At 41.1% G+C, this 57,845-nt stretch overlaps 1 protein-coding gene across 3 annotated transcripts; it reads left to right on the plus strand.

The window, feature by feature from the left end:
* Positions 1-3,401: 3,401 nt before the first annotated feature.
* On the plus strand, positions 3,402-54,458 carry ITGA3 (integrin subunit alpha 3). 3 transcript variants are annotated; one of them, XM_072111278.1, is made up of 26 exons: positions 3,403-3,931; positions 21,274-21,401; positions 28,091-28,170; positions 31,808-32,051; positions 32,141-32,224; positions 35,617-35,821; positions 35,984-36,177; positions 36,255-36,343; positions 36,637-36,767; positions 37,145-37,228; positions 39,065-39,132; positions 39,281-39,414; positions 41,542-41,688; positions 42,396-42,493; positions 45,461-45,626; positions 45,704-45,772; positions 45,858-45,937; positions 47,303-47,380; positions 48,593-48,695; positions 48,772-48,948; positions 50,436-50,531; positions 50,713-50,826; positions 51,708-51,806; positions 51,917-52,042; positions 52,920-53,070; positions 53,501-53,641. In XM_072111278.1, exons 1-25 carry the CDS (start codon positions 3,768-3,770, stop codon positions 53,028-53,030), a joined length of 3,069 nt encoding a protein of 1,022 aa, XP_071967379.1. In that variant the 5' UTR covers positions 3,403-3,767; the 3' UTR covers positions 53,031-53,070; positions 53,501-53,641. The 3 variants fall into 3 exon arrangements, with proteins under 3 accessions (XP_071967378.1, XP_071967379.1, XP_071967380.1); XM_072111277.1 differs by lacking the exon at positions 52,920-53,070 and having other exon boundaries at positions 3,402-3,931; positions 53,501-54,458; XM_072111279.1 differs by lacking the exons at positions 3,403-3,931; positions 52,920-53,070 and adding an exon at positions 19,651-19,676 and having other exon boundaries at positions 53,501-54,458.
* The last annotated feature ends 3,387 nt before the right edge of the window (positions 54,459-57,845 follow it).

Raw genomic sequence — 57,845 nt, forward strand, 5'->3', positions numbered from 1 at the left:
ACTTTTCTGCTGTGGTTGCAGCTGAAAGTAGTGCTACAAAGTATTCACTTTGGACGCTTAATACATATGCACACCACACTTTTTTTTTGAATAACAAAAAATGTACAAACATGCATATTATTCTCTGCACATTTCAGAAACACATATGGGGCACATTTACTTACCTGGTCCCTGCGCGATCCCCGATCCGGATTGTCCACCAAGGATGCACTCCTCCGCGATTCATGAAGATCGTGCGCCCGATTTCCAGCATGTGTCTCTTCCCCCGATCAGGTCCGCCGGAGTTCACCTTCTTCTTCCTGGTGTGTGTAAGTGCTTGGCTTGCGACACAAATTTAAATGTTAAATCGCCCACCTATTTGTGTCACATGAAAGCAGGGCGCCATTGCGACACAAAACCCGACAAAAAATGCGGCCGCAGGACCCTTAATAAATAAGCCCCATTACACTTGCTCTGTCACATGAACTTTCTATAAAATACAATTAGGCTTAACAGTAATATTTAGGTTTGGCTGTAACATTTAAAAATGAGGAAACAATTTGAATTTTAAATCCCTCGTTTAGTACAAATCAGTCAGGTTGTCCGACGGCCATACCCCCCGATTTGTGTCGCATGAAAGTCGGCGAGATTGTGCCAAAATCTGATCGCATGCGCCAGAAACCCCTGTTAAATGCGGCGCAAAATGGAAATAGTCGGGAAACCTGATGGAAATGTGGTCCGCGGACCCTTAGTAAATGTGCCCCAAAATGTTATACCCACCCCCAGCAGCTGAAGATTCAAGGAAAGATGCTACTTTTTTCTGGTTTATTTTTCAGTAGTCATTTAGTGTCCTGAACAAGTCATGTATCCCTTGTCCTCTCTTCTCACAGGCAGTGGCTTGTGCCCCTCAGTTTTGGCAAAATGTATGGGTCTGCAGGACAAAGCTCAGCCTATTTTATGTTTCCTGTCTGGTTCTATAGTGTTTCCTAAGATAAGAAGTGTCAAAAGTACCTGGCAGACATACAACGCTCCAGTCTCCATAGGTATTAATAGGTACAACAATCCTTATTCATACTAATAAGCATTCATAGAAAGTCAATATTATATATATTTCTAATATTCACAAAGGCAATAGTGACACAAACAGTAATAATCAGAGTTATAATAGTATAACTGCAGATGGAATTCCATGTCCCTCCCCCACTGGAGAATCTACAAGAAGGTTGGTCATAGCAAATGTAAAACCCTACAACACTACTAAAAAACAGAATTATCATCTATTTATGAAACAATTTACACTATGATTTGCATATAGACTTGTTTGCAGACTCACCGCGGTTTTAACACTAACGAAACTAAGCACCGGCACCAGCTCACCCTGAGCTGGTGCTCGGTGTTTACAGCTTACACCTACCATTTGAAATGGTAGGTTTCCTTTAATAAGGAACTTCCAAGCCATGGAGACCACAGGCTATTGATAAACCATGAGGAAGATGAAGATTGTAATAATAGCAGACTGTCACTGCACTCACAGTTTCCATCACATCCTCCATTAGTCCACATTCTAATAAGAATAATGAGTTCAGTTTTTATTTCAATATTTTGGGTATTATTAAAAAAAACAGCAACATGAAGTTTTCATCCTATCTATACAGAACATGTCAATCTCAAGTTCAGGTTATGTTGACATCTCTTTCTCTCCTTACAGATTTCTGTTACGTTAAAGGAAATCTACCATCCAAATCCAACATGATAACAGGAACACTTACTCATAGATCCAGGCACTGTGACTGTGGTAATCTCCTTATATTTGTTATCAATGTCCTCCTTCCTTCTAAATCCAACTTTTAAAATTATGCTAAAAAGCACAGTGTAACAGCCCGTGAAGCTGCAGTTTAGAGGGGCTCTGGTAACATGCCTAATTAGCATAAATGTAAAAGCTGATTTTAGAAGTGCACATAGCCCTAAAGGGGTTGTCCAAAATCTCCCTACCAGAGCGATAAACTGTTTCAAATGATAACCTATAGTAAGGATAGGTGATCAATTTAACCCCTTTAATTACATTGTAATCTTCACTGTTTACACTGTATACACAAGACCATTAATAAAGGTAAATTAACCCACAACAGATTTGACAATACAAGGAAGAGACAACTAATCAATGGGAAGAAAAACTGTGGAGGGAATCCAAGAGCTTGAGAATAGGTGAACGCCCTGGTAGAAGGGATGGAAGGTGAAGACGCGGAAGAGCAAAGAGCACAGGTTGTAGGAGCTGATATCTTGTGACTCTTTCCTTTAGTTTGTACAATATATATCTGTATGGAAAATAGGGGTAAGATTGCTCTATATCATCTATCTGAACTCCGTATCTGTACACCAATAGCTAAAAGTACTGGTACCGCTTCATCCCTGTGTCCAGCCTCAGGCCTATACAGAACATCCTTACACACAACAGGACTAATGTTTTTGGGGGAAGCCATTTGAGCAAAGTGTTTTGAGATAAAGGAAGTCACTAGAGGAAACATGGAAAGTTTAAAGGGAACCTGTCATCAGAAGTTACCTAATTAACTATTTCCACTATGTTGTGAAGCTGCTGAACACCTTCCAGGTCATGTTTCTTTCATGGCTCAGTGTGGTGGCATCATCCAGAAAATCAACTTTAAAATGAGTTGTATAAAGTCATGGAGGTGGAGCGCTCAGCATTGAAGTCAAGTACTACTCACCTTAGTATGAACGAGATCTGGTTGGTGATGTGTTTGGATGTAGGACCATCAATTACACTGAATAGGGCATTTTGAGGTGAGGAGAACTTGACTTCAGTGTTAAACTCTCCGGCCTCCTTGACTTTATACAACCAAATTACATGTCACTTCAAAGTTGATTTTTCTGGTCGATGCCACCGCGCTGGGCCATGAGATAGACATGATCTAGAAGGTGTTCAGCTGCTTGATGACATTCTGTAGTAGTTTATTAGGTCAATTTCTCCTGACAGGTTCCCTTTAAGGAAAACTACAAACTCCATGCACATGGAGATTCCAGCTCCTGACGTTTCATAAGAACCTTCCAGGACCTTGATGCAGATCAGTAAGAACCGTCTGAACATGATATTTTATGAGCAGCTATTTATACAGTTGCCCTTCCTATAACCTATGTGTGAGTTTACATTTCTATGCATGGCTTGTGATGAGAGTGATAGTGTCCATGCTGAGGGTAATCCTCATTCAGCTTGTTTGTGCCTGTACTGTGTGAAGTCTGGGGCTGCTATTTGGCCGATGTTACTTTTCTAAGTTCAGTGTGAGAACTCCAGGCAGCTCCCCCTCCAGGCAGGTGCAAGGGGCGGCCCCTTTAAGGGACCTGTATGGGATCTGTACCGGGTGTAAGGGAGAAGTTCACCGGAAGAAAAGAGGGAGAAGAGGGAAGGGAAAGCCCAGGGAGAGACTAGGAAGGTGGAAATGAAGGAGAGAGGGAGCCAGTGCAATGGGAGGGCCTGGCACAGGGTGCAGGGGCTGGAGGAGGGTCTGCTAGAGGGAGGGAGCTCTGAGCTGCACTCAGGTCTCACTCTGCAGGAGGTGACACAGGATCTGCACTAGGAAGCGATCTCTACTCATGGGATCTTCAGGATTCCTTAGGGATCAAGTTTAATCTGCGGAGGATCCTAACGTCAGCCAGCACTGGGATCCGGGCATCAGCTGGGGGCACAGGCAGGACCCTGAGAGAGACCATCACCCTGCCCCACCGATCAGCACCAGGGACAGAACCAGCACCACCTGGGTCTGAGATTGGAGGAGATGGCTCCAGCCCGGCTCTGCCTGCTCCTAGCACTGTGCCTGCCATGCTCCGGCTTCAATGTGGACACCCAGTTCCCGGTGATAAAGCAGGCGGGGGTCCCGGGGGGATTGTTCGGCTACTCAGTGTCGTTTCACCAGCAGAGTGAGGGGCAGCAGCGCTACCTGTAAGTACAGGGGAAGGGGCACAGGGGGTACATGTGGCATATCTGCTGGGAGGATGGGGTATTCCTCTAACTACTCTGCTCAACAGGTGGGGGCAGGGGAAGGAGTGTATGTGGGCACCTATGGGGGAGAGGGAGTGCCAGGGTCTATGGGTATAGGGCAGGAGTAACTGTATCCATAATGAGATCTATCTATCTATCTCATGTCTATTTATTTATCTATCTACCTACTTTTCTGTTATTTATCTCATTTATGTATCCATCCATAATACTTATCAAGCCTACACTGTATCTATTTCATTATTATTTATTTATAGTGCACCATTGATTCCATAATTCTATACTATTACTATCTTAACATCATAAAAATTATTTTTCCTAAATGGTAAAGGAAGACCAGTTGCCAGGACTTTTGCTGGGTTGCTTGGACTATCTATCTATCTATCTATCTCATGTTTATTTATTTATCTATCTACCTACTTTTCTGTTATTTATCTCATTTATGTATATCTATCTATCTATCTATCTATCTATCTATCTATCTATCTATCTATCTATCTATCTATCTATCTATCTATCTATCCATTTCATATCTATATATTTAGCTAGCTGGCATATCTCTCTATCCAATTCTCTATCTACCTGTTCATTTGTTGACACACAAATATATACATAACAATATGAAATGATAGATAAACATTTATAGATGACAGCAAGTATTTCCCAGGCAGGAGCAGTGTCTGTATCTATCTGTATATCTATCTTACCTATCCATAGACATCTCTATATAGTACTAGATGGAGACACAGAACTCATCTTTTGTACAATGTAACTATTATTGAGGTGTATACAGGAAGATGTCACATCTATGATAGGAGATTGGTAAATGTATTGATGGCTTTGGAGCAATGGCGAGGTATTGTACTAAAGAATGTGATTATCCAAGTGTAAGACTATCATACTTGGATGCTTATGCTAAATTGATTCCTTTATGGGACGCCATGCTGGAACATTCCTTCACACCAATATCTGATATAGAATATTGTATTATGACCACTGGTGAGGCAGGAACAAGATCCATGGATAAAGATAATGTATAAGGCGAGTGAGGGCTCCCATCACCTATACATGAAGATGTATGGGATCTATTATATGTGTTACTATGAGCAGATGCGGAGTGAGTCAGTATGGCCTATGGCTCTCCAGCTATTCTCATCATGTCTGGGCAGCCGAATGGAAGTTGTGGTTTTGTAACAGCTGGATGGCAAGTTACAGGTTACAGGAGTAAGATACTACAATTAGAGGGGATATGCTCTGTACATACCAAAAACATGTTACCACCCAGTGTACACATGGAGGCCATGCTGCTCTGTGTTAAAAAAAAGTTTGCCTTTTTACATGGCAAGGACTTTAACGATCTATTATTTTTACTAACCAACCCATTAACTTCTACCCCTCATGAGGCTCTGGAGGTGTTTTACCTGCAAAAAAGAGGTCAGCGTGCAATAAACCGGAGTCTAGCATGATAGGGGTTAATGTGCGAGTCCTTGGAGAGGGAGGGGTTCTATGAGATGTTCTGCTGAATCTGAAAGACTTTACTTTCTTCCTTCTTTGTTCATCTCACCTGCAGATAAGAAAGTTTTATAGTGCCTGCAGGGCGGGGTGTGCAAATAGTTCTGTACAGACCAATGGTACACACTGACACAGCCGTGCACACACAAGGCATTTCCCGGGTAAAATCAGTACAAAACAATAAGACAATATATACTCCCATGGTTCTACCAAACTAAACTTACATAACCAAGGTATCCTATGTATCACAATGGCTGTGATCCATCCACGAGTGGCTGCGCCAGTTTTCTGTATGACTTTGCACTTGGATGAACGTTTTTGAAGCTTGCACGTGTATGAAGTATCTGTGCGCCATTGTTGTGTGGCGGTTGCACAGTGCTGACAAGACAGAAAAAATGTGCAATAAAAGGGGCTTGTTAGTGCTTAGTCGGAGTTTGCGACACATTTAATACAGCGACTCGCCAGAATTTTATTGAATGCTGTATGTTAAAGGTGCACCTAGGAAGTATGCAAATATGTTTTCCAAGGGGTTTAATGGAAAACAATGCCTCCTTTTGCTACTTTGGAAGGCAGCCCCCTTAACACCAAGAATGACCTACAAGAAGTCTAATAACATGATGTGAGATTAAGCCAAAACAGTATATCTATCCCAGATAGAGAACACTTCCCGAGCAGAGCAGGGTGCGCAAGGTAATTGAAGACTGTGCCCCAGTATTCAGTAATATGGCCCACCCTGCACATTTGTGGGGAAAAGTGCACCTAGTGCCTTACTACTGATAAATCTGGCCGTATGTGATCCACGTTCTTCAGTTCATCCTTTGGTGGGGGCCCACAGAATCTATATGCATCTATCTATAGGTGTATGTGCCACTTAAAGTTAATTTGCCATCAAATTCAAGAATATGGCTGCCACTTTTTCAAGTTTCCTGAAGTTGGCCTTCTTAATCATTGCAATGTATGTTAAGTTTTTTTTCCCTTTGTGATACATGTGATGTTTTGCTTGTTCAGTTTCACGATTGCGACTTTTTGTTTCAGTTTACGGCATTTTTTGCAAATAGTAGCTGCGATCATTCCATTTTACAACATGACCTGCCATCAATAATAATAATAATAATCTTTATTTATATAGCGCCATCAAATTCTGTAGCGCTTTACAAATCATAGGGGACATATACCAATATAATATTACATTACACAGAACAGTCATATGCAACAATTGGAGTGAGGGCCCTGCTCACAAGAGCTTACAGACTATGAGGATGAAGGGGTGACACAAGAGCTTACAGACTATGACGGTGAGGGGGTGTCACAAGAGCTTACATTCTATGATAAGACTCCAAACAGCATTTAAAGACAGGCACTAATGCATGGTGAAGTTTAAACATGGATCCCCCACAGAGTTTGCTGAACACAGGGTTGGTCAGACAGCTAAGAGCGCCTACTCCTGATTCTTATGGCCGGACATCATATTTGGTTTCAGAAAGTCTTCCTACTGCACTGCCCCCTGTTGAAGGATTTGAGGAATTTTGCGTGAGGATTTGCACAGTGTAGCAGCCTGTGAATCAACGCATTACTAAATATGACATTTGTCACACATGGTGGAAAGTTGATGTGTCCCCCGGTGTCACCTTTAGTTCAAACTCCACTACCTATATAAAATTGTTAGCCTGAAATTTTGATGGTGTAAACAGTACATTGTTTTACTAAAATAGGATTGCCCACTGCTGACAACCACTGTCCTGCTAAGCGGTTACCTCAGGCCAGGTTATGGGTCTATGGTAGTCTTAGTTCTCCTTCAGTAGAATTATAGGAACCATCTATATACTGCAAAGCTGTATTTAAACCTTTTTTGGCATGTTCCCATATTAAAGGGCTTGTCTGAGATCTATGATATTCTTATGTGCCCTGCAGTCTCTTCACTTCCCATATATATATAATATGGTGGTTGTGCTTAGTATAGCACCTCAGCCCTATTCACTTTAATTAACCGGAGCTTGGAACATGCCGTGTGGATAGGTGATCAATGTTTTATAATCAGAAAACCTATTAAAGTCATAACTTTGTCATTTGCATCAGCATACGCTTGACATCTTTGCCAGTCATGATTTCGTTTTTGGAAGCTAACCTTTCATTTATTTGCCTGCTTTTGATGGTAAAAAAAGGAATTGAACCATTTTTATTTACACCATTTACTATATTACTATGCATATTATTTTATTTTATATGGTATGGGTTGTCCTAGTTATGGCAATTTATAATTTATTTGTGTCAAAAATGTTGTTAAAAACTATTTTAATTTGTATTATAAATTATATGATTAATGGAAATCTACAGTCATATTTTCTTTTCACTTCTGAGTGGATCCAAGCAACATACAAATGGTGGAAACTGCTAATGTAGGATATAAATTCACATATCCAAAGCCAACACAACCCAAGACAACCCAAACCCATGATAAAAACATTTAAAAATACCAAAATTGTACACAAAATTGTTGATAGGGGTAAGGTGGCCCCACCAACTAGCTCCCACAACACCTAAGTGCTAGGTAATAATTTACATCACATGGTAACAAATATTACAGGGGGTATAAGAATGATAAAGCAGTAACAAAAAATAAAGAAAATTCACCCCAGTAACCCAGTACAGTCTTGTGATCTACTATGTCGTTATTGAAACAGATCATCTGGTTTAATTTTACATCAGGTGATCCATCTATTATCACTTGGCTCTTTTACTTCCTGCCATCTGTAATCACATGACCCTTTCATTTCCTGCCATTTGTTATCATATGACTCTTCTACTTCCTACTTATTATGATCACATGACTTCTTTATTTCCTATCTACAGCCAGTCACATGGATAACCACTTGTGTTATCTCAGAGCATTAATGCAGACCACCCACGGCCAATTAGGCATGTAGGGTATATTATACCCAGCACAGTCTTTGGAGCATTCTACCCCTGAGGAAGTTGTTCCCTGCATCACAACACCGACTGTACTGGGTTCCTGGGGTGACTTTTCTTTATTTTTTGTTACTGCTTTATCATTCTTATTACCCCTGTAGTATTTGTTACCATGTTTGTGATGTAAATTGTTACCTACGGCAGTCTTACACTTAGGTGCTGTGGGAACTAGTTGGTGGGGCCACCTTACCCCAACCAACAACTGTTTGCGTACAATTTATTGTACCTTAAAGTGTTTTTATCAAAGGGTTGGATTGTTTGTGATTTATATATTTTCGCTAATTAAGATGGTTGTTCACATGTCTTTCTTCTCCCTTTGTATGGGGTTATTCTCCTTCACACAAGATGAAGATTTCTCCTGTATAGCCAGGTGATAGCCAGGGTTTTAGCTTGTTTGAATGCTTGCAGAGGGTTCCTTGGAGGGCAGAGGGTAGAATAGAGGAGGGAGAAGCAGTACCCCCACCTACACCAGTGACCCCAACCATGAGGGAAGCTGACAGCAGTCTCTCTGAAACTCACCTATAGGTGTCAAAGGGAATTCTCATGTATAGTATGCATGACATCCATATATATATATATCTCAAAAAAGTGGGAGCACTGACCCCTTTCCCGCCGCCAGGCTGAATGGAGAGTGGACCTCACATGTGGATATGTCAGAAATAAACACACTTTCTAGCCAAAAGAGATAAAAGAACAATACAAACTTCCAATGTATGGCTGTGTTAATGTAATTTAAATGGAAAAATAATTATAAAATGATGAATGTTGATAAAAGCTTTGCCAGTACATGAAACTATTGTTTTTATGGCCCAATGTGGTGGTATATTTATTAAAAAATTCGCTTTGAATACACATATTAGCTGTGTAAAGTCATTGAGCGTTCCACGCTGAAGTCAAGCTCTACGTATTTCTTCTGTGGTTGAATTCTTGCTATGTTGAAAACCACTTCAAAGTTGATTTTCTGAATCGTGCCGCCACTCTGAGCCATCAAAAGAACATGACCTAGAAGGGTTTCACTTGCTTGAAAAGGTACTAATAGTGGTTTATTTGGTTCATTTCGGCTGACAGGTTCTTTTTAAATAAAATTTACCATGAGTATAAACACTTTTTAACACTTACATGTAGCCATGTACCTGCTGATCCTGGAGCTCATCTTCGTTAGCCCTGAAATTGGTGATATTTTGTGTGGTTTGAATCTTAAAAATATGCTAATTAGGCTCATATGCTACTGTGCATGGTACAGTAGCCCCTTCTTACTCTGTGTTTTGCTAATTATTCATGTTTCTTGCAGGAGTTTAACCCCTGCTCCTTACGTCATGGGAATTACCGAGAGTTGTATCACATCACTGGCTGACAGGGGATGGTACAATGATGTAGCAAGCAGAGGCTGTTGTGATGTACACCATAGCCGCTGAGCCTTATTAGCATATTTTCAAAACTGAAATTATACAAAATACCAGCAATTTCAGGGCTAATGAAGATCAGGGGGTATTTATGGTTTACACTGGCGCAAAGATGTGGATGGGTTAGACAAAAATGCTTAAATGAAGATCAGCTCCAGGATCAGCAGGTACACGGCTACATGTAAGTGTGCGAAGGTTGAAAATTGTTTCTTATTGGTGACAGATTTCCTTTTTGGTTGTAGATTACCTCTAAGGCATCCCCTTTCCATTCACCATATTAGGACGTATAGCAGGGCTCGTTTCAATATGGAATCCTAGCTAAATCTTATTGCTTCTAACAAATAAATTAGCTCCCACTTGTGAACCAACACAATCTATGGGCGTCATTTAGGCTGCATTCACACACATGTATGGGGGACGTATATACGGCCGACGTATATGCGGCCGATATACGTCCCCCATACACTTATATGGGCTCACGGTGCCCTACGGGAGCGGTACGGTTCAGCACACGTGCGGCACCATACAGCTCCGTAGCCCGGGAAAAGATAGGACATGTCCTATCTTTTTCTGTATTACGGCGCCACAGCCATATATCGCTATAGAGAGGAGCGCGGGTGAGCCTGCCGTGCCGTGTGCCTGCCGTGCTACGGTGCGGCGGGCACACGGCAGTGTGCATGTAGCTTTATCTTTAGATTTTTGCATGTCTTTTTGTTGTTTTTTTCTCCAGGTTATGGATTTGTTTGTTTTTTTTATATATCAGGCAGCTGAGTCTAAAAGTCTTAAACTCTTCTGCAACTTCTCCTAAAGTTTTTCCTACGCCTGGTCAGGACTTGAGTTTATTCACAACTTTTTAACCGACATTTGTACCAAAATTGGGACTTTTTTATACATCCACATCAGGATTTTAAAGATATATAAAACAGAAATTTTTTTGTGCACTTACTTTGCTAGTTGAGTGGAAAAGTTGCAAATTTACAAATGTGCCACAAAAAAGGTTGCAGAAAAAAGAGAATCGTAAGATAAATGGCCTCCTATGTATTTTATGCTTGTCCAACCATATGAAGCCCTTTATCAACCCTTTGCTGACACAACAATTTTCGTTTTTCCGTATTCCAAGAGACACCTCTTTCTTTCTTTAGGTAGAGTATTTCTTTAGTGGCACTAAGACTGGGTCACATCACGTGTATACAGTGACATATAGTGAAAGACGGAGGCAAAGTTGTTGCATCCCTCCTCCAGCCTCGTTTCCATATAAGGACAGTGACATCACTCGGAAAACATCCCGTACATCGGCAGTAGCCAATCACTGACTGCTGCAAATGTGCACTCCTACCCCCTCATTCAGAGGGAGGGGGGCATCTAAAGAGTTATACGTTTATGTTTATTACTATCACCAGTCTGGGCAGTTTGTGGTGCGCAACTGGCACCAACTGCAAATGGAGCTAAACCCATGCCACATTTCCCCAGCATGTATGCGTGTCGCCAATAAGTTAATTAAAGGAAATCTACCACCAGGATAAAGGACTGTAAACCAGGCACACTGACATACTGGAGTGAGCCCCCTCTGGCAGGATCTGCTTTTATTTTAGCTCCTTATGCCCTTGTTTTTAGAATTAAGATTTAAAAAGTTATGCAAATGAGCCCAAGGGGCTCAAGCTGTTAATTGAGCCTGGAGACCCTCAAAACTAGGACATAAGCTAAAATAGCTACCGTAATCCTGCCAGAGGGGGCACACGCCAGCATGTAAGTGTGCTTGGTTTACAGTCCTTGATCCTGGTGGCAGATTTTTTTTAAAGGAAGACTCCAGGTCAACACATATATATATAGTTTTTTTATACCATGTGCAGGGCCTGAGGGGAAGGCACATGACACAAGGATTTAAAGAAACATTAAGAGAAATGACCTGTCATGCACCTTCCCCTTTAGGCCCTGTGCTAGACATAACACAGAGTATCAGCTGTTTCTGAAATGTTCCTTTAAATTCGTCACGACTGTGCACAATTAACGTGCCGGACAGATTTCATTATAGAGGATGCGCCGTTTTGTCTTTCGTGACCCTAGCGAGACGGATTTTGTAATTATTGTGTTAAGTTATTAGATTTTCTGTGTATGTTGTTTTGACTGCTGCGTCTTATTAGCAAATTCCTGGTCTCTGACCACAGTCCTTCTGTCTTACACATGATAATGGGTGATGCCCTCCCCTGCTTCCTGCATGAGTGTTTGTCTTCCAGTGTTTCCACTTTGCCAGGATGCCACCGGAAGAGTAGATAAACTGAATATTTGGGTATGAGCAAAACACTTTGTCAATGATAGGGCATGGCATGGGATACAAAGATCAATAGTCTATATACCATTAGTCAAACTCCAACCAGTGGCTCTAAGACTATAGCAAAACCACAACTCACAGCATACACTGATTGGATATTTTTAGGGATTTTAAGTAATATATATAAATGGTATCCAGTTATAGCCATTGAAACTAGAAATTATTCGGTAAGTATGCAAATTTGTAGGACAATTTTACTCTAGCCGCAGGTGTCCTTTGCTTCCTTTTTGTTGCTTTGACCATTAGCTTCTATGACATCACCAGGAGGCATATCCTTGAAAGGGAGCCTATTGGCAGTTTTGACCATACAAAGCTGCAGACAGTGTTAGGTATTGGCCCTGATGAGCAGTGTAACCTTATCATTGTCTATGTTGTTAATAGTAGTAGGACTGTGAAAATTGGCTTATATTTCAGGATTGTAGCAGGACTTGGGGAAAGCACTAGGGTCGTCCCCTCACACTGCTGTGTTCTTTTATCTCTGCATCAAACAGCCCCTCTGATCGTCATCTCGTTAGATCTCAGGATTGCACCACAGTGTTCCAGGTCCAGCTACAATCCTAGAATATAAATCAATTTACACAGTCCTGCTGCTACTAAGGAACACATAAAGGTATGATCACACAGTTCTCAAAACTACTGGGAGACTTCCTTTATACAATGGAGGAATAAGTGACCCCATGATTATGACCAAAATGAGAATTCTTGTACTATACCCAGCCCTATAAGTTCTCCGAAGCCCAACTGAATTTACTTACATCGGACATCCCATTGTTCCTTTAATTTCTCTTGGCAGAGTCTTTAAACTGGACAAATGCTAGATATAGTGGTACGTCACTCTTGTTCAGGTGAATGGACGTGGTGATGGTGGTTCTCAGGTACAGTTCTCAGAAACAGAGGACCCCACGCCATCATTTTTCTATTCCCTAATAAGACAAAAAGGGTTTGCTCTGATGTTATGAAAAAGGCTGGATAATATTGTGTTTCCTTTTGTACGTTGCTTTTCAAACAATATAATTCTAGATAAGGATGTGCATATAGTTACATATCTATCTACCTGTGTGAGTAGGAGTGTGCAGTATATAGTAGGAGTGAGTGTATAGGTGTGTGTGTTTAGTCCTCATTTCCTGCCACGCATTCCATAGATTCTTGAAGTCTTCTCTCAGCACCTCCCTTCTGTACATACCTCGCCTCTTAGAAAATCTGTGCCCTGTGGGGCAGAATTTGATCATTCATTCACCCTTTATCAATAGCAAGTAATGCAGCCGAGGCTATACTACGGTGCGGATCACATTGCTGGCAGCCTTTTCTATACTGGTGAACAATAGAACTGAAATCCCATAAACCTCTAGAAAAAAAGACAATAACCACGTGTCTAAAAATTGTTTACCAAGTCCAATGGAATCCGTCGGCTTAAAGGGAACCTATGTGGTTTATTAAATGCTGCTAAAATAAAAATTCACCTGCCGCTGTGGACTACAGGGAACCATCATTGTGAATTGTATCCAACAGAAATATAATCAATGCATTTACTAGGTCAAACTATTAGCTTATCTCCTGAAGAAACAGTAATCTGCTGTAATTCTTACAATAAGGTCCGGTTGACTTAAGAATTCCAGTAGACGAGTAAAGACCTGTGTACACTGAAAGCAAATCAGAACGTCAAGTGAATTCCAACTTGTGAATCTCATTCACCCACTGTTTGTAGACAACCCGCAATCTCTGTAGGGTCAAAGTGTTAAATTACACATAATGTATTACAAAGACACCACCATCCGCCCCTTTCAAAGAAATGTTCCTAGCCGGCTGCAACAAAAAATGGGTCTTCAAATAGATGTAATAGACATAATAAGGCAGTGAATAAAGGTCGGTGCACAACTGCTTTTGATCAGTACAGGTTCTAGAGTTTAAAGCCATATAGAATGAAGCCAATAGAGTCCTCTTCATTCTCTGGGCTAGCTACGTCTGTGCTTCATATTTACCATGCTTATGATATTGTAGGGCTATCATAGGGCTCATTCACACAGGCGTGTCCATTGTGATTCCACAAAAAAATGCATCCATTGTGTCAGTACTGTATCCACATCCATTTTATGCCATGTATACATGACGTCCGTTGATCAGTTTTGTTCACGTCTGCAATAAAAAATGATGGTTTACTATTATATAGCTGGAAAACCGTCGGAAACTTCAGTTGAAAATCTTGGTTGAGCAACAAGGACATCATAGTATTTACTAAGGGGCAGAAGCTTCCTGGTATATCTGATGTGCAGCACACCGGAGGGGTAGACGGCTCAGTATACTGTGAATACATGAAATCATGGATAGTATATGGGAACTAAAAAGTCTGAATAAGCATTTAGTATGTAAGTTGTATACAGAGATCCTGTGGTTGTGCAGTGTATGCCCTAGGGCATAGGTACTACAGGTTGAGGCGCCTTTCACACTTAACATATGCTCACCCAGCCGTAGCCAGGCTAACATACGGTGGTGCTACTCACCCTTAACCTCTCCATAGAGAAGCCCGCCATCGAGCCATAAACAACGGGCATGCTCTGTCTTTTCCCTGTGCACGGTACGGTGCCGCACGTCTATAGACACACGGCAAGTGTGAAAGGGGCTTGAGAACCAATCTGGTAGTGTCGTCCTCTCCTTGTGTACCCAGTCATGTAGTTACCAGTACACTTACACACTGGTGTTTATCTCATGAAACAGGATCCCTACTTCATTTATCATCTAATAACTTTGTTTTAGAGAAAATAATCTTTAAAATATATGCAAATGAACCTCAGGGGCTCATATCTACATCACAGAAGCCCCCTTTTGGCTCTGTTGTCTGCTAACTATGACGTCACCAGATCCCTGGTTACAGTAACGCAGAACAGAGGCGTTCATAATTAGCCAGAAGAAGCTTCTCTGATGTAGACGGGAGCCCCTCAGGTTCATTTGCATAATTTTCTCCAAAAACTAGGCCATTCGAAGATAAAGGAAGAACAAATCATGTTTCAGGGGACACACTGCAGCATGTAAGTGTGCTTAGTGTACAATCTTGCACCCCTGTGCTAGATTTCCTTTAAATACTGTTATATGCCACAGCTTAAGATATTCTAGTCTAACTTTGCACCTTCTAACTTTTAGACAGTTTTGTATCTACAGTGAAGATGCTAGAACCAAGAAAAGATTCCTTAGCTGTTGGTTAGGGACATTTGAGAATTTTTTAGGGCCCCTTTAATAGTCTGTTTTTGGATTTTCCATCAGTCTGGTGAAAGTAGACCTATTCTTTCTGTCATCTCCTGCTGTGTTCCTGTTGACTATGGGGGTCATTTATCATCACCTTTTGAACGGAAAACTGGCGGAATATTTTTTTTCACTTTCTGCGTTTCGTGCTTCATATTTATGAAGTGGTTTTGGGTGCAAAATTTTGTCATCCGACACTATTCCGGTGCGTCTATTTTTCTGACTTGTTTTGTGGCACAATTTTTGGCGCACAATTATAGCAGCTAAATGCTGCTTTAGGGAATTCGATTTCACTTTCATGAATGGGGAGACAGTTCTAAACTTATTTTTCTAGCGCAAAATCATGATTCCCTTGCACCACAAACTTACATCGCACTGAAAAATATAGCACACTTTAGTACCACCCTGCACCCAAATGAATAAATGCTGCCGTATGTCTCTTGGTAAGCGCAGATAAAACAAAAACGAAGATTAACCGTCATTCTACATGATTTCCTTCTTCAACATCCTCTTATTATCGATATTGTTGTGACCTTTGGCCGCTATCTACAGTTTTGAAAGACTGCTTTATAAGAGCCGCCATCCTGCAGTTGAGATTGTAAGGCTGTAAAACATCATATATATTGTACGCAACGTGCGGTGCGGCGAGTATAAAGCTGCATTCTTAACTTGGCTATAGACACAGATTTTGTATAATGCAAAAGTGAAATAAGTGTATGTATATTTTTTTTAAATGAATTGCTAAATGCAACTTTTTTCAGAAAAGACTAAGGGTGCCCATGACTACAAACTAAATAAATTAACTCTCTTCTTTATGTAGATTAGCAAGATCCCCACTGCTTATGCCAGTAAAATTATAAAAATTAATATTCCTCCCACAGCAAGTCTCCTCCTTTCTCTCTACTGGAATTGACAAGGAATAGCAGATGCAAAAATGACGCTGACATCAAAGACGTAGGATGAAACGTGGAGCAGGAAGCTGAAGGCTCCTTGCTTCACCATTGTGTTGACCTGTGGTTGCATTTAGATTTGAAGACTTGGACAGCAAGACAGAACCCAAAATCTGAGACCACCCCAACGTATTCAGGAGTGATAGACATGAATGCAGCTCTCTGTGCCTATGTGACGATGCAGTGAAGCTGGTACACCTTGGCTTAGCTGTGCATGTGTTTGGTGGTCTGGTGTACTAAATTGGATTCATAGAGGGGCATTTATTAATTTGGGCACAGGATGGAGCTGGAGCCGTACTATATTTTTCAGTGGGATGTAAGTTGGTGCTGCAAGGGACTAATGAATTGGGAAACGGACTAAAAGGTTTAGAACTCCCTAGACCAGCTTTTAGCTGCCCGAATTGTGCGCCTCAAGTTGCACCACAAAACGAATAAAAAAATATAAACACCAGAAAACTTTTGGATTCACAAGCAGCACCACAATTTTTCTCCAAAAAAAGAAAAAATTACGAGAGTGTCTGAAAACACCAATAGTGTGGCACTTCATAAATTAAGAAGCGAGAGGTGCAGAAAGGAAAAACAAACACCGCCAATTTTCTGTTTGAAAGGCAATAATAAATGACCCCCATTGAAGCACCACACAACCTCATCTCTAGGAAAGTATAAAGGTTTTTTATTTTTATAGCAGCCACAGCATATTTATTGTAGGGTAGTTTTGGACCCAAACCACAGCTACAAATGGATTTGTAGTTGTTTCAATGTCCCAAATTTCCCTGACAGTTCCTCTTTTAAATATATTGGAGTAATAAAAAATGATGTGCAAAAGAATACATACCCTTTCAGGGCAGATAAACTTCTTCTTCTACTGTGTAAATGTGTCACACCTACTTCATCAATGTCTATAGATAAACTGTATTGCAGCCATTCCTCCCTAGTCGAATGTCTGTCTCAGTAGCCCAAAGCTCAGGTCTCCTGTTCTCATGTTGGGACACGTAACAAGGGGGGATAATAGGAGCTGTAGCGACTTCACTCCTTGCCTTATCTCAAGTCAGGGGTCAATGTGAGTTCCTACTTACTGCTATAGACAGAGCTTTTGTGCATTGTAGGGCTTGTCAGACGTATCCTGTAGAAGCTTTTGCTCTGTAATATTATATGTTGTGTTCTATACTGTATAACACTTCCTACACCCAGGACCTGATCTTGCCTACAGACAGTTACTGCCATTATCAGGCTTCTCTGTGGCCAGACTCCCAGGAGTCCAGAGTGCAGAGATATGGAGTAAGTGTGCAGAGTGTTTGCCTAGGAAACCTGAATTATCTGTCCCTGTGATTTGGAGCCTACACAGTGAACAAGGTGGGGTTTCTGTCTCCTACTAAGGTTATTCACATATTGAATTTTGTTAGGTGATCATTTGCACCATTTACAGGGGCCAGTTTAGCAGTATTGCACCATTCAAAAGAAGATTTGTATGTTACCTTGAGTACAAAGATTTGTTCAGAATCCTCCAGAGACAGGCACCACAGTTTGACAAACATGTTTTCAATGGAAAAAAGGGCATGGGCTGCTGCCAGACTGTAGTAGGACATTATCTTCTATGGGCATAAAGGATTAGACTTGTTGAAAACCAACATGCCTTGCCCTTCCCCTCCAACATTTGCCATTAAGGTGGATTTAGGTTACCTCTATCCAATTTAGTTATTCTAAATTCACATCACGTCGTTTGTATTAGCGTATATTGCAGGAAAACTCCCAGGGTCTATAAGCTGAGCCAGTGGCGTAAATACAGTGGTAGCAGCCATAGCTGCTGTTATGGGGCCTGCAGTGTTACGGGGCCCCATCATCTGACCTGACATTAAATAATGGAGGATGTGCACCATTATATAGATATTGGGGCACATTTACTTACCCGTCCGACAATAATGCACTGTGCCGCGATTTACTAAGATTGTGAGCCTGATATCCTGCATGTGTCGCTTTCCCGCTCAGGTCAGACAGAGTTCACCTTCTTCTTCGTGATACATGTAAGTGCATTGCCTTGCGACACAATTTGAAAGTGCAGCTGCGACAAAAAACTATCGCGTGCGATACAATCCCAGCGCAAACACCTGTTAGATACATGTCCAAGCCATGCAATTCCCGAAAACAGCGAACAGTCTGACCCTTAGTAAATAATGTGATGTACATATGCTGTATATGTGGGTGTATCTGTGATGTGTATATGCTGTACATATGTGTATATGGTGTATAATGTGTATATACTTTATGTGTGTGTATATTTGTCTGTATATGGGACTGTATGTGCGTGTAAATGTGATGATCATTATGTATATTTTAAGGCAGGAACGGGGTCCCATTCAGAAGTTGGCTATGGGGCCCTGACTGAGCTGAGCTGCGCTGAGCATATACACAGATGTATACTAGCGGACGTCTTTCCATCCTCATACCTCCTTCTGAGTGAAATATATACTCTACGACAGCCATTGGAGCCTATGGGGGAAAGATGCATTGGGAGGTATGTAACGGGATTTATCCTAGCCCTCCTTTGTAGGGACACTTTGGGAATTTAACTTTTCATGACTTGCATTGTTTGTCTGTCTAATGTATCTTTATATACAAGAATAAAGATAAGGGTTGAAGCTTTCTTACATGAGTGCTGGACTTCTGAATGTTTTAAGTACTCACCTCTGTCCTTAGGACCACCCGTGCATCAGCGGATTTGAAGAGCTAGTTGCCACAAATTTTAACTCTTTTTCTGCAGCTTCGCACTCGCTATAGCCTTTCACGCTGAACAGTTGATGGCTAATAACGCAAATCTATACCAGGAAGGGCAAAGCGCCAACGTGTGATAAATCTCCCGCACTGTGGGTGGGGTGAGCAGGACTCCCTGCTAGGAGTCCTGCCAGCAGTGGCGTAACTAGAAGCTGATGGGCCCCAGTGCAAAGTTTGTGCCAGGTCCCTGACTATAATGTATGGTTTATAGTAATAGTCTTTTCATATGGGAAAGTGACACCATAAGGGCCCCCTAAACCTCTTGGGCCCGGGTGCGACCGCAACCTCTGAACCCCCTCAAGTTACGCCCCTGCCTGCAAGGATTTTCAGCTTTTTACTTCTGCTTTAAATCATCTGAACTTGTAGCTTTTCTCTTTCTATCATACAGGCTCACATAGAGACGCACAAATCACCGGACAGGGTCGCTTTTAGTCTGTGACGGCTATGAAAAATAGCTCAGCATCCATTAGTTTATAGAATTGCTGTCGGGAACCCCATTCCCTACATAGCTGGATGTCTCCAAGGTGAGATATGCCATAAAATTGTATGTATAAATTAAGCTCTAGTATTCGGCGTACATACTGCATGTGTCATGTACATACAGTACAATTAGTGTTCTGTACCAGCATAAGGAACACAACGTTATCATTGATTTCAAGTGTCTCTTGGAAATTTCCAATATATTGTGGCCTTTTTTGTTTTGCAGAATAGATTTGCAGTTCAAGGTTAATGTCTCTGCCAGTCGATCATTGTAACCCCTAATGTTCCACCAAGGACATGTTGTAGCATATGTTACTTATAGCCCTTACGCATGGGCACTATAGTATATGCAGCTTTGATGTGGGCTATGCTTTCGCATTGCGGTATTGTTACATATGTGATTTGGCATCATTGGTCTGTAAACATTGCTACATTTTATGTGTAACTACCTGTCATTGAAGAGCAAGCAGTGAGAGTGTGCTGGCACAGCCCTGGCATGGTCTCTGTGTTCATTTCTCAGTGTTGTATTCTAAGTCATTGAAGCTTGGCACAGCACCCATGTGAACTGCCCATGCTCGTCATTATGCGGCAGTGTGTGCCTGAATGGGAAGCTGGTACTGCCCGCTCTGTGTCATTCTGGGTGTGGTAAAGATAAGTGCTGTCTCCGGCTTCCTATGACTCAGTCAAGGCATGCCAGAAATCCAGGTAGCCTCCGGTTAGTCACTAAAAAACCTATAACCGTTAGCTGCCAGAGGGATTGTTCACCTCATTAACCCTTTGTGGAGCAGGGATTCATATTGTGATTCCCGGCAGGGGTATCCATCATAACTCCCCCGCACCACAATGAATCAATTACACAACACTTACAGGTGGTTTAAGGCAAACATTGAATGAATTTGGCTATTAGACAAGATACAACAGTGCAGAATCTGTACAGCGCCCCAGACGTTAACCCCCTCAGGTCTGACAGCCAGAACTCCCATCATCTGACAGATCACAGAACGTGGGAGCAGTTGCGTGACACTACAACTCCTAGTATGCTTTGATGCTAGTTTTAATAGACCATTATATATTAACCCTTTTATCACTGCCTTGGCCATTTCTGAAATTGGGGGGGAGTTAATAAGGTTCTAGTATTAAGCTCTGTTACCCTGACACATTCCCGGTTGGATGATTTTAAGCAGTCATCCTTAGTCTAAACACAGTATCAGCATACCGACTGGCGATAACTGAGGATGGCGGGGGGGGGGGGGGGGGGTGTATGTATGGAGGGAGGGAGGGAATGAATTGTAGCTTGGAGTAGGATTATAGAAAAACCATTTATCACTGTTATTTGGATACTACTGCTTGTCTGGTTTTAGGAGGATTGATACATAACTAGAATATTTTGTTGTAAATAGGAACATAGACGTCCTCGGCTGCGGTGGGAGATTTCATGGAGCTCACATGAGGATTTGTAATCCATTGGGGCCTCTTACAAGTCAGATTTATTTTCTGTAATTAGGGAGTGTCAACATGACAAGTATTGGTGCTTTCCAATGCAAGTCATCTAGCAATGCTACATAGTCTGTAATAGAATCCTGTGTGATAATATACGTGTGCAATGTGCTTATCTACTAACCCCAACGTCTATTCCTACAGAATGTTGTCTGGAGCTCCTCAAGATGCAGCGCCCCCCAACGTGAATGTTAACAGAACAGGAGCCGTCTACGCCTGCCCCATCACGGCTAACAAATCTGACTGTTTCCGAGTCGCCATTGATCAGGAAAGTAAGTTTGGAAATACGTGTCTGCCATCTACTACCAGTCTACCATTACTGGAGTACCACTCGGCAACATTATAGCAATGTTCACATCACACACACTGATCCAGGTGGAAACTGTTTATGTAAAAGATTCTGAGGGTGGAAATGTATGGTCAGAACCAGTGGCGTAATTTGAAGCTCCCAGGACAAAGTCTGTGCCCAGCCCCGACTATAATGTATGGTTGGGACCTGTTGCGACTGTAGCCTCTGCACCCCCTCAAGTTACGCCCCTGGTCAGAAGCATCAACTTAAAGATTTCTGCCAGTAATACAAAATAATTACAGACAGTCCCCGGGTTCTGTACAAGATAGGTTCTATAGGTTAGTTCTTAAATTGAATTTGTATGTAAGTTAGAACTGTATATTTTATCATTGTAACCCGACTCAAATTTTTTTTATTGGATGTTAAAAATGTTGGATTGTCATTAGAACCAGGATTAACCATAAATCTTAATTGCAGACTTCTGTGATAACTGTTATATCTGTTTATTGTAGCCTAAGGCTAAAGTACATTAAATTACCAATAACCAGAGGTCCATTTGTAATTAGGGGTCGTCTGTAAGTCGGATATATTATACAGTCACAAAAATAAGAATTTTGTAATTATTTATTCAACAAAATATCCTAATTTGATGTGGCCCAATGCATCTCGGCTGCTTTGTGTACTGGCAACCTTATCGTTGGATATTAAAGAAAGACATAAAAGGCGTTAGCAAGACACACGTAGTGTTAATGCATCACAGCAACTACATTGCTGTCAACAATAATAAATGTACATGTCCTGATACATTGTAAGGATAAGGTAGTGATTACAACCCAGGTTATATTGACATGGTCAGTCTTTGAAGAACTGACTGTGTACTGGATAGATTTCACTGACTTACAACAGTGCAGAGGATAGCGGCTCCATACTCTTAATATGATTATAGTTTGCTGCTGTTTTGCAGGGAAGAAGGGATTCCTTGCATCATAAATCTCACAGTCTCATCCTCTGCACTGTGGTCGGTACATGAAGCACACATTGGGGCACATTTACTTACCCGTTCCTGCGAGAATGAACTCTGCCGCGATTCACAAAGATCATGCACCCGATGCATTCACCATCTTCCGATGCGTTCAGATGCGTTCACCATCTTCTTCCCGGTGTATGTGAGAGCATAGTCTTGCGACACAGTTTTACTGTTAAATCCCGCTTTCTGTCCGAATCAGTCGAATCACCCGATGGCACGCCTCCCTATTTCTGTTGCATGAAAGCCGGCGCTGATGCCTCAAAATCCGATCGCGTGTGACACAATCCCCTTCTAAATGCCTGGTTCAGCGACGGGATACCCTAAAACGTCGGAAAACCTGAAGGAAATGCGGCTGCGGGACCCTGAGTAAATAAGTCCAATTTTGTTTTTCACAGACCAACCTTGGTTGTGTGCAGCCGGTCTTAATAAGAAGTTTTATACCTGCTTATGAGGGTACCAATTTGCGCACCAAAGCCTGTGCGTTATCTGGTACTTATAAGCTGGTGCGATTTTCATGACATTAAGATTCTTCTCTATTTGAAGGGGCATAAATATGGAGAGTTCTAAAATGTTGATGCAAAAAATGGGTTTCATAAAAGATCTGAAAAAAAAAAAAAATTGCACTGTGCTTAAAGGAAAACTACCACTTAGTTGGTCATGATATAAACTATATATACTTACAGGTCGGGCTTTAGTACTATGTAAAGGAATATGTATTCATTGACACCCCCTTGAGGAAGCAACGGCGAAACGTACGTCGGGGTGCTGTGGTGGTCTGGTGACTTGAACCCTATTGGTAGGCACTTGTGGGCTATATTGTACCCTGTTTTGGGCATTGGTAATACTTTCACCATTTACTATTTGACTATCCCTCATGTGCCTGTTTTGTGATATCCCACTGTGGAATGCATTGTTTCTACTACTCTTTGACCACCACCCTTCTGTTTTGTTGTTTCTGTGGTTTTAATCATGTTTTTATCATACTTTTTTGGAGTGTCAATTTGTTGTATAATAAAGTTTGAATTGATTTCACAATAATATGGTATTTGTATATTGATAGCGATTAATTACTTAGACCCTATATACTGCCTTTTGGTATTTATGTATTCATTAAGCCTTAAAGGACACCTGTCATCAGGTCTGTGTCACTTGTCCTGTCACCACTACCTGTTGGAGCAGCTCACAAGGATCCATCCCAGCATTTATCTAGTCATTTTATGCATTTATCATTATAAAATCATATTTTCTTTATTATGTAAATGAGGCTGGTCACATGGTCAGAGGCAGTGACCCAGTTACCCCTCCCCTCTCCTCCCCCTGCTCATGTCTGTGTGTAATGTATAGTAAAGCATTGGTGGTGTCTGTGCTTTATCTGCTGACATGCTGCAACCTCCTAATACACATGTGTGACACAGACATCAGCTACACAAGTACCTGACATGTTCTGCTATAACATGGCTGCAGCCTGGAGCTGTTGTATCTCTCCTATACACACACGCAGGCTGCAGGAGGCGCCAGCACCAGGAAGCACATGTAGGAGCCATTACACCATTATACAGGCTGTCAGTCAAGCACTGGGGGTGTGGCTGTGCCTCCCACTCATGAATAAGCCGGACAGCTTGAATATGCTAATGACTCATTGGACATCTCACAGGTCATTTGCATACAGCTTTACTACCTCATTGCTTAGGTTTGACAGGCATGTAGGGCCACAATGAAGGGATAGAGGCAATGCTTTCTAATGGCAGTTTATGAAAATATATTTAGATTAGGGGGTTATTTTGCATGACGGGTTCTCTTTAAATAGCAGCATCCCAGAGAGAAAACACTTGAGTGCGCATAAAACAGGCGGCCCGGCACTTCTTCATCTAGTAATTATGCACGCCTAAATTCTTTCATTTACTCCCACTCCCTCCCACCTTTCTGCCCGAGAGCCTGTGATGTAATCCGGCTCTTTGGAAGTCTCGCGCATGCGCGGTGTACATCTGCCGACTTGCTTTTACGAGACTTCCTCAGAGCCTGATGAAGTCACCGGCTCTCAGGCAGATGGGTGGGAGGGAGTGGCAGTAAATTAAAGAATTTATGCGTGCATAATTACTAGACGTGCAACAAAGTTGTTTTTCTCCTGGTAGCTGCTATTTAAAGCTTAATGAAAACATATTCTTTTTCATAGTACTAAAGCCCAAACTGTAAGTATAAATAGCAAAAAACATGACTTCCCAAGTGGTAGTTTTCCTTTAATAAATTCCTTGTGGAGTTGGTCTGGGACTGCAGATTTCAGCATAGATGTTAGTGATGAATTAGAAAGATATAATGAATTTATGGGATGTGGCAAAGCTACAGGTTTTCTGGTCTCCTAAATTACTAAACTGCCTGTTGATACTGCTATGCAACACAGAAGTTTCCCCATTCAGGACTTCAGATAAGGGTGACAACCTTTGTGGCTGTATATCATCCTATTCCTATATAACTCTCATTTATTATGCAGTCTAGTGCTGGCTTCTCTCAGCTGCAGTATGGTAAAAATGACATTATTTCTGTGCCTGGAATTTCATGTGTCAGGGGTTTACAAACCTGATGTTTCTCAGCTGCTGGCACAACTCCCGCATATCTCCAGTCAGTGGGAGGCACAGGATAATGGGAGGTATTGTCTGGCCAGCTGGAGAACAGCAGGTTGTATCCTACATGGCAGTGGTCTTCAGCTGCTCAACTACAACTCCCAGCATGTCCTTAAAGCCTGGACCAGGAGGAAAACATGGACTGATCCTTTAAAGCTGTAATGCATCACAGGCACCATGAAGTCCCAACAAATAATCTATAATGTGAGTTGGTTCTGAAGGATTGATAGAAATTTGTAAATGTGGCCTACTGGTCAAGAGATAGGTACGTCCACTGGGAATATACAAAATACTTTCTAAATTTTATTAAAATAGTTTCTATAGAGGATTATCAAGACATTACTTGAAGGCCCTTATTGATTCTACTGTAGGACTATGACAGGTCACTGTCATTGGAATAAACCAATTAGAACCATTGGGCCCCCAACTCCAGGAAACATCAGAGAAGACCTGCGCCAGTAATGTCTCCATTTTTATATTCATCCAATCTTTAATTTTGTTCAATTCAGGTGCTTCCCCTGAGGTCCATAGTACTAACTGTAGGAAGATTTCTACAGTCAATGAGCTTGATATAGATTATTCAACTACACAATTAGTTTGCCTGACTTTTTGGGCCAATGCACATTGGTGGGCATTTATCAATTTTGGAGCAAGTTATGTCATTTATTTGGTGCCCAATTTTAGCAGTGTTTTGCACTGTGATTATATATTTATGGCACACAGCCTTATTGTATTTGGTGCACCATAAGAAGCTTTGGCCAAATTCAGTGACAAACAAAAAAAAAACACGAGGGTCGGAAAAATGATTTTTTTTTGTGGTGCGGACACATAATAAATCTTGCACACACGACGCAGAAAATACGAGAAAGGATTCTGGTGCCATAAAAAACACATACGGTACATAGTAAATGCTATTGTCTGTTTATTTACTATTATATTACTATTATTATTACTACATAATTACTACTTAAGAACACTCGACTTACATACGACCCCTAGTTACAAACGGACCACTGGATATTAGTAATTTACTGTACTTTAGTCCTAGGCTACAATAAACAGCTGTAACAGTTATCAAATGTGTCTTTAATGATGCTTGATTGTAATTCCTGATTCTTATGACAACCCAACATTTTTAAAATTCAATTGTCACAGAGACCAAAAAAGTTCTGGCTGGGATTACAATGATAAAATATATAGTTCCGACTTACATACAAATTCAACTTAAGAACAAACCTACAGACCCTATCTTGTATGTAACCTGGGGACTGCCTGTATATATGTTTTGTTACTATTGTCTGTTTCTTGCCTCTTTTAGCCGTTATGCACCCTATGTGCCTATTTCAATTTTTGTGGGTGTGGATTTGAGTGTTTCTCAGTTTGCTCCTATTTTATCACTTACCGCAACGTCGATAATTGCACCACCTCAAAGGTGGCTTTAAAAAAAATGGACACTTTTCTTGTGCAACTTTTCATGGGACTTTTGTTTTTAGCTCTATATGTTTTGAACTCAGGCACCTACAAACTTTTTTTTAAAATGAGAATCTTCCCTTTAATACTGCTAAGGACTGTGTTTTTATGTATCAAAAATAGTACCAGAAAATATATCCACTGTTACATGCGGAATGTGATTTTAATATACAGCTCCCATTTCCTACTGAAACTTTGACTGTGGATATCTCCGAATCTGTGGCACCTAAAAACACAATCCGTATGTGCTTTTAAAGGGATTCTCATTTTTTAAATGACACCAGATAATTGTTTATAGCCACTGAAGATGTAGATGTTTTAATTGGGCTCCCTTTTTGCTTAAAGGGCACCTACCACCACGAATCTACCTATAAAGGTAGATCGGGTGGTAGGTGGATGTATGGGACGTGAGGATAGCCCTTTTTAGAGCTAATCCTCACGTCCCCGCTTGCCTAGCATAAACTTTATTGCCCTAATATGTTAATTTAATTAAGCGGCTACCGGGGCGTGGAGTAGCCAGACACGAGGCTACACGGCGCGGCTACTCCACGCCCCAGTAGCTGCTTTCCCCCGCCTACCCTGTGATCTTCGCATGCGCAGTAACTCCGGCCTCGCTCCCGAGATCGCGCATCTTGGCCGGAGTTACTGCGCATGCGCAGAACTCCGGCTTCTCGGACGAGGGCGCACAGCTGCCAGGAGCTGCGCGCCGAAGATCACAGGGTAGGCGGGGGAAAGCAGCTACTGGGGCGTGGAGTAGCCGCGCCGTGTAGCCTCGTGTCCGGCTACTCCACGCCCCGGTAGCCGCTTAATTAAATTAACATATTAGGGCAACAAAGTTTATGCTAGGCTAGCGGGGACGTGAGGATTAGCTCTAAAAAGGGCTATCCTCACGTCCCATACATCCACCTACCACCCGATCTACCTTTATAGGTAGATTCGTGGTGGTAGGTTCCCTTTAAAGGAAATCTACCTTCAAAATCCATCATGATAAATCAGGGACACTTACTCATAGATCCAGGTACCGTGACTGTGGTGATATTCTTATGTTTGTTATCTATGGCCTCCTTGTTATATTTGATATAATTTTATTTAAAAGGAAGATTTAGAAGGAAGTCATGGTTCCTGGATCTTTGAGGAACAGTAACATTTTACATGTTTACATGATAAATTTGAAATGCATCAAGGCAAAACGTATCCTATGAAAGCAGAATGGGGGATTTATTAACACTGGTGTTGTAAATGCCAATCTTTAAACTCTCCCTCGTATCCAGGATCTACTAAGAGGCTGGAGCCTTTTCATCTCTCTGTTTAGACCATGTCTGACTTAGTGGAGATTTCACAGAGAGCGCTCTGTGTGCCGCCTCTGGTACCTGTGCCATAGTTTCACCACCAGTTTAGAACTCATAAATGGTGCTGAGCTCTAGTACCAGAAACAGCCATCTATTTAGGAAATAAATCAGATTTTATCTTTCCCATTCGTCTTTTATTACATTACATCTCTTATGGAGCAGACTAAATGTTTTGTGTTTTACTGACATTCTGATATTCTCTATGCAGGTCAGCCTGGCATGAATGCAATTGAGGACATGTGGCTGGGAGTTACACTGGCATCACAGGGACCTGGAGGTCGAGTCCTGGTAAGTGGGTCATAGTTTGACTTTTGTTATATAAAAAAAATGTCCTATAACTGTAAAAAAAATAATTTTCCTATATGACTGATTTAGAATTATTTAAAAGGTATTTACAGGAATAATAAATACCAGTTTTATTACTCTATATATTCTGAGACACTTTACAAATCATGGGGAACATATACAGATTAAATAAGACATTACATAGCAATAACATCAGCATATAAAAGAATAAGAAGGAGAGCTCCGGTCGGAAGAGCTAGCAATCGATGAGAATTTAATACTGATAGGGTAAGCTCTGGATAGAATATAAATATTTTATACGTGGGGACCCACATCTGTTTCCCACATAGGTCATCTATTCATAAACAGTTGTCTCCATGTCCCTGTAGCAACTATACAGCATTCACTTTCCTACTTTCAATGGGAGCCGCACATGAAATGACGGCTGCTACAGCCACTTGCTTCCAGCCCAATGTACTGTATCAATATCTATTTCTGTAGGACCCCTTTAAAATGTTCTGGGAAATGTTACATTATGTGAGGATAATCATTAGCAGGCTATGCCCTGGATCGGGGACAGTGGTACAGATATTAGCCTGGGTGCAAAATTACTTCCCCTGGTATCTACTGCCACCAATATTACAAATGCCATATGGTAGATGAGGGATTTTGACCCATTTTACTTCAAAGCAATAAGTTAATATCTGGCCTGGATGGTAATTATAATAGACATAATCCCTTGTCGTTCATTTTATGCTGCGCAGAGAGCATTTGTATTCACTATGGCATCAGCCCAAAGATGGCCGGTCACATCAGGATATTGAAGATGGCCTCACATCTGCAATGCATCATAATTGTCACTGCCTGTTTTTACGGGAGGACGTCTGATACAATTATCTTGGTGCAATGTCATTGTGAGAACGGTGCCACTACATCTGTGCTGAGGCTCGCTCTTCTTATTTCCATCTTGGTCAAATTGTCTTAAAGGAACAGTACACCAGAAAAAAATCAACATCGCTATGATTCTGGGAAAGCAAAGTGAAAAGTAATATGGCCACCACTGCAGTTATGTATATTGTCTGTATGAACAGGATACATGTATCCCCATCTGAGAGTGACTGCTATATAAAGACACAATAGATCTATGTTATTTAACTCCAGATCAATAAGGCAGAGTAAAGCCTGCGCGGCTGCCTTAATGTTTTGTGCATTGATTCTTCTGAATGTATTAAGAATGATTATTAAAAGGAATCCACTTTGTAGATTGTTTAGAGCAAGAAATCCATGGCTGGCATTATATATAATGACCCCTTCCTTTAAAGGGACAATAACCTATTATGCTAAGCATATATTTGTTAGCCCCAATAAAAAATGCTAACAATTTTAGTAATGAAATCCTGTGTCCTGTAGTGAGAAGACAGGTATAAACCAAAAGCAACTAATAGTCCAAGGTATACAAATTTAGAGCATCTATTTTGTCCATTGATACGATACTTGTATGAATCTGATTATGCCAGTCCAAATGCCCTCTTATAAAATGACTGCCACATGCAGGGCAAGGGTGTGCGCATGTACCGGAAATTGCATTGTCCTCTCATCTTGATTCGGCGTCCGGAAGTGGTACACTGTTCAAGTGAGACGACACAAGCTCCGTCATGATAATATACTCCGGCCCCGTACAGGTAATGGCATAATTACAGGTAATGGTCTCTTCTGCCAAACCAATACCAGCAGTACACCACTAGTTCACCACAACACTGCACCGGCACCCCTGATGTAGTATCCCCTACACATGTCTGTCTAGTCCGTGTCAATGTGTTATTGTGACTGGTATGTTTTCATACTGTAATTGCTTCCCCATATGTAATGTGTTCATGTAACCTGTATTGAGCTGTATTGCAATATTCTATAACTGTTTGTATGCAACCAAGGAACTAGCAACATGTTACAATATATTCAGACGGCCGTCTGGGGGGATGTATATGCGGCCGCAATTTAAATGTCTTCATAGACGGCAATGGTGGTCCGACAGTGGTGTGGTGTCACAAGCCCCATACACGGGAGAAGATAGAGCATGCTCTATCTTTACCCGTTTGTGCGGCTGTGTCCGCATTTTTCTCTATGGAGGGGTCACCTCCTCCTCTCCAGCGCACAGCAGTATGCCCGGTAGGCTGTGTGAATGTACCATAAGAATGCGACTCTCTAAGTATTTATGTATTGTATCATTAAAACTGTCTCTAACCATGCAACAATCGCCGGAACACTATGTACAAAATAACTTCCAGCACTCCTGATGAAAGTGTGACCTTGTTTTACAGTGCATGATGGCCAGTGGTTGGTATTGCTAGTTTTCTTTTTTTCAATAGTGGGGAAGGCTGCTGGACATTTTATTAGTGAGGGGAGGTGCATTTCCCACCCCAGGCTTATACTTGAGTCAGTGGGACACATTTACTAAGCGTGTTCCAGTTTTCTGTCGGACTTTACACGTTCTTTCTAGTGCAAACTGCTTGCACAGGTATTTAAGAAGCGTCTGCGCCACTTAGAATCACTCATAACAGCAAAATAGCTTTCCAGATAAAACACACTTTATCATCTATATTCAACTCTAGAATCAAAATTATGGATTTAGGCAAAACCCATTATATAATTAAAATATTGCCGATTCAGTGTTTTGTCTTATACTTTATTAATAGAATTAGATTTAATTAATAGGTTGGAATTTTTCATTGGCAAACAAAGCACCAGGGAAGCAGTTTTTGGCTTTGGCACTATCCACTGCTACAGAGTCCTGCATAAAGTCTGACATTGCAGAAATGGATTGTTGTACTGTGAGATTGCAAGAGTCTGGGAGGAGGAGCCAGTGATTGGCTGCTTCCATTGTCCTATCTCAGTGACATCATGGGGGACATCCCTAAGTGTATGGTCAGTGGTGACCATGGTAGCATTACAATTACACTTGCTCCCCATAGTCCCCAATGGCCTCCTCAGTGTATACGTTGCAGAAAGCAGGATGATATAGAGCAGCTTGCCGCATTTTTCCGGCCAATATTTCCTTCTTGATATGATGTTTGTTGGGTAGATAGAGGAAATAAGGATGCCATTGCCTGCCTGTATAGTCTATGGATATGTCCAGGGATTATTATTATTATACCCTGGAAGATTTTCTGGCATATACACTGAACATATCTAAAAAGTGAGATGTTTTATGCTGTACCAGATTTATGGCACTGTCTGATGCTGAATGATAAACCTGAAGCTCTGCCATATTCAGTGAGGCTGTACCATTGACGACCTATGGATGAAAGTGGAGCTGTTTATGGAAGTCATTTGCATATTTTATAGTTTATGTTCATAGATTTAATCAAAACTATGGATGTAATTAATACCCACTATATAATACCTTCTGTATAATACCCACTATATAATACCTTCTGTATAATATCTACTGTTGAATAGGTAACGCACTGTATAATATGCACTCTCTTATTTTTTATGGAACTGGACTTATTTAGTAGATTGGAATTATTTATTGACTTGCTGTCTGCCATCTATATTTTTATACATTACAGCTAGCTTTGAGATCCTGAAGTGTTAATGTATAGAGCAATATTTCCAATCTTTATGTTTATGTTTATGGCAGATTTGTGCCCACCGGTATTCTGTGGCTATGAAGTCTGGAGAACAACTCAAGATGATAGGCAAGTGCTACATACGGGGCAATGACCTAGAATACAGTGATATCGATGACTGGCAGACCTATCATTATGAGATGTGTGATGCTACCAGTGACCATCAGAAAACAGGCATGTGCCAAATGGGGACCAGTGGTGGCATTACTGAAGATATGTTGTACTTTGGAGCTCCTGGAGCCTACAACTGGCAAGGTATGGCGGCCATAAATACTGTATAATAGATGCATTGTTTGTGAGGAATAGGGGTCTTAACACGTTTTGGGTTTTGTCATGTGTTTTAGGTACAGACTATGTTTTACAGAGAGAAAACTGGGATTTAATTGAGACATCATACCCTAAAGAAGGTCCATCTAACATCTACCTGGGTAAATATTTCATCTTCATTCTTTCTGGAATTACAGTTATCTATGTTTCTCCATATTTTTCTACCAGGACATGGCAAAAAAAACATAATATAAGTAGAATATCTGCTAAACAAAAGTTGAGTATGTCGAAAGGCAATGGCTTGATTCATTAAAGAGGATTGAAGTTAGTACTTTTGAGAGTTGTTGGCTTGAGCAGCCCAGCTGTGGAACCAATATTAATATGTAATCAAATACACCATGCTGGCCAATGTATCTGTTGTTCCCCTATGGTTATGCTCTACACAAAGATCTCTAGTGGGTTAAAAGCCAAGATGTTCCACAAAAGAATCATTCCCTTATATGAATAATGATACGGTTAGGGAACTCTTATGTGAGAGGACTACTGATCCAGGACAGTTTCTGGGTCCTCTCTTGGTGAACCAGTATATCTTGGTTTATGGCTGAGAAGGTAGGTCTCTAAGTGTCCATCAACATGTCATTGTCAGCACTACACCCAATATCCACACATAAAGTAATCACACTTGCGGTTTGAGTTTATATCATTTTGGAGGTAAGATCACTCTAAGCTGTATGGAATGCCAGAGATTTCGTCAGGACTTGTTATATGGGGCTTCCGCACTCACTTGTCAATGTGACTCATTTGATTTGTGGAGAACTGTTTGTGTTTTTAGGTGTGTTTTCTTAAAGGGATGGTTAAGGAAAGTTAGGATTGAATGATTTTTTTATGCTTTTAGCCACTTTGGATTTGTCCTGCCTTGGTTTTTTGAAGCCATAAAGCGATTATTCCAAAAATTCACAGTTGGCACCCTGCCCGTGGCAGAGAAATAAGTGGCGCAAAAAAATGAAAAAGGGCTCATCCTCTGAGGGTTAGATCCCTAAAGAGGTATAGTAAAAAAGAAAAATCTATATTTTTTTAAAATTAATTATTTTATACTTTCTTAATACACTGAAGTGAATGAGAGCTGCTTCTGCTGTTATCTGGGACAGGGCTACGCTATATGCACAAAGCTGTTATGTTTGGGGTCCGACCATAGTGCGAAACAGCTGATCAGTGGGCTGTTCCATGTCGTGCCCCCACCAATAATCTGTTGGATATGTCTTAACTAATTGGGGCCGTAAAATCCCTTTAAAAACAAAAAAAGGAAAGAAGGTGGTTACATTTCAAAGGAATTAAAGCTTATTCAATACATAACCGGGAATTTTTTACAGTAATTAAGATCTCTGCTTGCAATCATTGAATGCTCCCCTGAATTCCTATTTATTTTAAGTGTGTGAAAATCACTGTTGGTCTTGAGATGGAATTGCTTGTTACAAGACGAGGTCCTGAAAACTATGAAAATCATGAAAATTTAGATGATTGTTATCCTCACACCCCATAGTATAGAAATAACTGCTTTACTTTTTTTATTAAACAATGAATAATGATTACTCACCATGCTCAGAATCCCTATATAAATGTCCTTTTGGTGGACATGTACAAGTCATCTTGCTATTAGGGAAAGTTTTTGTGTCTTGGTTCACTGAGATATTTTTAATAATGTGGTTACATGCTGCAGGGACAGTGAGAATCCTTAAGGCAACCACAATGTGGCTAAAACAGATATAAGACCAGGGAAAACATTATCAAGTACATTTTAATAAGCTGCCCTGTTAGTGGAGACCGAACAATTTGATTCTACAAACACAAACGAGTCACAAACTTCCAGAGAGAAGAAAATATGCCTAATTTCCTTGTATTTGGAACACATTTATAATGATGGCCATGTAATCCCCAAAACCAGAACACTGTAAGCTGTTGTATTATCCTCTCACATATCCATAACTTTCTGGGGGCGAATTATCTTACCAGTTGCTGTAATTTGCTTCAAATCTATGAACAAGTGTATTACAAATCTTTATGTCTAACAATCCAGTTCTCCGATGTTACTTCACTTTTCACACAGGGGCGTAACTTGAGGGGGGGCAAAGGTTGTGATCGCAACTGGACCCAAGAGGTTTAGGGGGCCCTTATGGTGTCACTTTCCCATATGAGAAGACTATTACTATAAACCATACATTATAGTCGGTGGCCTGGCACAGACTTTGCACTGGGGCCCATCAGCTTCTAGTTACCCCACTGTTTTCACACCATCCCCTGCAACAATTTTTAAACTTTTTGGAACATTGCATTAAAAAAAAAAATTAAATTACAGGCTAACTACTCCCACTTCCTCATCTACTTTTAGCATATAGAGGGAACACATTAAAATTAACCCAAAAAGTTGCAGACAGGGGTGAACCTAAACTATCTGCTGCTATAGAACAGCACCTCCCTCTGCCTCATCCAGTAGTAAAATATCTGGTTATTTTTTGAGTAAGTGAGTTCTCCACACAGTGTCTCTCACACCCATGCTGACATCAGATGTTAAGAACCACTGTTTTCTAGTGGCAGGCCCTGCTTTGAAGCAGATGACTTCACCCCTGATAATACCCCTCATCTTGCTGCAGGTGGTGCTGCCTGAGGCAAGAAGATCAACTCGCCTCATGGTCGGTGCACAGTTTACAGTTTATTAGGAGGTGTGAGCTTATCATTCCATATAGGCCACCCCTTTACATAAGAAGTGACATGACATAGCCCTCTAAAGCATTGATTAATTACAAACAAGAAGAGAACTATTTCCAAAGATAAGGTATGGGGGCTCACTTCTTCCAGCCTTATGCCCTCCTTCTGGTATTGTTCTATGGTCTTCTTATCAAATAGTAACTAAACCTTTGAAGCATTTTTTTTATTCCACAAAATGAATAGAGCAAGTGATAATAATGAATTCTTCAATATACTTAAGAAAAGCTGCTTCTCTGTGCCTATTGTTTTCTCCAGTCTCCTGAGGTCTATCCACTTCAGACGGATAAGGAGGCTAATGATTAACTATTTTCATTCATATAGAAAATTTACCTCAATGGTTCAGCTCTCTTAGGAGGGACTGTCTGTAAAGAATTAAGTCATGAATTACTTTATCAGGTTCCTTTATCTCTGAGCTGTCAGTTGATATAGCTTATTATATAAGGGAGAAAGGTAGGAGGAAAAGAAGGACACATTTTTCTATAATAAAGTATATTACAATGTTTAGGTTTAGTGTACACAAAATATGCAGGTAGGTGCCTAGTAGTAATGGCTGTTTTTGCGTGTCATTATTTATAGAGGTATCTCTGATTTAGACACAAGACTACAGTATACTCCATAAATGTCTGCTGTTTGCATTGTCCAAAACTATCTGAAATGGTAATGGTCACCGAAGAACATGTTATAAGCTCAGAAGGGGACCATACATTAAAGTATTGTTAGATTGTCAAACCTCTCTTGACTTTTTATTCATTTTCCTTAGATACTATAATTTTATTCTCATCTCTCATAGGGTACTCTGTACAGCTTGGCCAGAATATACTACTGAAAAATAAGGAGACTGTTGTCTCTGGGGCTCCTCGCTGGAACCACAAGGGTGCTGTGTACCTTATGGAGATGCAGGAGAAAGCCTTGAAACTGAAGCAGGTGCTGAGTGGGGACCAAGTGGGCTCATACTTTGGCAACATCATTGCCCTGGCTGACTTTAACAATGATGGGTAAGTAGTAGATAGATAGTCATTATGCAATGGGAACCATTACCCTATAGAACGGTATCCATGGGGTAATGGTTCCCATTGCATATTGACTACTTATGGAAATTGACTTTGAATTTGACATGAGATAAATTTAGTAAGACCTTATTATTTTTTCACCCCTAGGTGGCAGGACATAGCAGTCGGTGCTCCCTATTATTTTGACCAGAGGAAGGAAGTTGGCGGAGCAGTTTACATCTATACCAATGAAGTTGGGAGTTTCACAGATAAGCCATCTTTAGTTTTGTATGGTCCTACCGCTTCTGGCTTTGGTTTTGCTGTGGCAAACATTGGTGATATTAACCAGGATGGATTCACAGGTGAGAATAATCTACAGTGTATGATACCTATTGTAGTGTCAGTAGGTGTTTAATAATGAAATTCTTTCTCTTTCCAGACCTGGCTGTGGGGGCTCCATTTGAGGAAATGGGAAAATTGTATATCTACCTCAGCAAATCTAATGGTTTACAGTCTAAGCCCAGCCAGGTAACGCCAAGTTCCTGTTCTATTGTCATCAATTCAATTTATCATTCAATTTATTAAAAAAAATAAACATTTCTAATGTTTTGCTACTGCATCTAAAGGAAAAATTTTGGCATCTTTAAAAATTGTCGTTAAAAATTTTGCATCGTTATGTGTTTACAGCCCTGATGCAAACCTATGTAGCTCCACGGTCGCAAACCACAAACATACCTGTTGTTTTCTGAGGCTACACATACATGCTGAAAAACTTAGTAATGTAGTTGAAAAAAAATGCAAATGTTTTTGTGTCCTTGTAGATAATTGATGGCTCTGACGTTGGTGGGATACAAAGGTTTGGGTATTCGCTGAATGGGGGCATGGATGTGGATGGAAATTCCTACCCAGACCTATTGGTGGGCAGTTTATCTGATCACGTTGCTCTACTCAGGTACAACCTCTATCTATTAGGGATATGGTTTATATGGGACATCTGCCCAAGGGTTCAATACCTTAGAGTAGCCATTGTGACTAGGACTAACATGTGGGTAACTAGTGTTATAATATAATAGACTAGACTTTATTACAAAAGAAATTGTCAATGGTTCAAAAACTTAGAAATATACAGTAATAATATATATTTGTGAGGCATGCAACTACCCATAGTATCCAGAACCCAACACATCATTTCCACCTGTAGGCCTTGTATGGCAAAGTCGTCCATGATGCTGATTTAGGGTTTCTATTTTGGGGTAATACACTGAGAGTGGTAGATTCTGTTTGTTATATTATATCTGTCGGACTTTATTTCATTTTGTTATTTTGTAGATCTCGACCTGTTATCATCATCTCAAAGGAGTTTACAGCAACACCAACGATTATTGACCCTAATAAATGTATTTCTTCTAGCTGGTGAGCCCCCATACACTGCAATATATTGTATTTCAAATCCTCCTCATTTTCGTTATACGTGTAAACTTACAGTGAATGGAAACCTAGCTGGTAATCCGTACAGACACTAAGGGAAGGAGTCACCAGAAAATGACCCGTTTGACAAGCATATTACTAAATGCTGTTACTAGGGCTCAGGCAAGATGGTGCCCCCCGATAATAAGGGACAGAATATAGAGGAAACAAATCTACAATCAGAAAATGAAGACAGAATAGAAAGAAAAGTAATAGAAAAGCATCTTTTAACATGCCTCAAAGCTGAAGGTTTGCTATAGTTGTATCCAGTCCAAGCATAACACCATGAAATAAAGGGGCTATTTATCAAACGATGGCGCTCATGGGCCCCGCTGCCCCTCAAATTTATCATGAAGCTTAGGCCTCTTAATGTTTCCAGGGGATGCGCGTTACAGGTGGAAAAAGTCGCTGGCAGCAGCAGCCCTGATAAATAAGTCCCAAAGTGTCTTTACTCCAGACTGACATCTTCTACCCATTTTCATACTTTGTTGTAAATTTTCAGGACAGGATAGAAACTTGTTCTTCTCATATATTTAGCTTACCTAGGATTGCCAAAACTGGATACATGTGTAAAAAAATCAGTGCTGAGGAGTGTCAGATCAAAACAAGTTTGTAATCTAGAAGTTAAAATAAAATAAACTCATATAAAGAGTAATTAATATGGAAAACCCCTTTAACAATTATTATTGTCTGTGGAACGTAATGGGAGATTCCTATCTAGACATAAATGTCATATCTATAGGATATAAAAGGAATATGGAGGGGGTTGGGCCCACTTCTATCCTGTGAATATCTCATAAAAGTTGAGAACACCCTTTTTTGGAACAACAAACACAAGCAGTGACCCCTCTTACAAACTTTGATCAGTGCAATAACCATCAATAAAAGAACTTGATATGGATATTAGAATACCAGATAAATGAAAATGGGAGGATTCTGACATGATTCTGACGTGTCCTTATGATGGAGGGCACAAACGTATACCACTGTATGTTTATACATTGTGGTATGTCACCTGTTGCCTCCTCCTCCCTGAATATGGGGGGAGTACTGAACATTGGCGGCAGTCAGTGTTCGTGGTGTTTCCCCAACAATGTCACTATCCTCCTTCCTGCTGAGCAATGTATACTCTCAGCAGAGGCCGGGGCGGATCCATAGAGTTCAAGGGCCTCTGCTGAGCATACATGTGCAACTAAACTAAAAGTGTCATTGACCTATCCTAAGGGAAGCAAGGTGGCTTAGCGATTGGCATTACAGCCTTGCAGCGCTGGGGTCACGTCCCAGGGTCAACATTTGCAGAGAGTTTTTATGTTCTCTCCGGTTTCCTCCCACACTCCAAAACATACTAGTAGGTTGATTAGATTGTGAGCCCCATTGGGGACAAGGACTGATTTAGCAAGCTCTGTGAAGCGCTGCGTAATCTGTGTGCGCTATGTAAATAAAGGAATTCTAATTTAAAAAAAGGTCACCGCAGCTTAGCTCCTATTCAAATAAATAAAAGCTGATCTGCCGCAACCAGATTTGACCACTACATAGAGAACAGAACTAAGTTTACTGTATAATTCCCTCAGTTCTTGAGAACAGTTGGGGTGCTGGGTGTTGGACCCCCCCCCCCACTAATATGATATAGCTGACCTATTCTATGATAGGTAACCATGTTTTGGTCCTGGAAAAGTTTAGTTTGATGAAAGTTTTCAAATCAATGAAAATGTAATATATTTTTTAGGATTCATTCTTACAGTATTTACCTCTGTCTTCTATATGTTCTTTCCTGTATTACAGTACAGATATCCGTGTCTGCTTCTCGTACACGCTAAGTACAGGGGACGCCAGTAACAAACAGAACATCAGTAAGTATTTCTCAGGACCAGGCAGGCATACAGTGTGATTGTTGTGTTTTTTATACGTCTAAAGATTTGGTCTCCCAATTTGTAGTTGAAGAGTTTTTATAAAATAAGGCATTAAGCAAAAACAATGATGTGTTTTCCACCATTGTAGCTCTCCAGTACACAGTGGAAGCCGACTATGATAGACGACCGGCCCGGGTCCGGTTCTTAGGGACCGGAGGTGTTTACAAAGGATTTTTCTCAATGCCAGACACCAAATGCCAAACACTACAGCTATTTGTACTGGTAAGAAATATATAAGAATATATAATTTCATACTCTAAGCTGTATCATTATACATATATAATTTGTGCTTTTTCTAATACCAAGGATCTGCTATCTGTGTATGCCCTAGATAAAGGGGTTTCCAGCCTGAAAACGTGGGTGACCACACTGTTCTTAGCACATAATACACAAAGCATAGTATTAACCCTTTAAGGACCAGGCCATTTTCATTTTTTGCATTTCCGTTTTTCACTCCCTGTCTTTAAAACTCCACTTCATTTTTTATTTTTCCATGGACAGAGATGTATAAGGCTTTGTTTTCTACCTAACAAATTGTACTTCCTAATGATGTTATTTAATATTCCACGCCATGTACTGGAAAGCTGGAAAAAAATTTGGGCTTTTGGGATGAGGGGAAAGCTAACATGTTTATGACTTTATAGGTTTATTTTATATCAGTTCATTTTTTTTTTTATTTTTAGTCCCCCTAGGGCAGTGATGGCGAACCTTTTAGAGCCTGAGTGCCCAAACTTCAACCAAAATCCACTTATTTATTGCAAAGTGCCAGCACAGCAATTTAAGCAGTAATGTATTTCTCCTTGTTCTTTGACAACTTTCAATCGTTCAGCCTCCTAAAGACACCAGCACAGTTGAATAGAGGAGGGCAAATTAATCTATCGTTGTAGGAAGATTCTGTAGGAAGATTCTTTGAGTCCTGTCTAATGAACTTCATGCTGGGGTGATGGCCTGGGTGCCCACAGAGAGGCCTCCGAGTGCCGCCTCTGGCACCAGTGTCATAGGTTCGCCACCACTGCCCTAGGGTACTTTAACTCTAATAGGTCAATGGGTCTGACTGTTCCTACCATATACTTCAATCCTACTGTATTGCAGTATATTGAGCATATGCTAAGATGCTCTGGCAAACACCCTCCAGAAAATAAACACCCACCGCTCAGCCCGTGAGCCCTCTTCATAAATCCTCAATGCCATTATGACTTTATTATGCCTTAAGGGGTTAAGGAGGAAACAGACAGCTCTATTTTCTTGTGTAGTGGCCAGACCGGGTTCCTACAGATCATTTCCAATTCACATAAATGAACTATAATCACTCTATTTGGCCACCACAGGGCCACATGGGCTTCTTGTTTTATTCTCTGACTGTGTATGAACTGCTGAAAGCACCAAATCAGCCGTCACCTACAAATCTGATATCCTAAGGGTAGATCTTTAGATTTTAAAGGTACACTTACCATTAACTCCATTAATCTTCCAGCCCCCTCAGGTATAAAATAACCTTTCTATAATCTTTCTATAATTCCTTCTTTTATGTGAAATATCGCCTGTTTACCTACTTAAAATATCTCCTCCAAAGTTAAATGCAAATGAGTAGAAAAGAGACATATTTTGCCTGGGATGAGTCACTTTTAGAGGCATAGGTGTTAATGGAGCCTGTAAGGCTAATTTGCATAATGCCTTTTTTTCTTAAAAATTATGGCATAAGAAGCTTAAAGAAGAGCGGATCCCCCCCAGAGGGGTCACACATCAGCATGAAACTGTGCTTGGTTAACATCCTGGTGGTAGATGTTTTTAAAAGGGGTTGTCTGAGGGTATAAAAAAACCCTTGGGTGGCCGTGATAGGTTAAAAAAAATAAATATGTACTTACCTCCTCAGTCCTCCAGGCGTCCAGCGCTGCGATCTATCTGGTCTGTGCCTCATATAAACAAACAGGGGCACTGAAGCCGCTTCATACAGCTTACGGGTGGCCGAGGTGGCCAGCAACACCCACCCGTCCCTATTTCCAGCGTTGTATCATGCGGGACGGATGGGAGTGACTGCCCGCCTCGGCCAACCAGAAGCTGAACGCAGCGCGGCTTCCGTGCCCCTGTTTGTTAATATGGGGCACAGACTGTTGGGATTACAGCGCTGGATGCCGGGAGGGACCGCAGAGGTAAGTACATATTTCTTTTTCCTAAATTACAGCATCCCAGCCACCCAAGGGGCTCTTTTTATATTCTCAGACAACCCCATTTAAACATTGAGCTCTGCCCCTCATTCTATGAGTCCCAGAACAGTTGTGTGTTCTGTATAGGCATTACACAAGCCATGGCACGTACCCTGTATGTCATTTACATGCTTTTTCACCCTAGGAAAGTATCCGAGATAAACTCCACCCAATACAGGTTTTACTGAAATACAATATTCTGGAGCGTGATCAGAAAAATACTGATAGCATTGTTGGCCTGGAGAACTTTCCTATCCTTAGCCAAGATCAGAGCACTGAGCAGACGCTGGAGGTAAGAGAACAACATAGTATGTAAGACTTCTTTATCGCAAAGGCTGCCAGATACTAAGCAGAGATGAAGGGAGGATTATGTAATACTACATGCCTCCTGTTGTGGGCGCTACTGACGGAATAAACCTATAGCTGAGACCTCAATCACAACTGTTATTAGTTACTCAGTTATTGGTTATTGTGAGCCAGTTATGGTATGAATTAGTTCTGTGACTGGTTAACATAGGGATTGCGCTAATATTGGATCTATTTCCTGCGGATGATCGACATTCAATGTTTTTGCAGTGCCCTCTTGTGGATATTATAGGTTACTGGAAGTCTAAATAAAATATTACGTTTTTACTAATCTGGTTGGGTATTATCTGAGCCTAAACATGGGGATAATTGGGAACATCTAACATTTTATGAAGACAATATTTAAATATTTTTAAAATAATTTTCCTATTTTTACAAGATTTATGAAATTACTTTTCTCTTATATTTTGAACATTCCACATGTGGAGCACAATAGTAGGTTATACCTTATTCCTAACTACAAAAATGTCTCATGGGGGCTTATAGGTGGGGTTTGAACCATATCACTTGCGGGTTATGTACAAAGAGTAGGTGGCCATAAAGAAGTTGTATATCTAATTGCAAACTTGTTATTGTGCAGCACATTCTACAATCTCATAACATCAGTCAACTATGCATTATATTTTCTTTCAGATCCACTTTCAGAAAGAGTGTGGAGCAGATAATGTGTGTAGGAGCAACTTACAGATGCAGTATGAGTACCTGGGGGAAGACTCAAAACCACTTCCAAGGTCAGATCATTAACAACCATGTGTAGCATTGTCTCAAATCTATTCTTTGGTTATAAACTACATGGGCGTGCCAGCGTATGATGTTAACACCGATATATCCAGTTACTTCCTGATTATACCCAGCTGGTGGCTGCGCTGCCAGTCATTTCTACACCAGGTGATGCCTGGCATAGGCTTGGACTACAACCTGCATCAATTTGTAGCTCAGGGTATAGATAGCGCACAGCCACGAAGCAGGATTACCTGCAAAAACTGGCTTACACACCATGATAAATCCCAGTGTGTTTTTACTATATCTCCTCCTATTACTCCATATATCTCTCTATAGCTCCTCCTATTACTCCATATAACCTCTCCCTATATCTCCTCCTATTACTCCATATAACATCTCCCTATATCTCCTCCTATTACTCCATATAACATCTCCCTATATCTCCTCCTATTACTCCATATAACATCTCCCTATATCTCCTCCTATTACTCCATATAACCTCTCCCTATATCTCCTCCTATTACTCCATATAACATCTCCCTATATCTCCTCCTATTACTCCATATAACCTCTCCCTATATCTCCTCCTATTACTCCATATAACATCTCCCTATATTTCCTCCTATTACTCCATATAACATCTCCCTATATATCCTCCTATTACTCCATATAACATCTCCCTATATATCCTCCTATTACTCCATATAACATCTCCCTATATATCCTCCTATTACTCCATATAACATCTCCCCATATCTCCTCCTATTACTCCATATAACATCTCCCTATATCTCCTCCTATTACTCCATATAACCTCTCTCTATATATCTTCCTATTACTCCATATAACCTCTCCCTATATCTCCTCCAATTACTCCATATAACATCTCCCTATATCTCCTCCTATTACTCCATATAACCTCTCCCTATAACTCCTCCTATTACTCCATATAACCTCTCCCTATATCTCCTCCTATTACTCTATATAACCTCTCCCTATATCTCCTCCTATTACTCCATATAACATCTCCCTATATCTCCTCCTATTACTCCATATAACATCTCCCTATATCTCCTCATATTACTCCATATAACATCTCCCTATATCTCCTCCCATTACTCCATATAACATCTCCCTATATCTCCTATTACTCTATATAACCTCTCCCTATATCTCCTCCTATTACTCCATATAACATCTCCATATATCTCCTATTACTCCATATAACCTCTCCCTATATCTCCTCCTATTACTCCATATAACCTCTCCCTATATCTCCTCCTATTACACCATATAACATCTCCCTATATCTCCTCCTATTACACCATATAACATCTCCCTATATCTCCTCCTATTACTCCATATAACCTCTCCTTATATCTTCTCCTATTACTACATATAACATCTCCCTATATCTCCTCCTATTACTCCATATAACCTCTCCCTATATCTCCTCCTATTACTCCAGCCAATCTCTCTATATATCCTCCTATTACTCCATATAACATCCCCTATATCTCTTCCTATTACTCCATATAACATCTCCCTATATCTCTTCCTATTACTCCATATAACCTCTCCCTATATCTCCTCCTATTACTCCATATAACATCTCCCTATATCTCCTCCTATTACTCCATATAACATCTCCATATATCTCCTATTACTCCATATAACCTCTCCCTATATCTCCTCCTATTACTCCATATAACCTCTCCCTATATCTCCTCCTATTACACCATATAACATCTCCCTATATCTCCTCCTATTACTCCATATACCATCTCCCTATATATCCTCCTATTACTCCATATAACATCTCCCTATATATCCTCCTATTACTCCATATAACATCTCCCCATATCTCCTCCTATTACTCCATATAACATCTCCCTATATCTCCTCCTATTACTCCATATAACCTCTCTCTATATATCTTCCTATTACTCCATATAACCTCTCCCTATATCTCCTCCTATTACTCCATATAACATCTCCCTATATCTCCTCCTATTACTCCATATAACCTCTCCCTATATCTCCTCCTATTACTCCATATAACCTCTCCCTATATCTCCTCCTATTACTCTATATAACCTCTCCCTATATCTCCTCCTATTACTCCATATAACCTCTCCCTATATCTCCTCCTATTACTCCATATAACATCTCCCTATATCTCCTCCCATTACTCCATATAACATCTCCCTATATCTCCTATTACTCTATATAACCTCTCCCTATATCTCCTCCTATTACTCCATATAACATCTCCATATATCTCCTATTACTCCATATAACCTCTCCCTATATCTCCTCCTATTACTCCATATAACCTCTCCCTATATCTCCTCCTATTACACCATATAACATCTCCCTATATCTCCTCCTATTACACCATATAACATCTCCCTATATCTCCTCCTATTACACCATATAACATCTCCCTATATCTCCTCCTATTACTCCATATAACCTCTCCTTATATCTTCTCCTATTACTACATATAACATCTCCCTATATCTCCTCCTATTACTCCATATAACTTCTACCTATATCTCCTCCTATTACTCCATATAACCTCTCCCTATATCTCCTCCTATTACTCCATATAACATCTCCCTATATCTCCTCCTATTACTCAATATAACATCTCCCTATATTTCCTCCTATTACTCCATATAACCTCTCCCTATATCTCCTCCTATTACACCATATAACATCTCCCTATATCTCCTCCTATTACACCATATAACATCTCCCTATATCTCCTCCTATTACCCCATATAACCTCTTCCTATATCTCCTCCTATTACTCCATATAACATCTCCCTATATCTCCTCCTATTACTCCATATAACATCTCCCTATATCTCCTCCTATTACTCCATATAACATCTCCCTATATCTCCTCCTATTACTCCATATAACATCTCCCTATTTCTCTCTATAACTTTCTGTGTCTCTTCCCACAGAGTGAATGGATCGCAGGTTCTCTATTATGATAACAGTGAGCAGAAGTTGCACCTTCGAATAGTTGTGACCAATTTCCCTACCTCCACCTCTTCAGCTGATGATGCTCATGAAGCCACGCTAAATGTCACGTTGCCTGATGAACTTGTCTTCTCTTCAGTGCGACCAGTAAGTATAATAGGGCAGTATAATGTACATCCGGATGAGATGTGTAAGATGATATAATTATACTGTTCTGTTGGTAGTCTGGACCCTGTGTCTTTGATGGTACTGTCTTGTGTCAGCTCGGAAACCCTTTCAGAAGAAACCAAAGGGTGAGTAGCTTTTTTTGATCTAATAGCTTGTGGACATTGTCTGGGTTGAGTTGTTAAATGGCTTAAATATGTTTCTATTCCATAGGCTGAGGTTGACATTACATTTCAAGCATTTGGCATTGGCTTGAAGACCAGAGAAGTGATCACTGCTCTACAGCTCTCCACGTAAGGAAAGACAAAGTAGTAGTAGATGAGGAGCCTAGTGATGAAAGGGGTCTTTTGGCTTCATAAATAGACACAATCCCTTGATACTAGCTTTTAGGGGGTTCTCGGTACCGAGTTTTTATACCTTAAAGAGGTTGTTTACATAAAAATCTTCTAAATATCCTTTTTGGTTCTTTTAAATTAATAGAGGGAGGCCCCAATCCCAAACAAAAACATACAGTGTCTCATAGTCCAGTCCAGTTTTCTGGTGGAGAAACCACATGAATCTCCCTCTCCCCACAGTTTTGGCCATTATCTGACTCGCACGCCACTATAGGGTTTTGGATGTGGGGTGTGTGGAAGGCGGGCTGGGGTGTGAATCACATTTACTATAGCCTTTTCTGGACAACTGGCTATAGTAGAAAACTCTGCCAGTTCCAATCTGGTCTACAAGTCGTTACTGGCTGAGTTTATGGCCATATTCACGAAGAGGCCGGAAGCTCTATGTGAATACAGGTGCCGGAGCACCAGCAACGGAATTTCTAGATGTCAGTCTTTAATAAATTCCTTCCAGCGTCTATAATACACAAAGAGGGGAACTCGTTAACACAGACGTTTAGAATGCCCCGCTGGTGGTCCGACCTACTAGTGAACATGGGCGCAAACTCCACCAGTTCTGACCTATAGACCAGATCAGAACTGGTGGAGACTTCTGCTAAAGTCTCTGATGCTTTTCCAGCAGAGACTATAGTAAATGTGAGAGTCCAAGCGTTCACATCCCCGCCCACCTTCTGCCTGGCCACCCCAACACGCCCATAGTGGCGTCCAAGTTAGAGATTGTCCGAAACTGGTTGGGAGACGGAAATTCCTGTGGTTTTAAATCTGCCCCAGAGAGCTAATGGGGCTCATTTTCTAAAGGCGCTTTTGTTGCACTTTTATTTGACTGTGCACATTCTTCTAGGCTAAAACGGCTTGCACAGGTATTTATGCAGTGTCCGTACCGCTATTGTGTTGCACGCTTCCCTTTTGTGGCACAGCTGTGCTGGCTTCCATGCGACACAAATTAGGGGGCACGCTGTCAGTCAGTCCGACTGATTCGGACCGAGCACTGTATTTAACTTGCAAATTGTGTCGCACAATGCATAAAGGTGCATCACAAAAAGATGTTGGGCCAGTGTGGGGAAGCGACACATTCATGATTTCTGGCGCACGATCTTAGTGAGTCCCGCACCCAGCTATACACGGAAATAGCACATTTAGTGCAGTTTCCGACATTCTAAGTAAATGTGCCCCAATGAGTTATTTAACTCTAAATAATTCTTTTATGCCCATCTACATATGATGCCTAAGTACAAAGCTAAGATCCCACCATTATTTTGTTCTCAGATTGAGTAAACAAGATGGTCTGGAAGAGGAATCTGCTGAATTTTTTGTAGATTACACATTGAAGACTTCTTTGTCTGTGTAAGTATGCAATGCAATTATCTACCCATTGATTGAGAATTGTTATTATGAATTCCATGTGTTATGGGGACTGCCGTATTGTACACAAGATGGGGCTTATTTATTTAAGGGTCCGTGGCCGCATTTTCGTCGGGTTCGCGCTGGAGATTGTGTCGCACGCGATCAGATTGTGTTGCAATAGCGCCGGCTTTCACGAAACACAAATCGGGGGGCTAAGCGGGGGATTTAACATTCAAATTTGTGTACCATATATACTTGCGTATAAGCTGACCCGAGTATAAGCCGAGGTACCTAATTCTAACACCAAAACTGGGAAAACCTAGTATGAGTCTAATTTGGGAAATGCATTGGTCACAGCCTCCACTCAGTATATAGCTAGCCAGCCCCCTGTTCCCAAATATATAGCCAGCCCCCTGCCACCAGTATATAGCCATCCTGCCCATACCGTCCAGTATATAGCCAGCAGCCCCTGCCCCCGGTATATAGCCAGTCAGCTCATGCCCCCAGTATACAGCCAACAGATCCTGTCCCCCAGTATATAGCCAGCCCATGCCCCCTGGTATATAGATAGCCAGCTCATGCCCCCAGTATACAGCCAGCTCCTTGCCCCCAGTATATATCTGAAGCCCCTGTCCCCAGTGTATAGCCAGCCAGCAGATTCCCCCTAGTATATAATCAGCCAACCTATGCCCCCTAGTATATAGCCTGCTAGCTCCCTGCCCCCATTGTATAGCCAGCCAGCCCCTGCCCCCTAGTATATAGCCAGCACCCCGGCCCACTAGTATAGCCTGCAGCCCCTGTTCTCAGTATATGGCCTGCTGCCCATGCCCCAGTATAAATCCTACAGCCCCTGCCCCCCAATATATAGCCAGTAGCCCCTGTCCCTAGTTAATAGCCTGCAGCCACTGCCCTCAGTATATAGCCTGCAGCCCCTGCCCCAGTATAAAGCCTGCAGCCCCTGCCCCCTAATATATAGCCAGCAGCCACAGCCCCTAGTATATAGCCAGTGCCTCCCCCCACTATATGCCCTGCAGCCCCTGCCCCAAGTATATAGCCAGCAGCCCATGCCCCAGTTTATAGTCTGCAGCCCCTGCCCCTGGTATATAATGTTAGGGGGCTAAAGGACCTGTGAGCGATACAAGTCATTCAATAGCTGTATATGTGAAAAGTAACAGAGTCTCCTTCCTTGCTCTTTATGATGATACTACACAGGTCTCCTCAGAACCTACAGACCTATTTCAGTGGTCAAGTAATGGGTGAATCAGCAATGAAGACACCACAAGACGTGGGCAGTCCTGTGGAGTTTGTTTTTAAGGTGAGAGATGTTAAAGAATATCCCAAATGGAAGTTACAGGAGATATTGAGCTAAACTGGACTAACTTTTGTTTCAGGTTAAAAATGAGGGTGAGCCCCTCAACGACCAGGTGTCCCTGATCCTCGCTGTGGACTGGCCTTATGAAGTGGCCAATGGCAAGTGGCTTTTATACCTTACAGAGGTGTTGGTAAAGACAAAGAATGAGACACAATGTCAGCCGAAAGGAGACGTTATTAACCCCTTAAACCTCACAGTAAGTCTATATTCAGTCTTTAGTGGGACTATAGTTTGGATGTCTAAGGCCACTAGTAAGTAGAGATTCTGTATATTATATTATAAAAACATTATTGGCTCTTGCAGAAGCTATTTCTGAATATATATTTTTAATATGTGAGGGAACACAACAGTACGTGTTAAATTATCCTGCAATGCCTCTCCTGGGGAAATGAAGAATTACACATGTCCCACTGGAATGATGTGACTGCAAGGCTTTTTCTCTTCTTAAAGGGGCCGACTAAAGGAACCTGGCTGGGGAGGAATTTTTAAAAAAACAAACTGTGTCACTCTCGGTATCCCGCGCTGACGTCTCACCGGTCCATGCCCATGTTTGTTTACAGGGGCACAGAAGCTCTGCTTAGATGCTGGCCGATGTGGTTGACCATGCCCCTCATCCACATATTCCAGCACCTGATACATCGGGGCACGGACCAGCGATACGGCGGCGCAGGATACCGATACCGAGGATAAGGTGAATCTCTCACCAGCCCGGCTCCAGAATTTTATTAACAATCAGACAACCCCTTTAACCTCTTTACTCTCCACGGCAAACATGTATGGCGCAGAGGTGTTGAGGCTATATGAAGAGGGGTCCTGGGTTGAGCTCTCTTCATACAGAGGTGGGGTTTGCTGCATATTGCCCACAGCGTCTTTTTGATGTGATTGTCGCTCCCTGGAATGTCATCAGGGAATGGCGATCGGTTTTCTTTATAGACATGGGTCTTCGGCAGACCCAAAGCTGTCTGGTTTCTGCAGTTTCATTACAATGAGACAGTGGATCATTGTAATAAATATTTTGTAAAAATACGGGAATATTGCAGCATATGGTAGAAACAATCAGACCATCCTAAAAAAAATAGTAAAAAAAAAATAAAATAATAAATAAAATAACAAATAAAATAGAAACTTATTAAAAATAAATCACCCCCCCCTTCCTAGAACTGATATAAAACGTAATAAACATTAAAAATCACAAACATGTTAGGTATCACCATGTTTCAAAATGTCCGATCTATCAAAATATAAAAATGGTGGTAAACCCCATAACGGAAAATAGTGCCCAAAACGCTACTTTTACAACATTTTACATCACATAAAAATGTAATATAAATATACATTTTTTATTCTGTACACATTCGTTTAATTTTTATATAAATTTCATATCACTGTGATCGCACCGAACCAAAGAATAAAGCAGAGGTGTTATTTGGAGCGCACAGTGAAAGTCGTAAAAAGTGACACAAATGCGTTTTCTTGCCGATTTCTCCACATTTGGATTTTTTTCCCACCTTTCCAGCACACGGCCTGGAACAATAAATAACATCACTGAGAAGCTGGAAATAAGCCCCATAGCTCTGTACACAAATGAAAAAGTTATGGATTTTTGACGGTGAAGAGCGAAAAATTTGCAAAAACTCCCTGCGTCCTTGAAGGGTTGATGACTTGTTTTTTTCTTACGTTTAGCTCTCGGGGAGTAGACGAAGACGGAGAGATACTGTTAAATTGGAATTTCCTGATGTACAAGTTTTGGCAGCTGTTAAGAGACCAAATACTGTACTGGTAAGAATCTGCTTATTTGTTGATATCTTCAAACCTCTCTCATAGTCCAGTGGTTGTTGTATTATGTGATGGTTATTGTCCCACTTTGTATCACAACCTTTTGCTGTTGATATTACCATTATTTTTTGCATACATTCTCCTGCCACCACCTTAATTCTAATATATTACATTGCTATGACAGAGGTGTAGAGGTGGAGGCGCCAACTGTGTACGTTTTGAATGCCCTTTGACTGACTTGGAGAAGGAGGCCAATATCACTGTTCGTGCAAGAGTCTGGAACAGCACATTTTTAGAGGTAAGAAAAATAATGTCCAATTTTAACCAAGGAGGAAGGACTTAGGATGACATGCTGGTTTCCCCCTTACCCCCCCCCCCTCCCCTCTGGCAGGATCTGCTCTTCTTTTAGCTTCTTTTAGTTTGTACCAAAAAAGGTTTCAAATATTATGCAAATGAGCCTCTCTTGACACCTATGGAGCCTGGAGTCCCTAGGGCTTATTTGCATTATTTTTAAAACCTTTTTTTGGAAAAAAAGGTCCTAAGAAGCTAAATGAAGAGCAGATCCTGGCAGAGGGGGCACACACCTGAATGTAAGTGTGCTTGGTTTACAGTCCTTCATCCTGGTGGTAGATGTCCTTTAAAGTGAACCTGTCACTAGGAATGTTATTTGTAGCTGGTGACAGTTTCCAATAGCATATGCTATGCTGATTTTAAAAATGCCTTTGTCAGCATTCTGAATAATTTCAGTACTTTATAATAGTTAATTTTACATTACCCTGCTCCCTGCCAGCAGCATTTGGTGAATCCCAGGGGAGGACAACTGTAGCCTGTATGTCTCTGTGTCAGTCTCCTCTCCTACACAGTCATAGGACACACAGGCACACACGGGCTGCAGCCGTACTTCCCCTAGGACTCACCACACACTTCTGGTAGGGAGCCAGGTAAAATAAACTATTATAAACTACTGAAATAATTCAGAATGCTGAGAAAGGCACTTTTAAAATCAGCATAACATGGGCTATTTAACATGGCTAAAAATCACATTCCTGGTGATGGGTTCCCTAATTATTTTAAGGCAACATTTTGTGCTTAGACATGTTTGAACCTATATTAGTTGTCTCTAGTTCTTACAGTTTAATGTTTTGTATTTGAACTCTATTCATTGTATTGTTTCTCCAGGATTACAGATATTCAGACCGAGTTTGGGTGGAAGGAGCAGCAGAACTTTTTCTGAAAACTGACATTGAATCCATAAAAATGCCAAACCACCATGTATCAGTATGTGTTACACTATTTAAGGTCTAATGATAAATTTGAAACAATTTGTTTTAAGACATGAATTAACCAGCCTTTTTTTCTATCCTTCTTTATTTTACTTTTGGTTTCAGTTTTCAGTCACCATAGATTCTGAACTGGTAGAGCCGCCACCTGCTGAACTTCCACTCTGGATTATTATTGTTGCAGTCGTAGCTGGAGTTTTACTTCTAGGACTTATAATTCTCATCCTATGGAAGGTAAGGCAGCCAATCCCCATAAATGTAGCCCTCTTATTTTTAGTATTTACAGGGATCTAAACAGCGGTTTAGTGCAGAAGGCGCCATCTCCGACCAATAAACCAATGATTTACTATTGATGGATTGAGGATAGTCCATTGATACTAAATCCTGGATAAAAACTTTAGTAACTACTTTACCATGAAGTGAAGATCTCCATTATGTTGTTCTATTGTTCCTTTTAGAAATTTATGAATTACTTGAAAACTAGATGTAACTTTTCTACATGTCGAAAGGTCATGTTACTACCCAATCCTACAAGGTTTTAGTAAGATTAACAAAGTAATGGGACAATACTGAGTTGCATTGGGAGACTTTTGTTTCAGGAGCCTGTGCCAGGCCAGAGGAGCACTGCAGGTTAGATTAGTTATTTGTCATTCGTTTTTAGTGGTGTTTAAGTGAATTTACCTACATTATGATATAGGCCTAAATGGAAAATTATGTCCAAGATTATTTCCAAATGCAGATTTTTTGGAATATATATGGGCATTGCATAAATAAGCAATAAAATGAATAAGATGGCCCCTTGGCCCTCTTCAGGATCATTTGTTAGTCTAAGGGCCCAATCCGAACACTAATGTTTATAGGTTATAAGATGAACCTATCAGTTGTAATCCAGTGATGGCCGAGGTAACTGTGCACTTTTCTATTCCTGCCTGACCTGATCTCCCTTGCTTGCTTATTGAGATAAGTATTCATGTCCCTCATCCTATACAGACACCTTTAACTATATAATCTTTCACCTGAAAAACCAAAGCTCGCTGCTATTTTGTGATAACTTGTGACATTGCCCTATGACTTTCCTGTTCGGGCCCCTCACCAGTCTCCTGCCTTGTAGTGTGGATTCTTCCGGAGGGCCAACACACGTGCCAAGTATGAGGTTAGAGGTCAGAAGGCTGAAATGAAGGTACAACCATCGGAGACTGAGAGATTAACACAGGATTCCTGAGTACGACCTCTGACCACTGACCCCCAACCCTGCCCCTCGGGTAACCAGACAAGCTCAGTGAAGCATTTGCAAACCTTTCCCACCTCCTCCAATTACTTGTGTCTTTATCTGGTCTTCTTTATGACTGACTGCACAAATCTTAAAGCTAATGTCTCTTATAACGGTTATGGTTCTTTACTCTATGGTTTCTTTACTCTTTATTTACAAAAGTTCTTACACATGTCTTCCTTTGTGTCTTTTATCTAAAACTCTCATCATTTTTTCTGTCCTTATGTCATATTTTTTTGTCACATTAATCTTTTATCGGTTCTTATTCACTCCTTACATCGTACCTCTTCTTCTTGGTATCTTCTGACTTATTTCTCTGTTAAACTGTCCACTTTCTCATGACCTTTGCATCTCAAAATATTCTAACCACAACATCCATGTTGTCCCTCTTCCATGTCTCTGTGCTTTCCATGGTTCTGCAGGTTGGATTTTTCCATCGTGTTAGACATTACAGCTTGCGCCAAACTCACTATGCTGTGTGTGTTAGTCAAGAGGAAAGACAGAAGCTGTGCGGCAGGCTACCTAACAGCCAAAGACATTGGGTCACCACCTGGAAAGAAACAGCCCGATACTACTGAGAGCATTCTACTGCCAAAACTCATCAGGAGCTGGACTATCTCCTTCTATGACATTGGCTTTTGATGGACAATGGGGGCACTGCAATGGGTTGGGGAGGGGCAGCTATAGATAATATTTTATGAATGACTTTGTAGAGGATTCTTATTATTTTAATATGCTGGATTAGAAAAAAAAACAACTCATCCTATGGCACTGGAATATGGCCAGCAGATTTCTGTTCGACTTTGATGCCATGAAATGGGGAAGGGAGGGTATAACACTGGAGTACAGAGCCAAAATATCCTGTAGCACTGGAATAATGGATACACTGGACGAACATATTTTATCCAGCAGACATTGGTACAGAGACTTCAAATCATCTATGTTATTTGTGACTTTGGATAAAAGACACTGGAAACAAAAACTCTATATTAAAAAAACTTTATTATAAATTCAATAATGGATGCCCAGATCTGAAGCTCTGGAGGAAGCACTGGAAAAAATTTAGGTGACACTGGATGAACCAATTCCCTCATGGAGAAAACTTTTTATATGTATTGCACATTATGAATCTGTATAATTTACAGTGGGCCATATTTATGAATGTACTGTAGATATGGTGGAAGTATATGGACTGTATGTACCTGGAGGGCTTTAATGAATGGAAAGCTCAAGCTATTTTAAACTACACAATGCCCTGTATGATACAACTTGGTTGGTCTGTTATACGGAGATGTCATATTCTTCCACCCTTTCCTTAATGTTCATTCCACCTCAATCGAATTACAATCGTGAAATAAACTCCTGGATCTGTAAATTTTACTGGTGTTTTGTTTATTGTAAATTTAAAGGGGTCCATCCATCTGTTTTTCCAATCATACAGGATTATGAGTCAGGATGTGCCATAGATGACAGGATCTACTAAAGTAGCACTGATTTGATGTTACAAGTTGTGAACTAGATAACACAGACAACCCCTAGTTAAAGACAAGGAGTTTAAGTCAAAACTGTATATTTTATAATTTTAGCTCCAGACAATTTTTTTTCCCCAGTGACAGTTGGAGTTTCTAAATGATTTGCTGTAATGGGACCAAGGATTATCAATAAAGCTTCATTACAGACACTTTACAGCTGATCATTACAGTCTGGGAATGTAGTAAAGCATCCAGAGAGCTTCACCACAGGTCACATTGGGCATAGGGGTTCCGTCTTTAACTAGGGGTTGTCTGTAAGTCGGGTGTCCTTAAGTAGGGGACCGCCTGTATACTTATCTTCTCCCTCATCCCCAGTCACCGCTGGTCTCTCAAGGTAAACATTATACAGCATCTGAGGTTAGAGGTTGACGTCAGCGGCCATGTGCTGTCAACAGAAAGCTGCAGCGGGTGCTTACTGTTGACATGACATCACCACTGACACCACTGTGTAGCGGCGATGACATGAGGCACAGTTCTGTTTTATAACAGTCCCTGCTAAAACCAAGTTTGAGGCTACATTCACACTGCCGTTGCCCGTCAGCGCCAGGGGAAAGAAGAAGGAGGAGAGCACCGCTCACCCCGCCCCTCTCCATAGTAATATATGGCGCATGGCATGTCCTATCTTTTTACGGGGTACGGAGCGGTAGGGTGCCGCAGGTGTGCTACACTGTACCGCTCCCGTTGGGCGCCGTGAGTCCATAGCGATGTATGGGGTATGTATATCGGCCATATATACGTCGCCCATATATCCGTCCCCCATACTTTCGTGTGAATATAGCCTAAGTATAGATAACCACCCATGAGTTACTTATAATAAGAAGGCCGTAGGCACCTCAACCATACAGACAATGCACATTGATGATTTGCACAGAACATGCACTCATTACATATACTATGTTAAAAAAGACCTGGTAACGAATTCCCTTCGGAAACTTAAAGGGGTATTCTCATCTGGGCATTTACATTCAATTTCATTAATCTGCCATATACAAACATTTCTTCAATTGGATGTTATTAAAAAAAATGTTCCTGTGTGAAGATAATTTCTCATAAACATAGACCTGTTGTCCCTTAGAAACGAGATAGCTTCCTCGGATACGACCACCTCACACTTTGGTAGCAGTGGCCAGATATGCACTATTGAGCCCTGCCTGAATTTTTTGGATTCAGCCTCCATTACCACAGGACGGCTGTGGTGTTATGCAGTAACTCCCAGACATTTCATATACAAAAACTTTTTGTTTCTTTGTGCAATCACTCCAGCAGAGGTGGCCGTATCCAGGGACACAATCTTGTTTCTACGGGACCAAATGACTACATTTATGGGAAATTATTTTCACACAGGAACATTTTTTTAATAACATCCAATTGAAGAAATGTTTATATATGGAAGATTAGTGAAACTGAATGTGAATGCCCAGACGAGAATACACCTTTAAGGCTACCAGCACAGGCTTATTAATATACATAAAAAATACAGTACACTCAAAAATTAACTTGTCAGATTAGAATTAAAGAAAAATGAGCTAAGAAACACTATACATTCAATATAAGTTTATGAAAAAGAAAAAAAAAGAAACAATATTACCCTAACTATAAGATAGCAAGTGGCAAATTGGACGGAGGACATGGCGCAGAAAGATTCAGTCTTCAAATGCAAAGAGTCCTCAGAACTGAACAAAGCCACGTGGCCGTTTTCACAGTGGGATTTTGACCCCCACCCGGGCTGTGATGTCACTGTGAGGGGGAGTTTCTTACATCTCTCCTCCCTTCAGAGAGGTACTGGCTGAGTCTGGGGTTCTATTAAAACCCCATAACTTTTGATTGGAAGATGGCATGTGCCAATTGTGCCATTGCTCCCAATCACGAGAGAAACTCCTCCTCATTTTTTGGTCATCAAGGAACGCCACATGCCAGACAACTCCACACCCCCGGCCCATTCTCCCCCCCCCCCCCCCACATTCCTGCCCATTAGCTGTGGAGATGGTGAAAAGGGCTTCAGGTAAGTTCAGGTCAGTGATTCAAGGTTTGGTCTGTTGAATCTTGCGAATGCATAGAAATGTATGGGAAGCCGAAAATAATGGATGACATTGGGATAAAACACAGAGATGCAGCTCGGTAACAGATTACACTAGTATGCCACACGGACAACACATTTGTTTGTGCACCCAGCATACATTCGTTTGAAGTTAACCTTAGGCCTCCTACACACCACTGTAGTCTCACTTTTATTCATCCTGCTTCCTGTGGCATGTGATGTATACTGAGCAAATGGAGATAATAGGTATGATGACAGTATATGTCTATGAAAATGTTCAGCATGTACCTCGGGCACTTCCCTGGCAGGGGAACTACTTGGGGGAACAGTAAGAAAGGGATCTGCTGGAAAGGTCATAGTATGAAGGGGGACTACTGGAGGACATAGTAAGAAGGGGAGCTGCTGGAGGGGGCACTGTAAGAAGGGGAGCTGCTGGAGGGGGCACAGTAACAAAAGAGCTGCTGGAAGGGTCATAGTAAGAAGGAGGACTAATGGGGGGTACAGTAAAAGGGAAGCTGCTGGACGGTGCACAGTAAGAAGGGGAGCCACTGGAGGGGCCACAGTAAGAACAGGAGCTGCTGGAGGGGCCACTGTAAGAAAGGGATCTTCTAAAGGGGGCACAATTTGAAGGGCATCTGCTGGAGGTGGCACAGTAAGAAGTGTAGCTGCTGAAGGGGGCATAGTAAAAAAGGGAGCTGTTGGACGGGGAAACAGTATGAAGGGGTACTGCTGGGGGGTGCACAGTAAGAAGGGGAGTTCCTGCGGTGCACAGTATGGAGGGAACCTGCTGGGGGGTGGGCACAATATCTATAAGGGTGAATCTGAATATGAGGGATCTGGGGGCAACACAATTTGAGGGTGAGTCATTAAGGGGTAAACTATACTGTGTGGGGGGAGTAAGGGGTGGGTCAAAAGGTGTTGCTTGAGGAAAACATTTCTCTGTTGTGCATATTCTGCTTCAACTTTTAGGCTTCTCTAACCTCTCCAAAAGTTGGGAGGCATGTTTGGCATGTTTGTATTCTAAAAGCGACGTTAATGTAAGTAAAATCCTTCATGAATATATGTTAGATATGTTACTGTTACCTGTTATGTTGAACAGGTCCTATTCCTGCATGTGCTTGTGGTTCTGCAGTCTTTTCCTATTATCACATACATGTGAGCAGACTTCATACACAGGCCACAATCAACAGACCATGT

Source organism: Engystomops pustulosus, chromosome 6, assembly GCF_040894005.1.
Source record: "Engystomops pustulosus chromosome 6, aEngPut4.maternal, whole genome shotgun sequence".
In the NCBI taxonomy this organism is placed as follows: Eukaryota; Metazoa; Chordata; class Amphibia; order Anura; family Leptodactylidae; genus Engystomops; species Engystomops pustulosus.

Bases quoted from the DNA above. Each gene is read 5' to 3' on its own strand.
- ITGA3 (XM_072111277.1), top strand. From the start codon at position 3,768: ATGGCTCCAGCCCGGCTCTGCCTGCTCCTAGCACTGTGCCTGCCATGC. The intron at 36,768-37,144 runs GTACAACCTCTA...GTTATTTTGTAG, and splicing joins GATCACGTTGCTCTACTCAG to ATCTCGACCTGTTATCATCA. The intron at 42,494-45,460 runs GTCAGATCATTA...CTCTTCCCACAG, and splicing joins GACTCAAAACCACTTCCAAG to AGTGAATGGATCGCAGGTTC.